The sequence below is a fragment of the Nannospalax galili genome, unplaced genomic scaffold (genome assembly GCF_000622305.1).
Source record: "Nannospalax galili isolate Female #2095 unplaced genomic scaffold, S.galili_v1.0 scaffold1259, whole genome shotgun sequence".
Lineage (NCBI taxonomy): Eukaryota > Metazoa > Chordata > Mammalia > Rodentia > Spalacidae > Nannospalax > Nannospalax galili.
In genome coordinates, this window is record NW_008343968.1 from 813133 (window position 1) to 876211 (window position 63079).

Below are 63079 nucleotides of genomic sequence, written 5' to 3' on the forward strand. Positions count from 1 at the left end.
TATATATATATATATATATATATATATATATATATATATAGAGAGAGAGAGAGAGAGAGAGAGAGAGAGTTTTGCTCACCTCCTTCATCAACAGTGGGATTTTTTTTTGCCTTGAGCTTGGCCAGAACTTGGGTATGCTGTTACAAGTGCTGTGGGTTTCTATGTGCAATGCTCTGCTGTGTCTGGATAACAGTTTATTTACAGTCATCTACCACCTCTGGCTCCTAAAAACCATTCTTCCCCTCTTCCACAATGATCCCCTAGCCTTGGGAGGAGAGTGTGTGATATAGAAGTCCCATTAAGGGTAGAGCACTCCACAGTCTCTTGTTTTCTTCAGGTTGACCAGTTGTGGGTCTCTGTGTTAGTTGCCATCTACTCTAAGAAGCTTCTCTGATTAGAGTTGAGAGGTACACTCATATATGATTATAACTATAAATCATTAGGACTTGGCTTAATACTAGGTCGATTTGGCAGAATAACAATGGTAGGTGCTCCCCTATGGCCTGTGACCTGTGTAGCCACAAGGTCTTAACCCGGATTACAATGCCAGGTGTGGACTCTATCTTGTAGAGTGGACCTTAAATCTGACTACAAAGTGGTTGGTTACTCTTACAAACATTAGTGCCACTATTGCACCAGAGGGCATATCTTCCCAGGTCTGTTGTTGTTGTAACTCACAGGGCTCACAGCTGGATAAGGCTGACCATTATTTTTCTTTTTTGGTAATATGCATAGCACCTTCCAACACAATGAAAGCTATCCAGTAGAAATGAAGCTTTGAAGTCAGTGCCAGCTTGATTTCTCCTTGTTCCATGATTCATGTAAGTAGTGCCATAAGCAATAAGGTCTTACCATCAGATTCTTGCAGGAAACAAAGGTTCATGAAAATAGTATTGTTTGGGGATCTGTGGGACCGTCTAATCAACAACTCCAAAAGAGGGAGTCCATACCTGGCATTGGGTTTTTTATTTGCTAGCCTGTGGTATTGTCTGGTAAGAGCATCATTACCCTATTATAGGGTAACTCCTTTTAACTTATTTACATATCTGTAAAGAAGCTTCTGTAATAGTAGGTTTCCAAATGGCTTTTCCAAAAGACCTTTAATGTTAATAATCCCTGCTCTGCCCACGTGTTCCCCACCCCATTTAACTTTACCTATTCCATTATTCACTTTGCCCCTTTATACCACTGAATTCTCTCTCCCCTCCCATGAAGTTCCCACCCCATGGTGCCTTAGTAGTTTCCCGACCTCTGTTAAATTTCCAATTGAAATACACATGCCCAAAGTTTCAAAGATAGCATCCACTTATGAGAGTAAACTACTCTGAGAATTGTGTTCAAGTGTTCCCTTTTCTCAAACTTCTTGTCAATGCTTATTCTTAAAGAATAGTGTGTGTGTGTGTGTGTGTGTGTGTGTATCGTCCTAACAAGCATGATGTAAAATTGACCACGATTTGAATTAGCATTTCAAAATGATTAATGATGTGTCACATTTTTATAGACCTATTAGCCATTGTTATCTCTTCTTTTGAGCAATTCTATTCAGATACTTTGTTCATTTTTAATTGAGTTGTTTTTCTTATTGTGAATTAATTTTATTCTATATTTCAGATTTTTTCTTAATATTTTAAATTTTTAAAAAAATTTCAAAGTTTTCCAGATAGTTGTTCAGTTACTCATATGAATTCACAGCAACAGTGGCAACATGCACAAGTCCCATGCAGGCTCAAACAAGAAGAAAATCACAGCATAGACATAAAGAAAGGGTAAAAATCTCAAACCCCATCTAAGGAAATTGTGGCAACAGGTGGCTGCTGGAAGGGGCAGAGATCATCTCTTTCAAACATTGGACTCTTCGTGGGTTAACCAGGCTCCAGTGGATGACCCACACTGAGAGACATTTAGGGACATGAATTAGACTCTATGGGCTATACATTATATATATACATATATTTATATATGTTAGAGTACATTAAATTGAGTGGAGAGCAATAAGGGGAGGTACAGATAGGGAAGGGAATCTAAATGCCATCAAATTATATTGTATGAAAATCACAAAATTTAATTAAAATATAAAAAATAATTTCATACATTAGTACTATAGTAGCATTATTTCTATCCCTCCTATTTCCCCACCAACTCCTCTTAGCATCTGTTGCTACAGGCAAGGAACAGATGCTAAGAAATAGAGAATTAGTTTTATTCCCATCCCCCTCAACCTCCTCCCACATCCCCCTTCACAATTTCTTGTCCAATTCTTTGACTATATTACACACACACACACACACACACACACACACACACACACACACAAAACACATTGAGTTAAAGGCTGCTCGCTTGGGATTAGATAACCTCTCAGGGAGATAATCCCCAAAGAAAACTAATTCTCTATTTCTTAGCATCTGTTGCTTGCCTGTAGCTCTTCATCTTGAGGTGGAACCCTGTGAAATTTCTCCAATCCACCTTGGCATGTCAATTGGTTTTATCATTATGCAGATCTTGTCAGGCTACCATATAGTGGAGATTTCATGGGTGTGGCTTCCCTGTCATGTCTAAAATGCATCAACTAGTAGCATCCCTGCCAACATCTGCTGTCAATTGTTCTGTTGATCTTAGCCACTCTGACTGGAACAAGATGAAATCTTAAAGTAGTTTTGATTTGCATTTCTCTAATTATTAAGGATGTTCACATTTTTCTTTGTTATTTTTATGTGTATGACTGTATTGCCTATATGTATGAGTATATCCATGTCATGCAATGCCCATGGGGGTCAGAAGACAGTGTTGGATTTCCCTGGAACTGGAGTTATGGGAAGTTGTTAGCCACCATGTGGGTGCTGGGAATTGAACCTGCCCTTAGACCCATCGATTCTTTGTATTGTTTTCTTTGTTTCTATTTCATTAATTTCTGCTCTGATTTTTGTTAGTTCTTATCTGCTGCTGTTGGGTTTGTTTTTTTCTTGCCTTTTAGCTTCTTAGATTGTGCCATTAGGCCATTTATTTGTGTTCTTTCTGATTTTTTAATAGAGGCACTTAGAGCTATAAACTTCCCTCTTAGGAATAATTTTAATGTGTCCCAGAGGTTTTGTTGTGTTATAGTCTCATTTTCATTTAGTTCCAGAAATACATTTTTTTCTTTCTTGATTTCTTCTGTGACCCATTAATCATTCATCGGTGCTTTGTTTAATCTCCATGAGTTTCTTTCCCTGTTGACTTTAAGCTTTAGTGTTGTGGTCTGATAGAATGCATAGAATCATTTCAATTCTTTTTATTTGTTGAAGTTTGTTTTGTGCCCCAGCATGTGATCAATTTTAGAGAAACTTCCAAGGGCTACTGAGTAGAATATGTATTCTTTTGTGCTTGGGTGGAATATTCAGTAGATGTCTGTTAGATCATTTGATGTATAATATTATTTAATTCAGATGGTTCTCTGTTTATTCTTTGTCCAATTGACCTGTCTGTTGGAGACACAGGGGTATTGACGTCAGCTACTATTACTGAGTTAGGTTAATCTTTGTCTTGAAGCCCTGTAGCACCTACTCTTTATGGAATTGGTTGCACTGGAGTTTGGCTGCATATATGTTTATAATTAAAATGGCCTTTGGTTAATTGTTCCTTTTATCAGAATGAAGTGATCTTTATCTCTTCCTATTAATTTTAATTTTAAGTCTATTTTGGCAGCTATCTGATTTTTCAATGCCTGCTTCTTTCTTAATGCCATTTGCTCTGAATACTTTTTCCATCTTTTCACCCTAAGGTAGTTCCTGTCCTTGAAGATAAAAGGTAAGGTGAGTTTATGCAGACAACAAAAAGGTGGGTTTTATTTCTTAACCCATTCAACTAGTCTTTGTCTTTCGACTGGGGAGTTGAGGCCATTTCTATTTAAAGTTATTGAAAGATGTGCATTTGTGCTGTCATTTTAATTTGTTTGAGTTCTTGGTCCCATTTTGTGTTACCATAACTATACATTCACTTGTTTTCTTTCTGTAGCCTCTTGGGTATGGTCATTCTTTTCTTTAATCCTTTGGAATTGTTTCAAGTATTCTCTGTAGCATTGGCTTTTGGACATGTGGGTGCTGAGAATCAAACTCAGGTTCTCTCAAGAGAAGCTAATGCTTTTACCTACTGAACCATCTCTCCATTCCCAAATCCTGTGATTTTATTTATAATTTTCATATTCTTTTTTTGAGTGGTTCAATTATCTCTATCTTCAGTTCATGATATTGTATTTTCTACTGGTAAAACTTTCCCCTGTTTTTTCTAATATGATTATTGAGTTTTTCAATACCATCTTCATCTCATTCTGAGTTTCTTTAATATTTCTATCTCTTTCCTATATTCACTTTTCAAATCCTGAATTGTCTTTGACATTTCATTTACCAGTATATTTGTATTTTCTTGAACTGTAGTCAGGAGTTTATTCCTTTCCTCTTTGAATTCATTGAACTATTTTTTCATATGTTCTTTAAGCTCCTTGAATTCTCTGACCATGTTTATGACTGTTTTTTTAAGTTCTGTGTCCTGAAGTTTCTCTGGGAAGTTCTCATTGTAAAATATTTCTATATAACTAGTGGAATTTTGTGAAAAACATAATATCTTGTTTTCTCATATTATTTCTGTTTTTTCTATGTGACCTGGATACATTGACTTCTTTTGTTGGTTGTCTGTCTGATATGATACATGTCTGAATGTATTGTAATGACTCTGGACTATTCTAGCCAGACTGCAATACAGCTTTGTAACTTGATTCATTTGCTGAATAGCTTTCATGTGGCAGGAAGCTTATTAGGCCCTGGGGTCAAGAAACTGAAGAATGTATAATGCAAAGGCTTGTAAGGTAGATGGGCATGCAACAGGCAGGCAGAGAGATAATGGCTATGGTGTAGGTACCTAAGTACCATGGGAGCTCAGCTTACTACCCAAACACAAACAGAAGATGGCAAGATAATGATATAAAAACTTTTATTAAGAACATTTTCTGAATTATTGAATGAATTTTGGATTAGGAGAATAATAAGACACCTGAAGTAACAAGAGTTCACATGGAACAGTAGATAGTTCAATGTGCTTATTGTAAGACTGTAAGCTTAAATGAATTTATATGATTGGGATAATGGCAGGAATAGTAGGAGATCACATTGAAGAATGAGATAAGAACAAGATCATAAGGATCATGGAGAAAATGTGATGTAACTAGAATAACTTGAAGAGGGTTTAATTAAAAATACATTTACAAAGATAGGGAGTGGGTGAGGACTGGGGCAGTAGCTGAATAGTAGAGCACTTGCCTATCACGTATGAGGTCCTAGATTTATCCCCAGTACTGTAAAAGAAAGGCGGGGTGGGGAGCAAAAGTTGGAACTAATATAGGAACTAATATAGGAAGAATGGGGGGACTCTGGAGACTCAGTAGGCGCTGCCTGACCTGTAATGACCCTGAAAGAAAGAAGGCAGCTGGAAGAATAGATGGTTGAGCAAATGCTATGGAACAGGGGAGTTCAGTAGTATGTTCTTGTGGGTAGCAGCTATCAGCCTGGGGAAAGATGGAGAAAGATGGAGAGAGAGGGTCTGGAGAATTGCTGTGGTCCAGAGGATGTGGGTTCACCATTTAGGAGACTGACAGGAGAGAGATGAGGGTGGCCATGCAAGGGCGCTAGTGCAGGGGATGCAAAGAGCAAACAGAAGCCATATTTAGGTGTAAAATCCAGCAGGCCTTGATGACAACTAGCCATGTAAGATGCGGGAGAGAAAATTTGAATGCTTGATTATTGTTTCTGGGCAGATGAGATCTACTCTGTGGAACTCTTTCTTTTACTGTTCTTGTTAGCTGTAACTATTGCTTGTATTTGCAATGACTTTTTCCTCGAGTCCTCACATATTACAGATAATTAAATAGATGCTTGGACAGTTTCTCTGTATTATATAACGAACTCCTCATCTTTGGTTATTATGAAGTCATTCCATTTTCACAGGTTTCCACCATGTGTTTCTTCTCACACAACACCTTACTTCTTTCTGACTCCCCTCTCCTTGGGTGCAGTGCAGTTTGACAGGAGACAGATGTAGCATATTACCAGTCAGGAGCTTGGTGACATTAAATTTCCTGGATGTTCATGAAATTGCAATGTCAGGTTATAGTTTCCATTTATGTATATCTTATACCCTGTTTATATTACCTTTTTAATTTTTCTTCCCTCTTTCTGTTGTATGTGGTATATGGTACATGAACACCAGTGGGTTGCTGCACATGCCCATGTACACACATGGAGACTAGATGAAGAAATTGGATGTCTTCTTCTCTCACTCTCTGCCCTAATACCTTAAGATGGAGTCTTTCACCAAGCTGAAAACTTACTGTTCTGTTTAGGCTGGCTGGCCAGACAAATCCAAGAATCTGTTTGCCTTCTTGCCCTAATGCTGGGGTTACAGTTACAAGAAGCCACATCTGGCTTTTTATGTGAACTTTAGGGATTTAATTCAGGTTCTTAGACTTTCTCAGTTAGGACTCTTACCCACTGAAGTTTCCCCACCCCCATTCATTTTATTTTTTTGTCAAGGTCTTTCTATGTAGCTCTTGCTGTGCTTGAATTAGCTATGTATCCTCGACTGACCTCAAACTTGTGATGCCCCTGCCTCTCAGCCTGCCAAGTCCTGGAATTACAGAGTGTGTTACTGTATCTGGAAATCATACTATCTTTTTCAGTAATACCGGAAAAGAAAAATAATAAAACAGAAAACAAAAGGAGAAAAGAGAGAGAGAGAAAGAGAGAGAAAGAAAGAGAGAGAGAGAGAGAGAGACCACCTTGAGAAACAGTTGCTTACAGTATCTGGTAGCACAGCTGCCTGCAATTATCTGGGTTGCAGAAAAGAAGGAAATGTCCTGCCCTTAGCACCCACATTCTGAAACCCTAAGGCTGGTTAGGAAACAGTCATAAAACTTAATCTTGAACAGCTTCCCTTCTTTACAGAGAGAACATCTGCTTGCTTAAATCTTTAGTTTCTGCTTCTGTATTTATGCTTGGCAAGCTGACTGTTGGGAAGAATTTTCCACCCGGGGCCCACAGTCATATAGGCCCTTTGTGGCTATTGCTCAGTTAGGCTACCATTTGACCCCCTTTCCCCGTTATACCTATAACTACTGTGGAAGTGCACCAGAGCTCGGATTTTGGGAGGCAACTCCACTGAGGACAGCAGTGAGTGAATCTTTCTTTTCTTTTTTTTTAAATCATCCACCCAGTCTGAGGTACCAGTTTGAAGTGCAGAAATTTCCCAATCTAAATTTCCCTTAAAAATGCCATTTGGGGGCTGAAGAGATGGCTCAGCAGTTAAGAACACTGGTTGTTCTTGCAGAAGACCTGGGTTCAAATCCCAGCACCCATAGGGCAGCTAACAACTGTCTGTAACTCCAGTACCCTGGGATCCGACAGCCTCTTCTGATCTCCAAGGTCATTACACGACACGGGTGCACTTATCTACATGCAGGCAATATATGCATACACATAAAATAAAAAAATACCATTTGCTTAGCAAAGAAATTCATGTCCTTCACTTTTTCAAGATTTTAAATATGTAGTGTTTAAGTATTTAAAAATGCAGATAATCAGGTAAAAATGAATTTTATTGAAGACTACTCAAACACACAGAATATGTATCTGTAGAGAAAATTTGAAAAAGATATACAAAATATTTTTCAGTTTGATGGATAAATAATCCTGAATTCATACCAACAGTATATAAACTGAAAATCTAATAATCTTGTGTTGATACTGCTTAAGTAGAGGAAAACTTTTTCCCATTATGTTGAATTTTTGTGAACTTCATACAATATATGCTGATCATATTTAGATCCCCTTTACTATACCCACCCAATGTAATAAATATATACATTTATAGATTTTATTTATATTCTGCTTGTATATTGTTGTCCCACTAAGTTTTCTCCTTCCAGCTCTCTGTTTGACCTGCCCTCAGTCTTTTCAGCATCTCTTGCCCTGGGTGCTATCAGACAAACCATATAATGTATATTTATCTGAATTTTTCAAGAGGTTTTTGTCTGACTCGAGCTTACATGGAAATTGTGTCTGCTGTCACCATTGCTGTGAGTTCATATGAGTAACTCCCAAATGTCTGGAAAACTGTTTGCTCCTGGTCATCCATCCCCTCTTAGAATCTTCCTGCCATCTCTTCCATAATGATCTCTGAGCCACTGGAAGCAGAAGTTATATATAGGTGTCCAGTTCTGATTTAAACACTTGCAGCCTGATGTTCTTTGCATATTGGCCAGTTGGGGGTCTGTGTTGATTATCATCTGCTGCATAAAGAAGCTTCTCAGTTAGAGTTGAGTGAAGCATTAATATGTGAATATAGCGTTAAGTCATTAGGAGTTACTTTAATACTATATCTGTTTTGCAGAATAATAGTATTAGGCTCTCTCCTATGACCTGTGGCCTGTCTAGCCACATAATCCTAGGTCTCATATCAGTGTCAGGTATGGACTCCAACTTATGAAGGAAAGTTTAAATCCAATTAGAAAGTGATTGGTCACCCCCATAATATTCATGCCACTGTTGTACCAGAGGTTGTATCTTGCCAGATCAGTTGTTGTTAAAGCAAGCAGGATTCATTGCTAGGTGAGATTAATGACGGATTTTCTCCTCCAGTAACATATATAATACCTTCTAGCACTATGGAACATACAGAGCACCTTCTAGGACTAATCAGTAGAGATGAAGCTGTGAAGTACCAGTTTGATTTCTCTTTGCTCTACAGTTCATATATATAGTGTTTTCAGCAATAGGGTCTTACTATCAAGTTCTGATGGGTAACCAAGAGCAGGGGCAATGTCCAATATTATTTGAGGGTCTATGGGACCCCTAATTAGCAGTTTCAAAAGAAGTAGTCCATCTCTGGCATTGGGCATTTAGTTTGCTAGCCTATGGTGTCTAGTAAAGGCAAGGTCCCCATGTTATAAGGTAACCTTTTAAGTCTCCTTCTGTAATGTGTATGAATATACTTTACGAAGCTTCTATAGTGTTAGGTTTCCATGTTTTGTCTAGGCCTTTAGTGTTACTTATCCTTCCCCATACTCCCTCCTCTGCCCTGTCCTCCTATTTCCCAACCCAATTATTAACCCTTACTACTCTGTTTCCCTTCCTCCCTTTATACTGCCACATTCTATCTCCTCTCCCAACGTCCTCTGCCCTGTCCTCCTATTTCCCAAACCAATTATTAACCCTTCCTCTGTTTCCCTTCCTCCCTTTATACTGCCACATTCTATCTCCTCTCCCAATGGAGCCTCCCCACTTCTTGCCTCTTTTTGTTTTCTGACCTCTGTGGATTTTCCAATTAAAACATGTTTATTTACAAATTCAAAGCTAGCATTCAGCTATGAGAAAGAATATGTGACATTTGTCCTTCTGGGTCTGATTTACCTCACTCAGGATGAATGTTTCATCCATTTACTTGTAAATTTTGTAATTTTTGACAGCTAAGAAATATTCAATTGTGTAAATATACCATACCTTCATTATCCATTCATCTGTTGATAGAAATCTAGGTTGTTTCAATGTCCTGATTGTTATGAAAATGGCAGCAATGAACATGAATTCACAAGTATATCTGTAGTAGAATATGGAATTTTATGGGTACGTGTCCAGGTGTTGTATGACTGGATCATATGGTAAAGTGATTTCTAGCTTTCTGAAAAAGAGCCACACTGATTTCTATAGTGGCTGCCCCAGTTTGCACTCCTACCATCAGTCGATAGGAGTCTCCCCCATCCCCAGATCCCTATTAGCATTGATTCTTATTTGTTTATTTGTTTGTTTGTTTGTTTTATCTTAGCTCTTCTGGGAGGGGGTAAAATGAAATCTCAAAGTGGTTTTAATTTTCATTTCCCTAATGGCCAATGATTTTGAACATTTTCTTAAGTATTTTTCAATCATTTTCATTTCATCTTTAGAGATCTCCCTGCTCAGCTCCTTGACCCACTTTTAAAATTGGGTTGTTTGGGGTTTTTTAAATTCTTTTTCAGTTCTTTGCATATTCAAGATAGCAACCCTCTATGAAAGGTGTAGCTGGAAAATATTTTGACGTCTTTTTGAGTTATTTGTATATTCTAGATCATAGTCCTCTGTCAAAGTTGTAGCTGGTAAAGATTTTCTCCCATTCTGTAGGTCTAACATATTCCCTACTTCCTCCTCTGACTCAGGGTGTCTGTCTGATTTCCTGATGATGAGGTCCTTGATATATTTGGAATTGAGTTTTATGCATGGTGAGGGAAAGGTATCTGGTTTCATTCATCTGCATGTAACTATCCAGTTTGACTAACACCATTTGTTAAACATGGGTTTTTACTCCAGTATGTTTTTGAACACTTTGTCAAAAACCAGATGGTTGTAAATGCTTAGACTTAAATATGGGTCCTCAATTCTATTCCACACTTTGTTTATTTATTTTTATTTTATTTTTATTTATTAAATTTTTGTGTATTTCACACAGAACAGCTCAAAAATTCTTAATCATCTTTATACCTCCATCCCCACTGGCACCCTCCCAATGCGCCCCCCCCATACTGGAGCCCATATACTCAGTGATCCCTGTCAAGGCCCACAGAGTTGTCAGTGTCCCCAGCCATTTCCCAGTGCAAGTCTGTCCACTAAGTCTAGTTAGCCTCTTTTATGCCAGAGCCATGCTGTTTTTATCATCATATCCCTGTAGTATAATTTGATATCAGCAGTTCTTTTATTACTCAGGATTATTTTGGCTATCCTCTATTTTTTGTGTGTATATTTCCATATGAAATTTGAGGTTATTTATTTAAACTTCTGTGAAGAATTGGTTTGGAAATGTAATGGGTATTGAATTGAAATTGTAGATTGCTTTTGGTAGGATGACCAAATGAATCCTACCAATCCATGAGCATGGGAGGTTTTTCTACCTTCTTCCTTCAATGTCTTAAAAGTTTTTATCATAAAATCCTTTGCTTCCTTGATTATACTTATTCCAAAATATTCTGTGGTTTGGAGGGATATTGTCAATGGGGTCATTTCCATGATTTCTTTCTTGGTATGTTTATTGTTGGTGTAAGGAAGGTTTTCCAAGTCCTTTAGATACATCATGAATTTATTTATGTGAGATGTTTCTAATTTTCTGGTGTAGGCAGTTAATGCTATAAATTTTCTTCTTAGGGCTGCCTTCATATTGTTCCATAGATTTGAGTATGTTGTATTTTAATTTTCATTCAACTCTAGGAATGAATTTTTAAATCCCCTCTTGATTTCTGCCTTGATTCAATTTTCATTCAGTAGCGTGTTGTTCAGCTTCCATGAGTTTGTGTACTTTTCCCCATTTTTATGGTTGTTGATATCTAGCCTTATTCTTTTGTGGTCAGATAGAAAAAGAATGTTATTTCATTTTCCTAAATTTGTGAAGATTTGCTTTGGGTCCTAATATGTGGTCAGTGGGGGAACATTCCAGGATCTGCTGAGAAGAAAGTGTGCTCTTTGGTGTTTGGATGGAATGTTCTGTAGATATATGTTAGGTACAATTTATTCATGATGCCAATTAACTCCAGTGTTTCTCTAGTTTTTATCTGGCTGACCTTTCTATTGGCAGTGGGATATTGAAGTCACCCGCTCTCACTATGTTGGGGTCAATGTGTGAATTTAGATTTAATGGTTTCTTTTATAAAATTGGATGTCTCTGTGTATGGTGCTATATGTTTATGACTGTAGTATTTTCTTGGTTTATTTTTCCTTAATGATGCTTGATGTCTATTTTGTCAGATATTAGAATAGCTATAGCTGCTTGTTTCTCAGTTCCATTCACTTTGAATAGGATTTTCCACCCTTTTACCCTAAGGTAGTATTGATCATTGATGTTGAGGTGTGTTTCTTGGAGGGAGAAAATCAATGGATCCTGTCTTCTATTCCAATCAGTCTGTCTTTTTACTGGGGAGTTGAGACCATTAATATTAAGCATTATTATTGACCAATGTTTATTAATTTCCATTATGTTGGTATTGTAGTGTTGTTTTCTTAGATCTTTTTTGGTTTAATGTTCTGGGATAGTTTATTTATTCTTTGTGCTCTCTTGAAAGTCTTTAATTTTTTCTTCAGACCTAAGTATTCCATCTAGTATTCCCTATGAAGCTGGTTTAATGGACATTAATTCCTTAAATTTCTTTTTATCACAAAATGTTTTTCTTTATCCTTAGACTGCTGCTGATAGTCTTGCTAGGTACAGTATTCTGGATGGGAATCTGTGTTCTTTCATGACTTGTAGGACATGGATCCACACCCTTCTGGCTTTCGTGGTGTCCACTGAAAAGTCAGTTGGTGTTCTGATGTTGTTCTGCCTTCGTATGTAACCGATCGTTCTCACAGCTTTCAATATCTCTTCTTTGTTCTGTATATTTACTGCTTTGACTATTATATGATGTGGGGAATTTCTTTTCTGTGTCTGTCTCCTTGTTGTGTGTGCCTCTTGTGCCTTGATGGGTATCGCCCTAAATCTTGGAAGTTTTCTCCTATGGTTTTATTAAAAATATTTTCTGTGCCTTTGATCTGGGTTTCTTCTCCTTCTACACCTTGGGTTTCTAGGTTTGATCTTTTTACAATGTCCCAGAGGTCTCGTATTTTCCATTCCTGGGTTATTTTAGATTTGACATTTTATCTGATTGAGTGATACATTTCCCTAACCTTGCCTTCAAGATCTGATATCCTGTTCCATTTTCTCTACTTCGTTTTTGCTTCTTTCTCCTAAGCTTTTTTATTTATGCTCCCTATTTTATTTCAAGTTTCATTTCTTCAGAAGTTCTATATCTTTATTGATATCTAATTTCACATTTTAAATAGTTTTAGTTTTTCATTCAACTGTTTTTGGGGAGATTCAAAGTCTTCAGTCTTTTATTCATATCTTTTTTGAGTTTTGTAAACAGATTTAAAATTGCTATTTTGAAATCATTGTTTTGTGCATCCATGAGGCTGCCCTTATCAGAAAGCATTATGGTGGGGGGGGGTGCTAATTTTTGGAGGAGATATCTTATCTTGGTTATTCATATTGTTTGTGTTTTTTCAATGAGCCCTGGAGTCTGGACCTGTGTAGTGGTCTTTCTTGATATGGTTAAGTGATCTCATTTTTGTTGAATGCTTGTTTGTGTCTTTGTTTTCTGATTCCCCAACTTGCCAGGCTAGGGCCCAGCTATATAGTAATGGTGCTCAGTTTGGGGGCCACTTTATGTTGACATGCAAATGAAGTAAAAGTTGTCTCACTTTAGCTAGACATAGGTGTAACTTTTGAAGTTCCAGGATTCACATAGTCCTGGATCAGGAGGGTGGACTAAGGGCTTCTAGGTGAACAGGTTGGCTGATAGGTTAGACTAGGGGATCTTGCAGGTGGGGGGTGCACAAGGATCCTAGTTATTCCAGCAGGCCTGAGAGATGAGATGTTGGGGCTCACAAAAGTCTCTGGAAAGAGAAATCATGACTGCAAGTCTGTGGCAGGGGAAGGATCCCAGTGACCCTAGGTAGTCTGAGAGCTGAGATGGCAGAGGAAACTCATCACAGGGACTCTGGCTGAGCATGCAGATCAGAAGCAGGCAATGATCCCAGTGTCCCAAAGAAGACTGGGAGCTAAGATGGTCAGGTGCAGAGAAGTCTCAGGGATTAGAACTCAGTATTATAGGTTTGGGGTAGAGAAGGATCCAAGCAAGCCAAGCTGGCCTGAGAGCTGAAATGGAGCAGCTCAGGGAAATCTCAGGAGCAGGAACTCAGGACCTCATGTCTGAGGTAGAGAAAGATCCCAGTGACCCAAGGAAACCTGATAGCTGAGATGGCAGGGTGTGGGGAAGTCTCAGGAAAGGAAATGCAGGACCTCAGGTCTGGGGCAGGAAAGAATCCCAGTGACCAAAGCTGGCCTGATAGCTGAGGTGGCAGAGGGAACTACAGCAAATCTGAGGAAGCACAAACCTGGGGCATGTTGGTAATTATTTTTATATAACCATGTGAGTCTATTAGAATATATAGCTCACATGTGATAATAAATTCTAAACCTCAAGACATTCAACTCGGATACTGCTGACACTAATGTTTTCAGTGTCAATTAGTGTGATTAAAATCTAATAATTAAAACTTTAGTATCATTAAATTTCATTAATGGCTATAATTAGACTCATAAATCATGTTCTTTAAGATGAAGTCATGTGTCCTGCAAGTTCCATTGTGGAAAAGCATTGTATTCTCAGATGAGAAACTCACTGTGGACTTGCTTTGAATCCTGCCCAAGAAGGCAGAAGTAGAGAGTAGAAACCCCAGAGTCTGAAATCAAAACCCCAGAGCATGGTTTGGCTGCCATACTTCTTAATAATGTGGTTTCTGAGTCTAACTTTTCCTGGAAGGTAGAAGAACACTTAAACATTTAGAGTTGTATGAAATAAGTGTTAATATATGTAAAGGAATTCCATAAATTTCACAATACAAGGCTATAATAAATTGTCAAATTTAAGCAGGAATATTGTTCTTATTTCTAGCCTAACTTCACAATGAAGTATTTTCTATAGTATTGCTGTAGTAACTTAGATGGCTGTTTAGGTTGAGAAATGCCTGATAAAGATCAGAAAACAATATTTAGAGTGATATTGCAGACACAGAAATCAGTTCTTTATTTTGGTACATAGGTAGTTTTTATTTAGCAAGGCAGTGCAGCACCGTAAAAATAGTCCTGGATACTGAAACTGTGCAAAGTCATCTTAGTAATCAATTTAAAAAGGCTGGCCTTGGTGGCACACACCTTTAATCCCAGCACTTGGGAGGCAGAGGCAGGCGGATCTTTGTGAGTTCGAGGCCAGCCTGGTCTGCATAATGAGTTCCAGGACTACAGGGAAACCCTGTCTCAAAAAGACAAAAAAAAAAATCAATAAAAAAGTTCTAATTGTTGTGTAACCTTTAAAATTTTTTCAAAGCATTGAGGTCTCTCTTACCATTGCTTATATATGTAAAGCAAAATGAAAAAGTGGAAAACAATTTCTTTAGAAAACTGTAATTAAAGCATTTGAAACATTGGGAATTAGCATTTGATTTATTTTTTTTAAGTATTAAAAGTAACTTGGAAGGATGAAACATATTGCCGTAATAGCAGCAACACCAAACTGAACCAAATATAAAAACACATTTCAATTTAACTAAATACCAGCAGTATCAATGAACGGAAGCAGAAAACAGCAAGAATAAAGTGGAATGTGTTATGAGGTTAAAAATCATATAGTCAGAATGTAGAAATGGGAAATGAATGAAATATTTAACAGGGAAAGGAGAAAGTAAAGGAAAAGCAAAGCTGAATAAAAGAAAGGAAAAATAAGAAGGAAAAAAGATGTGGAGTGAGTGATTAAAAAGATTGTTCCATCTTAAGGAACTCTGGAGACCCTCTGCACCTGCTCTGCAAGGTCCGCTGAGCAACTTCGGGCGCACGAATGCAGCAGTGAAAGCAGGAAAACTGGGCTGAGCACTAGCCAGCCCTGGGAAAGCCCGGCGGGGTCCCTGGGGTTGCAACTCCCAGGTCCCCAGCAGCCCGCTCGCTGGTGAAAGAAATCCTGGAGGTCCTAGTGGACCTATGCATCCGGTGGACGTCTGCGTATGGCCCCTTCACTTTTGGGCAAAGGAGGCTTCACCAAGTGCTTCGAGATGAGACACAGACATCAAGGAGGATGCTGTCCAGGACCTCTGTTCTTGTGATTGCTTGTTCTTGGGCTGCCAGGGGAGCTCAGACTTATATAGCAGGTTCCCTCTCAAGATGGTGCCTGGCCACAGTCCTCCTATTCATGAGGAATGACAGAATAGAACTCTTCTCCACTGGTGACCCATCATGCCAGTTGTCATCTCACCAAAACAACCCAACTGGATTCAAGGCGCTCAAGAACTGTGGGCTTGTCCTTTGGGTAGGACTTCCGGTCTCTTTTCACCTATTGGCTTAACTTTACGATAAGGCTTCTGCTTCCGGTCCATGGGCTCGGGAGACGCGTGCTTCTTAAATCTGTTCATTGAGTTGCTCTCCAGTTTCTCCTCACTTTCAGCCATCCTCTGGCCCAGCTTTGTGTTTCTGAAGTTTTTCCATACTTCCTCTTTGAAACAGAGTCTCTTCTTTTTTATCTCAACCAATGACTGTCATTTACTATGTCCTATGGTGGTGGCTTCTAATCCATCATCTTAGCCTAGCTTCACTGTATGCATTTTACATTGTGAAAGCCCCAGTTTGTATTTTAACTATTAGACATACGTTAAAGCCTTAGTTCTCATTTGTAAAATGTTATTTTTAATATCTACAAATGTACTGTAATTTAGGGCAATTTGTAATATCTATAAATATTTCTACATAGATTGCCATATGGCCATAAATGACCTCAAATGCTATTTTATTTCGAAAATTGAGCTCAGCCAAGGCAGACACCTTCAATTTGCCTTCTCATTTTAACGTCTTATGTCATTTCTTCTCTCCTGTGGTCTCTGGCTTGTGAGGGCAGACCCCTCCAAGCCATGCCTGAGCTCTTTATCTTGAATGCAGCTCTCCCTGGAACCGTTCTGTCTCTTCTTTCTCAAGTCTCTCCTTTTGCTGCCTCATTCCTAACAGCATTATAGTCTTCTCTGCTCTCCTGGGGTTTGATTACCGAAATAGAAAAAAAAACTGAAGAGCTCTATATTTTCCTCCTCATTTCCCTTAATCCTGTCTGACACTCTGCCTCTGACACTCCTGAAGGCGTTATCCTGAAATAACTATCGACTGTGCGATCACCAGCTCAGGTGGTCTTTCAGTCCACAGTCACAGTAAGCTCTGCCAGTCTCGGAGAAACGTCTTTCATGGCTCCAAATCAGTGCTGCACTTTTAAATGATTCTGTCTTCTTATTTTTATGTTCTTTTTTCAAATCTTCTCAACAATTATTTATCTAATCTCTCCTAAATCTAGAACTTCTCCAGTTTTATAAATTTCTATTCTTCTTGGGCCTGTTTGCTCTGTTTTTCTTTTTGCCTATTTCTTTTTTTATTTTCTTAGTCGGGTTTTGCTTATATCTACCTAAGCAGCTTTTAGATCTAATATTAACTTTTTGAAATGTCCAGATTAGCACTTCCAGCCAGTTTTAGAATATTTTAATCATTCACCATTCAGTTTCATCATGAACCTCCAAGCAGACAGGTACTTCTGTAGAGTTATAAAACAGTTATGAACAAGACCAAGGCCCTGCCCCGTAGAACTCAAATCCTAGTGGAGAAGGAATCCTAGCCAGTGGGGCAGTGTGACTGAGGTGTTGAATGGAAAGCATCCCCCTTCCCACCCTCTCCTCTTTTATTCTTTCTTTTTCATTATAGGGAGATCTCCACACTGAGATTGTGATGCCTCTTGAATTGTTTTTTGTAGTCTCTCAATCTTACCACCTGTCACATACACATTGAGTACATTAAGTCCAAGGGTCATTATGACCTCAGGGCCCACAGGGCCTTATGAGGCATGGTAAACATGGTATTCTTCATTTTCTCTCTGTTAGAGGAACGATCATGAAAGAGTTTTGAGAAATAAAAAGGGAATAAAGATAGGCTTAATTTAATAAAAAGGCACTTTGTGGAGAAGTAAGTGTATATACAAAAACGTGGAAGCAGCCTGACTAGTATAGATATGCTGTGAAATGTAACAATGCAGGAAATGATGAGAGCTTGTACGAAAACGCAATAATGAAGGTTTTAGGAAGTGACTTTTAAAAGGATTTGATGAAGGTCTTCAATATCATATGGAAATAAGAGAGGAGTCGCCTGTGATTAGATCATAGAATCTAGTAGAATAGAGTTGTGGTTATGGGAAGATAAAGATTACAACGTACAGTTTGAGGGTGAGGAAATCAAGAATGTGACTTTAAACAGGTCGAATATGAGATATCTATTGTGTATACAGAAAAAAGTATCAGTTAACTATGTCAGTATGCAAGTCTGGTGTTCAAAGGTGAAATTAAGGAAACTAAATGTGTGGTTTACAATCAAATATAAGTCATTGGATTGGATGAGATCTTTATAAAACAAGAGCAGATGAATATGAGAAATCTAGACATAAGGACAGTGCTCCAGGACTGTCCAAGGTTTAAAGGTCAAGAAAAAGGGTGACTGAGAGCTGTAACCCATGTGCTTTCAGAGAGAACTTACAAACAGGCATTGCTAGTGGTTGGGTGAGAGGAAGACTGGGAAATGAATTTTTAAAATATATTCAAGGTTTTGTCTTTATTGGCATATGTTAGTTGTATAAAATAATGGGTTTCATTGTGACATTTTCATATGTGCATATATTAAACAATTTTATTCTTTTCTGGGAAATATAAAAATATAAACAAACACTACTACAAAGATGCTCACTGCAAACATCTTGCTGAGTTCCTTTTGTCTATGTGTACACAGATAGGTAGACGCCACGAAATTTGAACCATGAACCTTTACTTTGTCCTTTTTCTCAGTAAGATTAATTGTAAGCATTTTTGGAATGTGTTTTTTTTCTTTTTTATTGAATTTTGTGTATTTCATACAGAACTTCTTAGTCATCTTTATATCCTCTTCCTCACTGGCACCCTCCCATAGCCTCCCCCTCACTGGATTTCATGCATTATGTTAATGATATTGAGGCCTATTGAGTCAAGTTAGTGTCCCCAAATGTCCCTCAGTGCAAGTTCATCCACTGAGATCTAGTCAACTTATCTAGAGTCCCTCCTTTTAAGATCAGCTGACAATAGTTTTTCAGCTAAGATTGGGTCCTGCGGCCCATTTCCACAGCTCTATGCTGGGTTTTTGTCTGCTTCAGTTTGCATGGGTCTTGTACATATTGACACCATTGCTGTAGATTCACATGAACAAGGTTCCAGGACCTTGAAAGACTCTTTTGATGTGGTCATGTACCTCCTGCACTGTCTCTTATAGTCTTTCTGCCCCCTCTTCCACAATGGTCCCTGAGCTCTGGGTGGGTGAAGTTTAATTATAGGACCCACACTCTACAGACTCTTATTCTCTATACTTTGGCCATTTGTGTCCTTTTGTGTTTATGGACCTCTGCTTCATGAGGGAATGTCATTGATGAGAGCTGAGTGATACATTGGTATTCTCTCTACCTCTTGTTCTACTGTGTTCTGTGACCCTTAGGTGCAGAGGTTCCATTGTAGATGTGTCACTTAGAGTTGGGCAGCACATTGACAATTTTCTCTGTATATGACCAGTTGTGGAACTCTGTGATAGTCACCATCTGTTGCAAGAGAAGCTTCTTTGATGAGAGGTGACTGGCATACTTGTCTGTAAATAAAATGATCCATATTTGACACATAGTAAGAAATTACATTTCTCCAGGGATGCAACATCCTTGAGGTTTTCTCTAAGATCTATGGCTGCTCCAGACATGTGTATTTGCCTATGTCTGTAGTACCACACATGAGTTCCCTCTCATTGAGTGGACATTAAATCCAATCAGGTAGCTGTTGATTACCCCCAAGATAAAAGTGCCACTACTGAGACTTGATGCCTGACTTGTGCAGCTGGGAAACTTCGTCCTTCCCTTTCCCCTGGCTGACAGCTCGGAGGTTACAGGAACATGAGCCTGGAGTTGCTGTAAAAGATGTAAACCAGCAAGAGTTCATCAGAGCTCTGGCAGCCTTCCTCAAAATGTCTGGGAAGCTGAGAGTTCCAGAATGGTTGGACACAGTCAAGTTTGTCAAACATAAAGAGCTTGTTCCCTATGATGAGAACTGGTTCTATACACAAGCTGCTTCCACAGCACGACACCTGTACCTTTGAGGTAGTGCTGGGCTTGGCTCTATGACCAAGATCTATGTAGGACGTAAGAGAAACTGTCAGGCCCAGCCACTTCAGCAGAGGCTCCAAGAGTGTGGCCCGGCTGGTCCTCCAAGCCTTGGAGGGGCTGAAAATGGTGGAAAAGGGTCAAAATGGGGGCCACAAGCTAACACCTCAGGGAAGGGGAGATCTGGACAGAATCACCAAACAGGTGGTAGCTGCCAACAAGAAGCATTAGAACACAGGATGCTGGGTTAATAAATTGCCTCATTCAGAAAAAAAGTGCCACTACTGCCCCAATATAGTTTGCTGTGCCAGTTATTGTTGTGACTATTAGCCCTTAAAGCATTCACTGGATCATTGATTATGTTGTCCCTTAGCAGCTTGTATAGTGTTCTCCAAAACTATGAGAGCTAGCCTTCAGGGAGGTGGCTTCCAGGTCACTTCCAGCTCCATTGCTTCAAATCCTGTGTCCAAAGTATATCCTGTCTTCAGCAATAGGGTCTTACCTTAAAGTTCTGGGAGGCAATCAAGGGATGTGGTAATAGGCTGTGTAATTTTGGGAGTCTCTTGGACATCCATGGTCAACAGCTTGAAGGGAGGTTTGTCCTGTCTGGCACTGTTTCTTGCTATATAGCCTTCAGCTATACACATGGACTCATTTAAAGATATTGCATGTATCATTTTTCATTGGGTTTTTGAACTAATATGTTTCCTTCTGGTGGGAAAGAATTTATAAACACAAAAGGAAAGTCAACATTTGTGTGATGAACTTTGGACTGAGCAGGTGAGGATGGAATAAAAAGTAGAATTTAAAAGCAGAGGCTGTTCTTTTAAAAGTGAGGGTAAATACAGGTGATAGCTTGTAATGTTCTAGAATTATACTGAGTGTAAAGTTAGTGTTACTTATTAAAGATGAGGAAAAATAGCATTTTTGGAGGCTTGTTTAGGAAGCTAAATAAATACTTCAACCATTGTTAACACAACAAAAATCATATTAAATGAATGCAAATGTAAGTATATGATTAATTCAGTGCAAGAGCAGTGTGAAATTCTCATGCCATTACTATTGATTTCTCAGTGAGTAAGAGGATTATCAGCTAACAGTGGGGAAAGGAGACTGGGAGATTTGAGGAACTTGGAGACTGTAAAATTATCATCCAAGAGAATAGCTATTGAGTATTTTTGACAGCAACAGAATGAGAAATGTCACCCTCTAAGATGTAAATTCATGGGAAACACACACACACACACACACACACACACACACACACACACACACTTACCTGAAACAAGTCTCATTAGATCATACCTTTACTTCAATGATTTTCACTTCAATTCTATTTCAGGCACAAAAGGTGGATAGTGACTCACTAAACAATCTACTGACACACTAATGGGTTAGAATGTGTTGTTTGAAAAACATTCATCTAGAAAAATTGAAGAGGAAATTTTCTAGAGAAATATAATAGAATTTCTATGCAGAAATATAGGCTATTTCAGAATAGGATGTAAAAAGAGATTCATTAGCATCAGCAAACTAACTAGCATCATTGCACATTTCCCTCTTCCATTTACTCCACCTGCTGAAAATGTGATTTATTCTTAGAACCGTATTCTTCAGGAACTGATTGGAGTCTTCTTCCCATACCCCATTTTGGTAACTCTTTCCTTTCAATTGACCATGGCCACGAAATTTAAATGCTTTTACCTTTGAACTCCCACTAGCTTCTATTTGTGAGTTTTCTATTCTCATATACATTCAGCATAGTTCAGACCTTTATTGCTTTTCTATGTATCTCGTGTTTTCTTTTTCTTAGGTAATAATGGCTAGGCATAAGAAACTTGTTTTAAAAGACAGATAATTTTTAAAATCTGAACTACAATGTCACTATTTAAGAGATTATCTAAAGTCGTTAATATATATATGTGTGTGTATATCTATATATATAATTTCCTATCAATGTAACATTCATGTTTTGAAAGTTTCTCTATTTCTTTTTTATATATTTAGGCTTATATAATGAAACTCTGTCTCAAAATACTGCTTGCTTTTAAAATAACACATAATGAGTTTATGTCCACATCATAATTTGACAAAATTACATTTAACAGCAGCTTCAGTGGTATCCCGTGAATGGTGCTTTTCCCTGAATCATTGTGTTTGTGTACTCTTCAGATTTTGGACTACAGGGAGCCTTAACTGGCCAAGGGCACCAAGCTGCCATACACTAAAAGTCCTCACTTGTGGGTTCCTCCCAGTCAATCACTGAGTACATTGGAAAAGTAATTGGAAAGGTACTTAGGCAGGCCCATTTCTGGGATTCTTGAGTTTCCTCTGAGTAATTGACTTTGGCTGAAAGTTTCCTGATAGCTCTTTACCAATTTCTTTGGGATAGGGCGTTTCAGTGCAACATTTTCTATAACTTCATTTTTTCCTTCCCTAGGAATCAGATTTACAGGAAATCTAACACATGTCTTTTGATCTTGTAGATTTTTAAGATCTTCCTGGAAGAATAAATAAATACCTTGCTTCTCCCAAGACTCTCTCCCTGTTTTCTCTTAGATGGCCCTCAGATTCCTCTAACTTCTTATGCACTAATTTCTTAGCATCTGTATCTCAGTGGACTGGAATTAACCATAAACCTTCATGTTGTTTGCAGGTTAATCTTCTGATTGCTCAACTTTTTGAGCATTCCTGGGTTGGAACCCTTGAATACCTTTTCCCATGTCTATCCTAAATTAAGCCCATACCTCCTCCACACTTCAGTGCACAGGCCTTTCCAACCATCACATAGTTCTCCAGCTGAGCCCAATGCCTGCTCACCAAACATTCTCCATTCATTTTACCGTACCTCTCTGAAGGAAACCTTCACCTAGTAGGATACTTCCTTCTTTATGGAACCTTTCTCTACTCCACTATTTTTTTCCTCTCCCTTCTAAACACTACATAAATGCATATTATGCAGAATTTTCACTGTGGGGGATGTTGAAAAGGAGGCTCTACAACCCAGTGGTGGTATACACAATCTGCAACTAACCAACCCCTTTTGTTACATTGTAGGTTTTGTTTTGTTTTTGGTATTTTTGAGACAGGATCTCCCTGTAGCCCCAGCTGGCCTGGAACTCACTATGTAGACCAGGCAGGCCTTGAACTCACAGAGATCTGCCTGCCTCTGCCTCCCAATTGCTTGGACTACAGGAGTGCACCACTACGCCCAGCTAGTTTTTGTTTTTTTAAGGGAAAAAAAATTGTCTTGCGATTGCATGTAATTGGGAAATACTAAAACAGAAATAATTCAATCATTCATTTGGTTTTTTGTTTTTAATTGAGAGACATCTCAGAGCCCTTAAGTGTTGATCCACTGTGACTTTCCAAGGCCACTCTTGATACCTGATGTAGCGAATCCCAAATTCCATCACGGAAGCTTTTAAAGGAACCAAATCATCTCCATGCATCGCCATTTCTTGAAGCACACTTGGAATGTATAATAGTTGTCATAAAATTTTGCATGTGTGATTTTCAAAGGATGTATATATTCTCTGACATAGTTATATATTATCTTATATGTTTTCCTACTTTAACATTTTGCATAAGATCTTGAAAAAGCAGATTCTTCTTGAATTGAAAATCATGGAATTTTAGTTTAGGTTCATGGTTAGGAATAATATTTGGTAATACTATTTGAAGACCATGAGCTTGTATCTATTTCCAGTGCTTTCTTCAGTTCTTTTCATGCCATAGTATTCTTGGCTACCTTTCTTAGTATCTTGATGTGGGTAGAAAGCTGTTGTTAACATGGGGCTGAGTATATTTTCTCTACAAATCACTTTATTGGCACAACAGTACAAAAATGAGGAGAATGGCAAGAGGGAGTTGAATTTTGGAAGGAGATCTTTGACCCAGGTCCTGAGATGCACTGGGGTGTTGGAAAGGCAGCCAACACCTTAGTTCTTGTCCTCCTTTCCGAGGGTGTGCTTGTCAAAAAGGTACTCAGCTAGGCCAGCAGCCGGGGCTCCCATGGTAACCAAGTTGTGTACATGGTCACCCAGCTCCTTGATAGACTTCACCTGCTCATTCAGGTAGTGGGTTTCCAGAAAGTCACACAAATGGGGATCACCTTTTTCTGAGGCCAGAGTATGCAACTCCAGCAGTGACTGGTTCACATTCTTTTCCAGAAGCAGAGCACTTTCCATGGCATACAGCCCGCTCTCCCAGTTGTCCCTGTCCGGCTTCTTGATGTCCTGTAGGGAGATCTGGCCTCCTCTCTGGTTCTGCAGTCTCATTAACTTCTCCGCATGCTCCCTCTCCTCCAGGGACTGGCGAAGGAAATACCTGGAGAAGTTATTCAAGGCCACATCGGCTCTGGAGAAGTAATAAGCCATGGACAAGTAAACGTAGGACGCATAGAGCTCTAGGTTGATCTGGCAGTTTATGGCAGCCTCGCAGTCAGGATGAAAGTTCTGGCGCACCCTGGTAGACCCAGTAGGGTCCCTGGAGGAGGCCACTGCGGCCAGCTGGCGTCCAGGGGAGGCTGGCAGGGGTCCTAAGGGGCTCTGGGCAGCCCAGCACTGTAGGACAGCGAATCTGTGCCGCGCACTGTGCAGGGACATTCGTGCAGGGCCCATGTGCTTGGAGAGGACCCAGAAGCAGGACAGCATGACTCCTCCAGCTTGGAAGTGAGGAGACTGAGGCCGAGCAAGATCAGCACAAGGTCTGCTGAGCGTCGGGTCTGAATCAGAACGCGGGCTTAGACAATGGCCTCTGTGTCACACAACCCTTTTCTTCCACGGGCTCCGAGTTCCATGAGACCTTGGCTGGCGGCACCTCGCAACTGATCCATGGATGTGACGCTAGGCGGCTGGGAAAGCCTACACAGACAGATGCTGTTAATCTAAACATGTACCACATTATCAACACAAGATTCCTGGTTTCGATAGTGTATAATTAATTATTTTACCTAAATTAAAAACTTCTTGCGTAAGAGCAGGCAACAGTGACTCGCAAAAGAAAGGACTGAACTGCCCCTTACCCTCCTTCGCTAATCTTTTGCTGTCCAGGAACCAAAGGAAGGCAACTGTTAGAGTAAATGTTCGTAGCCAAAGCTCATGTTTATAAACTCAGTCTTGGTTACTTTAACAAACAGAAATAGGGAAATAATTACCAGCACAAGGGATAACTTACCAGCACAAGACGGTACTTTTTAAAAATCACATTGTATTTTTAAATACAGAACTTTCTTCATTGTAAAGAGGTCATACTGTAAGAAAGTAGAAAGAATATACAGACTATAGACTTAGCTTTACCTTCCCATTTTTCCTTAATGCAGCAATACATATACATATATTATATACATATAATATGTATACACATATTATATATCTACGTATTTTTAGAAATGATCTCCCCATAGCCTCAGCTGGCCTGAAACTTGGTACATATACCAGGCTGGCCTAGATCTCACAGAAATCCACTTGTGTCTGCTTCCTTAGTGCGGGAATTAAAGGCATGTGCCACCACACCCAGCAATACATTTATTTTTTAAAGGACCTTAAATACTGAAGAAGATTTAGTGATTTTGATGTTTAGTTTTTCTATCCAAAGCTGTCCTTGAACTTCTTATCCTTCTGCTTCCACATCCCAAATGCTCGAATTACCAGCATGTCACCACACTCAGCTCTGAAGAACATTTAGTCTTAATGTTTAAAATTGTTGTAGGGTATTAAGAAAATTATACTAAGTGAAGTAACACAGACTCAGAAAAACAAATGACGTATGTTCTCCCTCATATGTGGTTCCTAGCACCAAATCCTTTTAAATTCCAGATCCTTTTAATAAGGTGATGCTATACAGCAGTCCCTTCTACATGAAATAACTACCATCATCAAGACTTCAGCTGAGCCTTATGGCTAAACGTATTCATAATTGGGCTTGTTGACAGTTGTGCTCATTCATTAAAGGAGTGCCAAGCAGGGTCACTGGACCCTCACCTGAGTATCCAGCCACTCTTCCCAGACAATTAGTCCAGCCTTGAAAGACAAAGAAAAATGAGGAAGAACCCAATAGAGGGATGCTTTGGAAGCCCTAGTCAAGAAACTCCAATGGACTCTCATATGAAGATTTGGAAAATTGCCCTGATCTGACTTCTCTCTAGTTTCCTTTCTAGAACTTGTAATGATAATTACTCTTGCCTTTACTTCTCCTTCACATCTCCTATTCATGATTCAAGGACTTTCTTTTCCCTTTTGAGACTTGGAGACAGGAGTTATGCAATTTGGGAGTCTTTCAGACAGACCCATTGGAGGAGTGCTCCAATTGCTTCACCTTGCATCCCTGTTCAGCATGGAAGAAATCAGTGAGGTCTGTGTCCCTATTCCCTATTTTGCAATTTGGGTAACCCCTTCAGAGGATGGCATGATAGGAATAGGAGGTAGGAATTGGTTAGGCAGTTAGGGTAAAAAGATCCCAAAGAAATGTATCCAGTTTGTTGGCTAAAAGTCAAATTTTCCTTGGGCCTGTTAGCAACATACTCTGTTCGAAGGCCAAAAAATGTCAAAAATATTTGGGAACTTGTATCTAATCCTTAAAAGATTTTAGGGTTACCTCTTCAGAGGGGGGAATATTGAAGGGGAGGGAGTGGGGATGGATTTGATCAAAACACCTTATATGCATGCATGAAATTCTCAATAAAGATTTTGTAAAAGTTAAAAAAAAAAGAAAATGAGGATGAACTCATAGGAGAAAACTGAAAACATCTCTAATTCTTTTCCTACTTAGGGATAACATTTGTTAAATTGTGGGTGATAATTCTCACTGATTAAAATGATAACAAAACATACATCACAGACACATGAAGACAGACATAGTCATTTTAACAGCTCTGCCAAGGAATAATTTCCACATAATAAATTCCAGATGCTTACCAGTTTCAAGGCTTGACACTGTGAAACCACCACCAAAATGCAGACAATGAAGCTTTCCTGTGTCCTTTTGCACTTTGTAATCCCTGCCTGACTTCCTGCCTGGTCTCATCTCAGAGCAACCCTGATCTGCTTTTCCTCATGCTTGTAATCTAGCTTATACTCCCACTTACTATAAATGAAGCAGTGTGCTTGTTTGTGCCTGATTTCTTTAATTCAGAATGATTATTTTACTGTTCCTTTTTACTGTTCAGTAGTGTAACATGACACAGATATAATACAATATTCTTTTTACCTGCTGATGAATATTGTGGTTGTTTACTGTCTTAGGTATTAAAGCTTTGGTGTATCCAAATTCTTTAGTTGTACTGCAGCAATTTGCCTTCACAGTTCTTAGGTAGAACAGGTGCTTATATGACTAATCTATAAAGAAAAGCTTGGTCAGGCTCAGATGTACTTTGTTCAGTGGCAGATTGTCCATTGCTGTCCGTGCCAGTGCAGAAGGAATTCTGTGCAATTCCACTGTAAGGGGACTTTCCAGAGCTTACAGTTGGTTCCATTTGAATCTGGTCCCATGAACCTTTTCTCTTTGTTGATTATACTTTATATTTTTTGCTGTAATGTATTGTAATCATAAAGACAACAACTTCTGAATCCTATGAATTCCTTTAGGGACATCGATAAGCCAAAGGGGTAGTCCTGACATCTACCCCCCTGAAAATACATTTTTAAATAAATAATTTATTGAGAATTTCATACATGCAAATAAGGTGTTTTGATCAAATCCATGCTTGCTCCCTCCCCTCTAACTCCTCCCATATCTCACTATCACTTTTTTTCTGATAACTTCGTGTACTCTTTCTTCTTCTTTGATTTATTTATCTTTTTATGGGGCTTTTGGCTACTCTAATATTCCCCCTTCTGAAGAGGTAACCCTAAAATCACTTAAGAATTAGATAAAAGCTCCCAAATATTTTCAAAATTTTTGGCCTTTGGAATGGAATAGGTTGCTAAGATGCTAAAGGACATTGTGAGTTTTAGCCAAGAAACTGGCTACTTTTCTTTGGGTTTTTTACCCTAACTGCCAAGAAAATCCCTATCTCCTATTCTTATCACACCATCCTCTGAAGAGGTTACTCAAATAACAAATAGGGAATCAGGATGCAGACTGCTTTAGCTTCTTCTGTACCGAACAGTGATACAGGGCGAGGCAATTGGAGTACCCCTTCAGTGGGTTTGTCTAAAAGACTCCCAAAATTGAATAACTCTTATCTTGAGAAAGAAAAGAAAGTCTTTGAATTGTGAATAGGAGATGTGAAGGAGAAGTAAAGGGAAGAGTAATTAGCATTACAGGTTCTAGACAGGGAACTAGAAAAAAAAAGTCAGAACAGGGCAATTTTCAAATGTTCATATGAGAGTCCATTGGAATTTCTTGACAAGGGCTTCCAAAAGCATCCCTCTATTGGGTTCCTCCTCATTTTTCTTTTATCTTCCAAGGCTGAACTCTATAGTGATTGATTCAGGATTTGTTTTCAGGTATTTTGAGAGCTGTTGGAGTGGTTAGAATCAGTGTCAGTTCCCTCTCAAAGGCTTCTAAGAGGAGGAGAAAACAAATATATCCAACATTTTAGAACAATAGCTGGTTGTCTCCCTCAGCTACAGGTGGGCACTACAGTATTGGAAACCAAGATTTGAAGTCTTGCATCTGAGCAGCATTTTCTGGTAAGGAACAGAAACCATCAATGAGAAATAACTGTCTAACTTTTTATATAGACTTAAGTCTAATGTCTGGGAAGTATAATCCCTTGAACTCTTAAAGAAATATATTGATGACTTTACTCTTTGGTTATACTTTCCTTTTGGGTGTTTAAGACCATACAGTTGGCCCAAGTAAAGCAATTTACTTTTACACTTAAGATCATTTGAGGGTCTGTTCTTCAGGGGTCACATGGGCTTGAGAGGAGCTCCTGTCTCCTTTCTTTTACCGGTTCCATCAATGTGAAGATAAGTCAAAGGTCCTGTTCGACCATGTCTGGCTTCACTTAGAAGCGTGAATGAGATGTTTCCTCTGAGTTGAGCCTCCTCTGGTTCAAGTCCATCTCCATGCCCTCCCTGAACAAGAGGACAGGTGACTCACCACAGTTACAGGATGTTTTGAGAGATGTTCCTTAGTCCCCTGGAACTTATTTGACCTTGGAGGGCAAAGGACAAAAACAATCCTTTAAGTACCTCTGACCACATTAGTACAGGCCTCACAGTATGGCTATTAAACATCCAATAAGTTTAGTTCCACCAGTTTTGTACTTTTAATTATCATGTGCTGTATAGATAAGGCTTGGGTAAAATAACCAAATATTCTCAGATAAACCTTGACTAGATATATATTTTGTTCCTTAAATTAATTAACTAAACTATGACCATAGAAATTTAAAGATATGTATATTATTTTTGTCTCATCCTTCATATATCATAACAAACCTAAACAGACCTTCATCACTTGCTTAGGCTTTCTCATTTTTTCTGTCTATTTTGGAAAATATCTCCATTCCCATATCCTATTAACATCTTTTAATTCTCATTTTCTTTTTTTAAAAAAAGAATTATGAGACATAATAGCATTAACAAATACATTTTCCATTTGTTGTGAGACTTATTTTCTTGAGGATCCTAAGCAATGCTTATTGCCTTTCAAGGTTCTTGTCAAGTCAATGTTTGATTAAAGTTTTACTGGGGAACCAATGACTTTATTTAGCTTACTTACTGGGATAACTGAGGGGTTGCTGAGGTGTATGTATGACCTGAGGGTATGCACACTGGAAAGATTTTATCCAGGATGGGTCATGCCTTCTCTTCCTACCCTTCCCCAGATTGTATATTTTAGCCCTCCCCAAATCCAGGAGGCCATGTAAGATTAGGGTCAAATTACATACAGTTGTCTGGGAAGAGGGGCTGGATAATGTGGTGAGGGTCCAATGACACTGCTTGGCCCTCCTTTAATGAATGAGCACAGCGGTCAACAAGCCCAATTGTGACCATGTTTAGTGATCAGGCTCAGCTGACATTGTGATGATAGTAGTTATTTCATGCATAAGGGACTGCTGTAAAGCATCATCTTTTTAAAAGGACCTGGAATTTAAAAGGATTTGGTACTAGGATCCACATATGAGGGAGAACATACGTCATTTGTTTATCTGAGTCTGAGTTACTTCACTTAGTATAACAGTTTCTAGATCCATCCACTTACCTGCGAATTTCATTTTTTCTTTACTGCTGAATAGAACTCCATCATGTAAATATACCACACTTTTGTTAACCACTCGTCAGTTGAGGGACACTTAGTTGCTTCCATCTCTTAGCTATTGTGAAAGAGCAGCAAAAAACATGGTTATACAAGTGGCTGTTCAATAGGATGAGTCCTTTGGGGATATGCCAAGGAGTGGTATAACCGGGTCATATGGTAGGTTCATATTTAGTTTTTAAGAGTTCTCCACACTGTTTCCCATAGAGGTTGCACGAGTTTGCAATCCCACCCACAGTGAATGAGCATTCCCCGTTCTCCACATCATTGCCAGCATTTGGTATCATTTATTCTCTTGATCCTAGCCAGTCTGATTGGGGTAAGGTGATACCTTAGGGTGATTTTAATTTGCATTTCCCTAATTACTAATGAAGTTGAATACTTTTTGAGATGTTTCTTAGCCATCTTTATTTCTTCATTTGAGAACTCTTCTGTTTACATCTTTAGTCCATCTTTCAATTGGGTCATTTGGTTTCTTGATTCTTTGTGTTTTGAGTTCTTTATATGTTCTAAATGTTAAACCCCTGTCAGATGTGTCACTGGTGAAAAAATTTTCCCATTCTGTGGGTTTTCTCTTCACTTTTTAAATTGTTTCTTTGCTGTACAGAAGCTTTTAGTTTAATGAGGTCCCACTTGTTGATTCCTGACCTTCATTCCTGAGCAACTGCTGTCTGATTTAGAAAATCCTTTCTTACACCTATATCTTGTAAGTTACTGCCAATATTTTCTTCTAATTGTCTCAGGGTTTCCAGTTTCACATTGAGGTCTTTGATCCATTTGGAATTGACTTTTGTGCAAGGTAAGAGATAAGGATCTAGTTTCATTATTCTACAGGTGGAGATCCAGTTTCGCCAGCACCATTTCTTGAAGGTGCTGTCTTTTCTCCATTGTGTGTTCTTGGCACCTTTGTCAAATATCAGGTGGCTGAAACTGCGTGTACTCAAGTTTGGATCTTCAATGATGTTCCATTCATCTATGTGTCTATTTTTTTCACCAGTACCATGCTGTTTTTAAGACTATAGCCCTGTGGTATGCTTTGAGATCTGGTATAGTATTCCCCCTAGTGTTGCTCTTTTTGCTCCGGATTGCTTTGGCTATCCAGGGTCTTTTGTGCTTCCATATGAATTTATGGATGGTTTTTTTCTAATTCTGTGAAGTATGTCATGGGATTTTGATTGGTATTGCATTGAATCTATATATTGCTTTTGGCTGGATGGTCATTTTCACAGTATTAATTTTTCCAATCCATGAGCATGGGTGGTGCTTCCTTCTCCTGGTGTCTTCCTCAATCTCTTTAATGACTTAAAAATTTCATTGTAGAGATCTTTTGTGTCTTTGGTCAGATTTATTCCAAAATTTTTTTTTTTTTGCAGCTATTGTGAATGGGAGCATTTCCCTGTATTCTTTCACCAATTGCTTGCTATTGGTATATAGAAAGGCTACTGATTTTTGTAGATTGATTTTATAACCTGACACTATAGTGAAAATGTTGATAAGTTCTAGAAGTTTCCTGGAGGAACTTTTGGGGTCTCTTAGGTATAGTATCATAGCATCTGCAAAAAGTGATAGTTTGACCTCTTCTTTTCCAATTAGTACTCCTTTAATTTCTTTCTCCTGTCTTACTGCTCTAACAAGCATGTCAAGCACTATGTTGAAAAGGAGTGGAGATAGTGAACATCTTTATCTGGTTCCTAATTTCAGTGGGAATGTTTCCAGTTTTTCTCCATTTAAAATGATGTTAACTGTGGGTCTGTTGTATATAGCTTTAATTATGTTGAGGTATGTTCCTTTCAGTCCAATGCCCCCTGGGACTTCAAATATAAATTCATGATGAATTTTGTCAAAAACCTTTTTGGCATCTATTGAAATGACAATGTGGTTTTTTCTTTGACTCCATTTATATGATTAATGATGTTTATTGACTTGCGTGTATTGAACCATCCCTCTGGGATAAAGCCTACTTGATCATGGTGAATGATCTTTTTGATGTGTGTCTGTATGCAGTTTGCAAGTATCTTGTTGAGAATTTTTGCATCTATGTTCATTAAGGATATGGGTCTATAGTTTTCTTTTTTGGTTGTATCTTTACCTGGCTTTGGTATTAGAGTGATGCTGGCTTCATAGAAGGAATTTGGAAGCTCTTCCTCCATTTCTATCTTTTTCAATAAATTAAGTAAATTTAAGAAGTATTGGTTGTAGGTTTTTGTTGAATGGCTGGCACAGTTCTACTGTAAACCCATCTGGGCCTGGGCTATTTTCAGTTGGGAGGCTTTGTATTACTGTTTCAATTTCCTCATATGTTATAGATCTGTTTAAACTGTTGATCTTTTCTTGGTTTAACTTCAGTGGTTCCTATGATTTTAGAGATCCATCCATTTCTTTTAGATTTTCAAATTTGGTAGCCGTATAGGTTTTTAAAGTATTCCCTTATAATGGTCTGGATTGTTTTGGTGTCTGTTGTGATATTTCCCCTCTCATCTCTGATTTTGTTGATTTGGAGGTACTCTTTCTTTCTTTTGGTTAACTGGGTTAGTGGTCTGTCAGTCTTCTTTATCTTTTCAAAGAACCAGCTCTTGGATTCGATGATTTCTTGTATTGTTCTCTTTGTTTCTATTTCATTAATTTCTGTTCTGATTTTTGTTATTTCTTTTCATCTGCTGGGTTGGGTTTCATTTGCTGTTGCTTTTCAAGTGTCTTGAGTTGCAGAGTAAAGTCCTTTATTTCTGTTTTTTTCTGATTTTTTAATGTAGGCACTTAGAGCTAAAAACTTCCCTCTTAGGACTACTTTTAAAGAGTCCAGGATGTTGTGTTGTATTGTATTGTATTGTCCTTTTCTGTGAATTCTGGGGGTTTATTTCTTTCTTAATTTTTCCTTTGACTCATTGTTTAGCAGTGTGTTGTTCAATCACCATTAGTTCATGTAGTGACTAGAACTTTCTCCACCTTTGATTTTGAGCTTTATTGCATTATGGTCTGATAGAATGCTTGGGATTATTTCAATTTTTTGTATTTGTTGAGGTTTGTTTTGTGGCCCAGTATGTAATCAACTTTTGAAAAAGTTCCATGGGGTGCTGAGTAGAAAGTGTATTCTTTGGTGTTTGGGTGGAATATTCGAAAGATGTCTGTTAGGTCCATTTGATGTATGGTATGGTATCATTTAATTCAGACATCTCTCTGTTTATTTTTTGTCCAGTTGACCTGTCTAATGGAGACAGTTCGGTATTGAAGTCCCCTACTATTACTGAGTTGTGGTTAATCTGTGTCTTAAAGTCCTGTAGTGTTGTTTTAATGAATTTGGGTATACCAGGGTTCAGTGCATATATGTTAAAGATTGTAATATCTTCTTTGTTAACTGTTCTTTTAATCAGAATGAAGTGACCCTCCTTATCTCTTCTGGTTAGTTTTACTTTGAAGTCTACCCCTGCTTGTTTCTTAGTGCCATTTGCTTGGAATATTCTGTTCCATCCTTTTACCTTAAGGTAGTGCCTATCCTTGAAGGTGAGGATTCACTTAGCCTGTGTCTTTTGACTGGGGAGTTCAGTCCATTGATATTTAAGTTTATTATAGAAAGGTATGTATTGGTTTCTGTCATTTTGATTGCTGTTTGTGTTCTCTGTCTAATTTTATGTTTACCTGATTATACCTTTATTTACTTCTTTCATTACTGCTAGGGCATAGTTGTTTCTCTCTCTGCTCTCTGTGTTGCTTCAAGTATTCTTTGAAGGGCTGGTTTTGTGGACATGTATTCTTTCAGGCTTTTCGTGTCATGGAAGATTTTTCTTTCCCCCTCAACTATAATAGACATTTTTGCTGGGTATAGTATTCTGGGCTGACATCTATTGTCATGTAGAACTGGAAATACCTTGGTCCAGGCTCTTCTGGCTTTCATAGTTTGCACTGAAAAGTCAGCTGTAATTCTGATAGGTTTTCCTTTATATGTGACTTGTTTTTCTTTTGCAGCTTTCAATATTGTCTCTTTGTTCTGAACGTTTAGTGTTTTTACTGTGATGTGCCGTGGAGAGTTTCTTTTTGGTCCTCTCTGTTTGGTGTTCTATGTGCTTCCTGTATTTGTATGGCCATGTCTTTCTTTAATTTCGGGAAATTCTCTTCCATGATCCTGTTGAAGACCTGTTCCATGCCATTATCTTGGGATTCTTCTCCTTCCTGTATGCCTATGATTCATAAGTTTGGTCTTTTTATGGTGTCGATCTCTTGCATGTTCCATTCCTGTTTTTAAAAAATTTTCCATAATCTTTGAGTGGTCCAATTCTTCAACTTTATCTTCCAGTGATGATATTCTGTTTTCTATTTCATTCGTTCTACTGGTGAGGCTTTCCCTTGTTGTTTCAAGTTGGCTTATTGAGTTTTACACTTCCTTCTTCATTTCTACCTGAGTTTTCTTCAATGTTTCTATCTCTTTTGTAAATTCATTCAGAAATTTATCCCTATCTTCTTTTAAGTTTTTGATTTGTTTGTTCATGTGTTCTTTAAATTGGTTAAATTCCTTGATCATGTTTCTGATTGTTCTTTTAAATTCAGTGTCCTGGATTATCTCTAGGGGGTTCTCCTTGTAGAACTCTTCTACAGGAAAATCAGCTAGTCAGGAATACACACAGAAGCCCAATTCAGATTTCCAATTCAGGTTCCAGTCAGGTACACTTGGGCTTCCTTCACCACATGGAGGTAGGATCTGGGCGTTCTCAGGCAGTCCATGTTCTCAGATTGTCTGGTGGGATCTCAGCCTTAGCCTACCAAAGCCAGATCTGCCCTGGGGCCTTGGGAGGGGCCTCACAAAATCCCAGGTAGGGGGATGGGTATGGCACAATTAGGGGAAGCTAGCAGGCAGTTCCCTGCATTCTCAGCCCCTCTGTCAGTGAGAGGCCAGAGGGAGGCCAGAACTTGGCATTCTCTGGCAATCTGCTGAAATTAGAGCCACTACACCAATGGAGGTCGGACCTGAAAATACATTTTTTAAATAAACTTGTTGAAATTCATTGTTTTTATAATAGGAAACATTGAAAATAACTCAAATATAGGACAAAGAGTTCTATAGATAAACAGTTTTATAAATCATAGTTTGTCAATATGAAGTTAGTAAAACATCATTAAAAGTATGTTTTACATTCCATGATTTTGGAATATTCTTAGAATATAATGTGAGACATAAGGCAGGATAGGATACAGAGCTATAAGTCATGTACTTATGAGGTGGAGAGATGGTTCAGCAATTAAGAGCAATTGCTGCTCTTGCAAAGATCCTGGGTTTGGTTCCAGAACCCATATCAAGAGGATCACAACTGCTTATAAGTCCAGTTTCAGGGGATCTAATGCCCTCTTCTGCCCTCCACGGGCATCTGCATGCATGTAGTGCACATACATAAGTAGGCACACACATATACATAAATTAAAAAATAATATTCTTATTGATTCAGAAATTTCGTATATCTTTGTTATAGTCAGATTCCCCCCTCTGCATCCCCACCTTAAACACCCCTACTTCATATCCTCTATCATTTCTTTTTTAACAAAGGCCAATCGAGTCTAATCTGTGTTTCTCAAATGCTCTTGGATGTGGGTTTATCCCTTGGAGTCTGGTCAAACTACCAGGCATCACACCAGTAAGGAAAACTGACTCTCCCTCTCCCAGCAGCTATCAATACCAATAGATCCTCAGGTAGGCCTGGGGCTTCCTTCCCACCTCCCCCATCCATGCTGAGCTCCTGTCTCGCTTGGGTTTATGCATGCTGTCACAAGCACTGAGGGTTCATATGTGCAAATATCCTGTGATGGTTTCACAATATAAAAAGAATTTTAAATTTTTTAAACAGTTTAAAAATGAAAATATTTTACCCTCATCACGAACTTTTCTTCAATTAAAATTATAGCTATTTACTATTTAAGTGGTACTTTAAATCTTTTCTGTAAAGTGACAAAATTCATATATAAAATTAATTTATTTAAAAATTTTAATTTGGATTTTATTAATTTTACTTCTGAAGCAGTCTCTCATTAATAATATTCTGGGAGGCTGATGAGATGACTCGGTGGATAAAGGTACTTGCTGCTATCTATGCCTGACAACTTGAGCTTGACCCCCAGAACCCAGATAGTTCATGCACAGAAACAACTCCTACAAGTTCACCTCTGACCCTTCTTGCATGTTCTGTGGCACAGACATGCCCACACACATATGCACACTTGCTCCCTCTCATAAAATGATAGATAAATGTAATAAAAAATATACATTATGGACATCTTTTCACATATCTCAATAGAATTTATCTCATATTTAATGAATTACTTAATATTTATTGAACAGATACTTCCTAACTTATTCACATATTTCCATATTGATAATTTCCAACTTCTTAGCATTATGATATTGCATTATAAAGTCTACATATCTTCGTCTGTATATCAACGTTCCTTGAGAAGTACTGTTGTGACGGGGACTCCTAGAGTAGAAACACACACTTAAGGTTTCATAGATACTGGAAAATTTCTCCTTAAATGATTATGCTTATTTACATTCCCATTAATGCTGCAAGAGTGTGGTCACTTGCCATCCCATCACCAACACTGAATGCAACAAATCTTTTTTGTTTTTTCCAAATCCAATTGAATTTTCAGTCATTTAATTTTAACTTAAACAATTTTAGTATTTTTGATAAGCATGATCTGGTATTTCATTGTGTTTTCCATTTGTATCCTCATAACGAAATGATGCTGAGTGTATCTCTCTGTGCTCTTTGCTGATTGTCTATCCGTGGTGAAACATATGTTCAAATATTTTGCTCATTTAAATATTGAGACGTGTTTCTTTAGTGTGGCTTGATTTTCATGGTAGCACCTGTGTTATTGATATTAATACTATTCCATTCGGGTCTTCTTTATGTTGCCTATATATTATCATTTCTATATTACTTTTCTTTTCTCCTGGAGCAAGTCAGATTATGTTTCTAGGTCAGTTTCTTCAGTTGCTAATTGATGATATTACTTATGTCCCTTAGATGGTTGAAATAATTAGTAAGAGAAATATAGGAGCACTTAAGACAGTGCTTGATGCTGAATAAGCACTGAAGAATGTTCTTGAATAGATTTTATGGATAGTCTCTGTATAATTTTCCTAAATTCATAATTTTTATATCATTCAATAAGGAAATATTACTATTATCAAATGTGGAATGAGGAAGCCTATTTAGCTTGTCAAAACCACTTTCATATATTATAATGTTGCTGTCATGTATGAGCAGTGAGAAGTTGTTTTTTTTATGACAGTGTCAAATTTGTAGGTTTACAGTAAGCTCATGGCTCTCCAATGAGCCTCCTAATGTGAGCCATAAATGAAAATGGGAGCTTAAGGTCTAGCTGCACTTAAATTCTGCTAGTAGACTATGAATGCATTCACCCGGAAATTTCTTACTAATTTTCACTTTTCTAGATTCACTTTACTTTTATCTTCTCCCAAATTTTGCTGTTTGCAACGTGTAGTTCCCTAAAGAGAGGTGAGGAAAATGACTGTTTAGAGTGATATCAAACACTGACTGCTGTTGCTTAGTGCTTCAGGATAACTTGTGCCCTTTATGTTAAGTGTTAATCCTCCAAATAATGAAATGCATAGATATAAAACAAATGCTGCACCTGAAATGTGATGCAAAACGATGCCCTAAACACAGCACATATTTAAATATAGCATGCTAATGGATCAGAAATGTCTTTTTTCCTATTACCAAATTTGTCACATAATGTACCAGACCTTTAAAATATAAGTTTGTGTATGGCAGGTGTTGTATTTATTTTATGGACATTTTGGTTTCTAGAATTCACAGTAAAATTAGCTCGATGTTGCTGTAACAAAGTCAAATGCAGATTACTGCACTACTGCTCTGTATGTACTTCCTTGTGTTTTAACTGTTTCTTTGCTTGGTGTATCGCTTACTTTTCTGTTGCTGTGATAAAATACTATGACCAAAAGAAACATAAAGACAAAGGGTTTATTTTCATTTACAGCTCCAGAGGGATAAGAGTTGATCATGGCAGGGAGACATGGCAACAAGCAGCAGGAGTGGGAAGCAAATAGATGCCATCTTAGCTCCAAAGAGGAAGCAGAGAGATGGAACTGGAAGTAGGGAGAGGCTTTAAACTCCCAAAGCCTGACACAATGACTTAATCCAGCAAGCCTCTACATCTTAAAAGTCCATAACCTGCTCAAACGGCACCACCAACAGGGAACCGAGTACATGAGCCCATGGGGGACACTTCTCATTAGAAGCAGCACACACAGGCATCTCTTAAATGTTTGTGTTTCTTCTCTCATATAGAACACTTCCCTCTTCTCTCATAGAACTCTTTTTCTTTCCAATATTCTTCTACTCCTTAATGAAAGTTTTCTCACCTTTTAACGGTCCATCAATATATTACAATCCTTGTAAGGATTTATATAACAGCATTCAGAATTAAACACTACTTTGTTGATGTTAAACAGTTTATTTATATTGAGAATTCATGTTATAATTCCAGCATACAAACATGTGCACGTACACGTGTTCATAAGATCAGAACTTGCTTTAATCCTTTTAAAATTCCACAGCTTCTCACAGTTTTTGACACATATTAAGAAATATACAAAAAATTATGTTTTTCAAATGTTCAAATGAACTGTAACAGAAATTTCTATATAGCATACCAGATTTGTTTACTATGCCTTTATAAATTATTTTAGGAGATGTCTATATTGTAATTTGAATTCTGTGAATTTACACAGAAAATCTCTGTAATTTTTGGGATCAGTCTCCAGAGGAACACAATATTTGCTCTTTTCTCTTTTATATTTATACTAGGAAAGTAATTGTATATCATCTATGTGAACATGTTTTGCCAATGGGAAATTAAAGAATTATATAGAGGTGAATTATTTTGATTAACTCCTGCTGTGATTTATGCAGTGAATAAAATCAAATTATATATTAGTCCTTTAAAGAATTTGAGTTTAAATATTAAACATTTTGAGACTTTACTTAACTTGGGAAATATTTGAGAAAATGTCCTTCACATTTGTAGATAGAAACAGAATGAGACATAATGATGATGAACAGCGTCTGCATCCTTTTACATTTGTAAAAAGAATAATTTTCTGCTGTGTTGTCAGTACCCCCAGCCATTCCCCACTACTTGCCTTTCTGGTGAATCTAGTCAGCCTATCTAGAGGTCTTTGTTTTAGGAAGGTCAGCTGTTCCTCATCTAGCGGTAATCAGTTGTCTATAGTCCTTTGGATAAGATTGGGATCTGCTGTTCATTTTCCCAGTTCTGTGCTGGGTTACTATCTGGGAATCCCTTTGGCCACCCTGGCCAACAACTCAAAAGAAGGTATCGCTTGTCTGGCATTGTTGCTTGTTATGTAGCCTTTAGCTATACATATGGACTCTTATGAAGTTATGTTGGACCATTTAATCTTTGGTTATACTTTCCTTTTGGGTGTTTAAAGCCATACAGTTGGTCCAGATAAACCGATTTATTTTTACTCTTAAGGTCATTTGAGGATCTGTTCCTCAGGGGTCACATGGACTTGGGAGGAGCCCCTGGCTCCTTTCTTTTACCAGTTCTGCCTATGTGAATAAGTCAAAGGTCCTGCTCGACCATGGTTGGCTTTGCTTGGACGTATGGAGGAAGTGATTCCTCTGTGTTTACCCTCCTCTTTATAGACTGGACACTGGTTCAAGTCCATCTGGTGGGGTCTCCTCGGCCTCCTTGATCAAGATGACAGGTGACCTACCACCATTACAGGACATTTTGAGAGATGCTTAATAGTCCCCTGGAAATAGTTGACCTAGGAGGGCAAGGAGCAAAAGCTGTCCTTTATGTCCCTCTGACAAAAAGACCCTCCTAAAACAAAGACTGCTAGATAGGCTGAGACTAGATTCACCAGAAGGGCAAGTAGTGGGGAATGGCTGGGGGTGCCGACAACACAGCAGACAGTAGCAGGGATATCAGAGTATAAGGGCTGTAGTTCGGGGAGGGAGGCTATGGGAGGTTGCTACCTGGGAAGTGGGTATATAAAAAAATTTCTTCAAAGCATAAAAATTTGCACCTTAATAATTAGTAGATGTGAAAAACATTACCATTGAAATCTACCTGATGCCTTTATATCCATGCTCACAAGCCAGGGATCTCAGAAAGTAACCAACTGTGACTAGTAATAATCAGATATATGGTGCTGACAACACAAGAGACAGTAGCAGGGATATCAGAGTATAAGGGATCTGGGAGGGGGGAGGCTATGGGAGAATGCTACCTGGGAAGTGGGTGTAAAAATAAATTTAAAAAAGAAAAAACAATTCTTCAAAGCATAAAAATTTGCTCCTTAATAATTAGTAGATGTGAAAAACATTACCATTGAAATCTACCTGATGACTTTATATCCATACTCAGATGCCAAGGAGCTCAGAAAGTAACCCACTGTGACTAATAATAATCAGATAAATAGATATTAGAAACACATGTGCAAACATCTTAGCGTCAATTTCATTAAAAATGAATTTTTCTGTATGAAACTGTATTTTAATAATGAAATGGAAATCTTTTTAAAGTTTAAAACCTCCTTTAATTTTATGTCTTAAAAGGTCTTCTAATTAGATGGTTATTAAATAAATAATTTTAAAAAGTATAATTTTCTCCTTTTATCATTTCTTTTAATGAGTCAGTCATGGAAACTGGTTTTTCATTCATTATCCTAGCATCTTCATCTTCTGAAATTACATGTCATAAGACTTCTGTGATAAAGCCAGGCTTGAGATACATCCATTTATGACTACACAATATGCATTTGCAGAAAATGGAGTATTTGAGGGTATAAATAGAAAATACTAGAAGGTTTTGTTTGGGGAAAATATGTTTATTATGAATTTTATCATTAGAAAATCTCTCAGGAACTTTCATTTCTTTGTTTTTATTTAGTTTTTCCTGGGCTCCAATAAAAATTTGAAACCTCTTTGTGTTAGGGCACTTGAAAATTGAGTCAGAAACAAGCACAATGTGTACATCTTATAAAACTGGAAGAAGCCTGGGACACTTGAATTGTGTTAAATCTGTGAATTATGTTGGATAGTATGGACATCTTAATAATGTTAATATTCCAATCCATGAACATGGGATGTACAATGCTCTTCAGTCTTAATTCCACCCCCTTTTAGAGGAAAAAAAAATACCAGAATTCTAACCATTGACTTGATATATTTTTATTAATAAAATATAAGTACATTCCATCATGAATTATACCTGACTGTTTATAATGCTTATTCAATTAAAAGATTAGATCTAAATTACAAATTAAACTAAAGTAATTATTGCTGGGTGAGGGAGATTAGATCTTCTTTATGATCTCTAGATAGGCTGACTAGATGCCAAGGGATGAACTTTCACTGAAGGACAGATGGGTACAAATGCTTGAACAGCTAGAACTTAATATATATGCATGAAATCTGGTCAGAGGTTGGGGGAGAGGCATGGATGGGAGGGGGGGGTTCTAAATTTGATTAAGAACTATTATATGAAATGTTCAAAAACTCAACAAAATATTATTTTAGAGATAAAAAATAAACTCCAATAAACTCCAGAAAATTTCATATAGTTGATGGTGTTTTTGTGTGTTTCTTTACTCGTTGTTACAAAACATCTGGCAAGAAGCACCTTAAGGAATTAAGGGTTTATTGTGTCACAGTTTGAGGGTACAGATCTTCACAGATGGGAAACATGGTGGCAGCAGGAACATGGAGCTACTGGGCACTGGGTCCCCAGGTAGGGAGAAGAAAGAGATAATGCTGATACTCAACTCACTTTTTAAATTTTAAAAATATTTATTATTTATTATTTTTATTTTGTGTATGAGTATATTTCCTGCATGTATTTAAGAGCACCTGTGTATGCAGTACCCACAGAGGTCAGAAGAGGGCATCGAATCCCCTGGAACTGGAGTTATGAATGGTTGTTAACTACTATGTGGGTGCTGAGATGCGAACCTGGGTCCTAGCAAGAGCAGTCAGTACTCTTAACCACTGAGGCCTCTCTGTAGCCCCCTTGGCTCACTGTTTTCTTTTTCCTCTTTTTAGTCAGTCCAGGGCTTGAACCCATGGGATGATGCCACCAACATTCAGAGTGGGAAACTTCCCTCTTCAGTTAAAACTCCAAAAATACCCTCACAGACACACCCAGAGGTGTGTATACTAGGTGATTCTTAATCCAGTAGAATTTGCAATGAAGATCAGCCATCACAATATTTTGTATAAATTAAACTGTGGCAGGCATCATGAGTGTAGTATTACTTCTGGCCATTGTGTACTGTAAGACTTGGGTATCCACTTTTGTCTATTGATTATTCAAATTCCTTTTCTGTGCATGGGATCCTAGTAAAGACAACCTTCATTTGATGTGTCACCTTTTTTCCCTGGAAAAAAAATGTGTGAAGGTGAACTCAGAAGAGATAGTTTAACTTCCTGAATTAGTTTCAATAGAGTAACCCAAGTTATTCAGAGGAATCAACCAGAGAAAAGCAGAGATCCCTGATCAAGGGGCAGAGCCAACCTCAGAAAACTTTGAATAGAGGAATCTAGAAGACTAAATATTCTTTCCCTCCTTTCTTTCCTTTCTCCATTCTCTTCCTTTTCTTGGATTATTTGTTGGGTTACCTTTGGTCAAATCTGATAGAAACCCAGATGGTAGGAAGTCCATAGTTGTTCATTTAGACCAACCCTCAAGAAAGCAGCAGGTGGAGAGGGTAGAGAGTGGATCTGATTGTATGCATGTGTGAAATTCTCAAAGAATAAAAATCATAATTTTTAAAGGGGAGAAATAGAATAAAATAATAAAAAGATATTATACAATTTCCCTGCTCATTTTAGTAGAAATTCTAGTCACTTATCATTTAGGTGTTAGAAATAAACTAAATATAACAGAAGGAGCTAGAGAGATGGCTTGGTGGTTAAGAGCACTGACTGCTCTTGCAGAAAACTCAGGTTTCGTTCTCAACACTCCCATGGCTGCTAAAAACCATCAGTAACTTTAGTTCCAGAGGGTCCAGCACCCTCTTGTAGCCTCCATTGCAGTGCATGTATATGGTACACTTACATACATGCAGGCAAAATGCTCATAACACAAATGGAAATAAAACATAATAGAAGAAAAAGAATGGCATAAAATATAAAAGCAAATGATCTTGTGAAAGGATAAAAGAAACTTGAATTTAGACCCTGTGCATTAATAACAATGTGACAGAACTGTGTTTAGTCATAGAAAGTCAGTCATATTAACAACTAAGCAGAGCAGGCACCTTCAGGTGTGAGACTCTTGTGAAAGTATCTTTTCACTTATGTTCAAGAAAAACTTCATGGTGCAAGCTCAGCATGGGCAGAGAGAGGCATGTCTGTCCACTACTTTAGTCTTTTATATATATGTTCCATGACTTCAAGCTGAACACATTCAAGGAAATTTGTCTACTATCTTTTCTTTTTAGTTGTGATCTCAAACTGAGTATGCCAGGAATTAAACAGAACATGCTTAGAAATGGGTTGACCCTAATATATATATATATATTCCGTTAGTAAAATCCCCATGGTTCCTTTCTTCAGAGGGAACTTGTCTTTGGAAATGATTCTAGTGTGTGTCTTGTCTGCTGCAGGTAACAAATCCTACCATTCGTGTCTTGACTGGGCTTATTTTGGCTTTTCACTTATGAGAGGAACCCATTGCATTCAGTTGCATGTTAACATCTGAAACCAGCTTCAGGAGAAGGATCAGTGACCACCTTGTAGATATGGTGGGATTTGACTATGGTCTTAAAAATTAGGATTTGCGAATTATATGCAGGAGAAAAAGCATTGGAAACCTCCAAAGGTGAGAAGATGGACTTTCATTTGGAGTAGGAAGAGCATTGACCAAATTCCTGAGGAGTTTGTGTCCAGTATGGATAACACACAAACTGCACCTTAGGATAGGATAGGTTTGAAGTTGGTAGAGAATTTTTAAAGTCCTCTTTCTAGTGCTAAAGAATTCCATATTGTACACATTCTTGTTTGCTGTAATTTGTTGTAGCATGAAATTTTAGGGCATAAGGAAATTCATGAAACACATGTGCTGGAATTTATACATGTTAGGGATGGGTATTCTAAGTGCTGGTGAAATGGCAAAACTAACTCCATTTTGTTCTAGCTGACTTTTGCTTTACCCTATGTTTTTGCCTAGCCATTCCCACTGTAGCCAGCCAGGCAGTGTCACGGAGTACATTGTTTCTACAATGCTGGAAACTTACAAGTAGCCAGGTAGCATGTCCTCTCCACAGTCTAACTGAAACATTTTGTTTGTTAAATGTTTTATTAACATTTTGAAAATTCTTTGTTAACTGACCTGCCCCAGGTCTGGTGTAATTATGCTGATCTGATGCAACTATAGTTATTGACTTTGCCCCTGGCATGATGTAATTGTGGTTTTAAGCTTTATAAACCCTTCCCTCCTTCTCCTCAGGGTCAGCAGTTCTTTTGGGCATTTGCCCACTCCCCCTCCCAACCGTAAACTACTAATAAAGGACTCATAATTAGACCCTCTCTATATGGTGTTCCTCTGTGCATCTTGTTCAGAATTACACTTGAACTCTGTCAGGCTGCTGCTTTCACTGATTGGCTTATCACTGCTGGCCAGGGGACACAGCATGGGTTCTTCCAGCTCGTGATCTGGAGCTAAATAACTGGATGATGATTTCTAGCTATATTTTCTGCCTTCTTTTCTGCTTATTTCTTAGCCCTTTCAATATTAGATCATAAGTAATTATGTATGAAGGTACATTTTATTTTTTTCAGGGCCAAGAAATTTTTTGTTATTAAAAGATTTTGATAATCATTAATTCTATTTTGTTAAAATTTTTACATTCTAGGGCTGGACATGGTGGCACACGACTTTAATCTCAGCATTCAGTAGGCAGAAGCAGACAGATCTCTGTGGAGATTGAGGCCAGCCTGGTCTACACAGCAAGTTCCAGGCCAACTATAGCTACAAAGAGACCCTGTCTCAAAAAGACTAAAAAACTTTATTTTTTAATATTCTAAAATAAGATATAGAAAAACATTTAAACACAAATACCAAACTTTGCTCAGTGGTCATAATGAAGAACAGTGTGATAGTCACGAATTTTGTGTGTGTTAAACATTGTACTAGTGTGATAGTAACCAAATGCTGCCTGTGCTAAATATTGTTCAAGTACAATACTTGCTGAATGCTGCATGTGCTAATAAATAGTACAAGTGTGGCAGTCACCAGTGCTACACGGCAAACACTGTACCAGGTTATCTCAGACCATTCTTTCAGAGTTGCAGAAGACTGCAGTTTGACCAGTGTATTGACTTTTACTCCTACCACAGAGGATATAGTTTTCTCTGGTTTAATAGAATCTGAATGGGACTAGGAAATGTTTATAATAATTCTTTTTTTCAATGTAAGGAGAATATTTTAAATGGTAAATAACATGGCAGTGCTATCTTTATTGATCAAAATTCCATTAGAGAATCTTAGAACTAGAAAAGGGCCTTTGAGTTTGTGTATTTCATAGCTTTTATTTTGTAAGTGAAGAAACCTGTGTGTTAGAGAGCAGTGGCACGGTTATATATTTTTGTGGTAATTGGACTGCCTTAGGAAATTGTTCTTTTTGTAAACTATAATCAATACATCGTATATTTTCCCCCAAAATGACCGAGATACTCAAATGCAAAAAATATAATAATGCATTTGTTCCATTTCTTTTCTTGGGGGCGGGATATGTACATATGGCTGTTCACCCAATAATGCACTGATGAACAACAACAAGGATTCCAGTCAAGCTCATCTTGGTGATCTAATGAGTTTATTGGAATTACTGTTAGGAACATGGGTAAGAGATTATTTACAGGAGTGGAGGAGACTCAAAACAGTGGCCTCACTGAAGGTCCACCTCTTCGTTTTGAAAACTTCATGAAGCCTGCATCGTAGTGTCCTCCTTTAGTTAGACTTCCATCTCCTATATACTCTAACATCTCAAAGTCATATGTAGCCAGGGAGTGAGAGTCCTGTGACCCTCTCCTTCTCGTGGGAAGTGTTATTAATCTTACTGCCATTACCACAAACCTAGCTATAACGTTTTGATTATTTCATTGTCATGGCTACTGGCCAAGTTTTCTGTTCCATGATGGTAGTGGTCAAGTTATGCCCAAGACAACAAGCTATGCTAAAACCAGTGGTCATTTGGTGACAAAGGCAGGTTATTATTCTTTTGCATCAGTGTTAAACAATGAAAAAAAAAACTACTCTTCAATGCCAAGTCCTCTGTTGCCAGAGATCCAATAATGAAACTTGACATGATCATGTAGAATGTATCCTTATAAAAAAAATTAGATGTCCAATCAATTTTATTTGTTACTGTTATGACCTGTAGTTCATAGAAAATAGAGGGGTCCATCCTCAATGACCATTAAGCCTGCTTGCATCTAACTAGCTACCTTTCAAAACCTTACTTACGTGAATACAAAAGCAAAGCTCTTACCTCAAAGAGGGTAAGAGATAGTTTATTCTGGAGCCAGATATGAGTGACCATGGCCCGGGAACACAGATTCAGGTTACCCCAAATTCCATGTTCCAGAATGGAAGCAGTTTTATGGAATTTTTATAGTAATAGAACAAAGAAAATCATAAAGCAAGACACATTTCAAATGCATTGGTGGATGCATTCAGTAGTGGGTCATAGCAAAGCGGTGGAATTCTACTATAGGTCTCAGATGCTGTGATGATGTTCTTAGCTTTTTGGTCAAAGGGACATGTTAGTCTCCTAGAAACTAAAACACCTGTACAAGAAGGTTTTTTATGTGTTAATCACAGGATTTTAGGTCTGTGTTGCACCAAATTCTCCCTTGAGAGATGGAGCACTTTCTGAGTTCTCAGGTTCATGCAGTTCTGAAGACCAAACCACCACTATACCCTTCTTAAGTTACAGGATGTGGAGTAAGAATATTTATTTGGGCTTGCCAACAAATCTTATGCTACTTGGGAGAGGGTCACTTACAAAGGCATGTATGCCTGTGGGCTCTTTCTCTCCCACATCTCTGCTAAGCTCCAAATCCGAGCCCAGCCAACAGTGCCAAGTCCCGCCCATGATCCTCCCACACCTTGTCAAGATGGTGACTTCCCCTCCCCTTCCTGGTGTGCCCATTGCTTCCCAGCGTGCTCAGTGCTTCCCCTGTGTCTTCAGCATTTCCCAGTGTCCTCAGCATCCGTCCCTATACCCTCCCTCTCTGATTCTCTTGGGGTTCAGTTCTAGTTCCTTCAGAGGACATGCCTACCCAACAGTCAGAAACAGAGATGTGCAAGGAAATGGTTATTTAGGGGCTAAAGGAAGCCTGAGATAAGAGGTGGTTAGTCTCTGGACCTGCAACAGTTCAGATTCTCCACAATCTCCAGAGCTCTAATCAGTTAATCAGTCCTGCCAAGAAAGTCCGATTTGAAGACTCATGGTTTTTCTGGGAACTTCCATTCACACTTAGCAGTCTCAGTTTGAGAAATTTGTCATCTAGAAAAATATATCACAGAAAGAATTCAAAAGATGAACATTACGTTTGCTGCTGTATTGTATATGAAGATTAAAAATGAAGAAAAAGCTGTCAAATAACATTGATAAATTATAGGAGAGTCCTATAATGGACATACATCCTTTAAAAGAATAAAGTAGTTCTTATAGCAAAAAAAAGCCCCCCAAATAAAAAGCAGAGTTTCTCATTTTATAACAGTCAGATCATGACTGCTCCAAGTCTAATGCACTTGTTTATGATGCCTTATACAAACAACGAGAGCCTAACTGCTAAGGACCCCTGAAGCCTGGCTCCCAAAGGCCAGTCTCAGGAAGGACAAATTGTGTTATAAAATTCATCATCTAACAAGATAGTAAGATGCCCAACCATCTCTTTTCCACTCAAATATTGATACAGAAAATGTGAGGGGGATATCTTTGAATATGTTAGGGTTCTTTCTTCTTACCTCAGGTGAGCTTAATTCAGGGTTCTGGAGTCCCAGAAAACTCTCCATAACCTGCCACAAGCCAGTAGTCTCCTGGTTTCTGTCTTATGAATTCAAATGATAAAATTCATGGAATGCAAAAGGGTGAGTTTTAGGGAAAAGTTAATACAGATTTATAGGTGGGAGGTGAAGAGAGAGATAGGGCAGAGTTCCTGTATAGTAGGGTATGTCCCAGGAATGAGGTAAAAGTGAGGTGCTAGTATGGAGGCTTTTTAAGTGACTTACAGTAGAAACTGGCATGAGGCATGGGGAAAGGGATGGCTAGTCAGTTCAGTCAGTCCAATGGGCGGGTGTCCAGGTGCCTCCTCTCAGTTTTCATCATATCATCACATATAGTAGCTTCCAAAGTATAACAAGGAACCAGAAACCAGAACTTCCTTTTGGTGATCCCGGCACCAGCAAGGACATGCTCTGAGATGCTACTTTGGGGTCCCTGCCCCTGGCAAGTTTCTGTTTCCTTTCCTCATCAGTATGACCCCACACAAATAGTCCAGGAGACAAGGCCAGGAAACTCTTTCATCTGTTATAAAAGGACCGTGGTCCCCCTGAGAGTGGCAATTCCAACTTCGAGAACTGGCTTATTGTGTTTCTGTCTCTTCTAGCTCATATTGGGGTGGTTTGAATGAGTGCCCCTGTAGGTTTGAAATAGTTGAACACCTGGTCCCCAGCTCTTGGTGCTGTTTGGGGATGGTGATGGAACCTTTAGGAGGTGTGGCCAGGCTGGAGGAAGCAGGCCCTTAGGGGTGGGCTTTGAGACTATAGAGATATGCCCATTTCCAGTCTTGCTCACTTTACTTCCTATGCCTGCTTGAAGATGTCAGTGATCAGCTTTCTGCTCCTTCTGTCTCAGCTCCCATGCCTCCCTCACCATTAAGAATTCTTAACCCCTGGATCTGTAAGCCAAATAATCTCTTATATAAGTTACCTTGGTCATGGTGTTTTATCACAACAACAGAAGTAACTAATACATGTATATTCTTTATTAAAACTTTTATATTAATTGTCTGGTAAATACTTTTACCTCCTCACTTTGGGCTCATTATCCTCAGCACAGCAGTTCTCTTTACATTGATATTAAGAAATATGCATAAGATGTTTTCAATGGAAAAGACAATAAGTGAGTGAGTGAGCGAGTGTGTGTGTGTGTGTGTGTGTGTGTGTGTGTCTGGAAACAGAAGACAATTGAATAAATGTAGCACAACATCAGAAAAGACACAGGGAGTTATTGGCCATGGTAGACTCTGATTGTCAAAACTGCATAGGTTGGGTGAAGAAGATGCAAGTTTACTTTTTTATATTTTAACTCCAAAAATAGTATGATGAGGACTGATCTTACCTCCTTTTTCAGTATGTTTTTACATTGAAAATATAAAGAGACATTCTATGAGGCTATACAATCACAAGTAGAGGATTAGCCTCTAAATACAAGCTAATGACTGTTGTCATCCCAAATGAAAACAGTTGAAATAGTGGCACATCAGGGGAAATTTTAGAATTTCTAAAATTTGAAGGAAAATTGAGGTGGCAATGTAGATTAAGAAATATTATCAAAGAATTAAAATAGAATGAATGAAGCAATTCAAACAGACGGGTCTCCTGAAGAGGATGGTGATAGTGACAACTAGAACTAAGGTGAATGCATGCTCACAGGTATTGTAGTGATTTTGACATAAGGAAACATTTGAAAACAGTATTCATATTTTATCACTACAATACTAACAACAATATTTTCCCCTAACTTTTTCCACTTAGATATGTATGACTTGTAATATGTGAAGAAAATACAGATTTTACTTACACCTACATTTTGTGAGGCAAAAAAATAATACAAATTTCAGTTCAATAACCTTTATTATAACTCCTTGGCTGTCTTTGAGCATGAATAAATTTCTGCCCAAAACTATACAATGAATTTTAATAAATGAGAGTTTTGTGGTTCATTTAATTATAAGCCCAAAGCAAATCTGTGAATGTATTTTGGTGATATAGAAAATGATGTTATCAAAAGTCTCACTCACCAAATTGATGGTATTCACTCATGCATGGCTGCTGGAAAACACACTAAAGTAAATGAAATATAGAGATATCTTGTGATAAGTACGCATAGGGTGCCTTTGAAGCTGTCCCTTGTTTTCAAATAAATGTCTCTGTAACTGTAGTCCTCTTTTACCCAACTGATTTTAAAATCTAACTTTCTCCCTTTTCTTATTCTGTATAAAGTAAGATACTCCTGCTTTCACTTTAGTAAGTATATACAAGTCACACATCACTCATAGCTCAAGGTTTTTATCTATAGAACATTTGTAATACAATATAGAAAATAGATGGGGGCTGGAGAGATGGTTCAGTGGGTAAGGGCACTGGCTGCTCCTGAAGAGTACCTGGGTTCAAGTTCCAGCCTCTGAATGGTAGCTAACAACTGTCTGTAACTCCAGTTCCATGGAGTCTGACACCCTCTCTGACCTCCATGGGCACTGCATGACATAGGTGTACCTACCTACATACAGGCAATACACTCACACACACAAAATAAAAAAAAGTATTTTAAAAGAAAATAGATGGTATGGTAGTTTGAATGAGAAATATCCCCCATATGTTCCATTTAGGAGGTGCTACCTTGTTGGAGGACACAAGTTACTGGGAGCGAGCGGGCCTTGAGAGTTCATAGCCTGTTTCACTCTCTGCTTCCTGAGTGTTGTGTGTGCCCAGCTTTCTGCTCTCCTGCCTCTCTTGCCAGTATGGATTCTCCCTCTTTAACTGCGCAAGTCAAATAAACTCTTCCCTCTATAAGTTATGATGGTCATGGTGTTTTATCATAGGAACAGAAAAGTAACTAATACAGGCTGGGGTGTTCATAAAATATGTTGTAAAGATATTTACTTCTATGGCCTTCTCTAACAGATAAACTATTTATCTGAGATAAAAGTAATCACAAAGATTGCTGGAATTTCAATGTCGTAGAATTTATTATTAATCAAATTCTTGGATTTGAGATTCTCTGAACAATTATCCTTGATTTCTGGATTTCTCCTTGAAATATCCTAGACCTTAATTTTCTCATGCTATGTTAATGAAAGCTGTTTGTCTTGGTTCTTGTGATACAAAGATTATCACAAACTGAGTAACTGTAAGAAGCATTTATTTACAGAATACACTAGACTATATTCTGGGAAGCTCCACATCAAGGTGACATCTGGCAGTGGTCTTCTCGCTATATCACAACATGGTAGAAGGCAAAGGCAGAATGAGAGCTTGGTGATGGTTCATTTAGTTGTCAACTTGATGAGCTCTGGGAGATGGGCTTCTAGGCAGGCCTGCTGGGCATTATCTTGGTCTGTGTAGGAAGGAGAAAATGACCTGTATACAAGTCTTCACCACCCTCTGCTCCCTGACTATGGATGTGATATGACCAGCCCCATGGTGTACCCAAGCTCCTGCTGCTCTGACTTCCTTTCTGACTGTAAGCACAAATAAACCTTTTTCCCCATTAAGTTGTTTTTGTCAAAGTATTTTATCACGATAACAGGAAAAGTAACTAATACATCTAGCAAGGGGGAAAATTCACTACCATAATAATGATGTTAGTTTATTTATAGGAATAGGACCTCTGTGACTTAAAATTTTTTCAAAGGCTTACTTGATGACATAACAAAATGGCAGTGAAATTTCAACAAAGTTCAGCAATACTTTGGGGGAGAGCAAACATTAAAATCTTAATACTGTGTCCCTAGACCCTGGCTTCATGCCTCACTTATTTTGCCTTAACAGACCATACTATTTTAATTCATTTTAGCATAAACTCAGAAGTGCAGTTCACAGAATGGGTAGGACTCAGGCACGATTCATCCTGAGTCAAATTCCCCTCTGGCTTCATCTCTTGTTACTATGACAAAATATTCTGACAAAATCAATTTGAGGGAGGAATGGGTTCATTTGGCTTGCAATTCCAGGTTACAGGACATCATGGAACTTGAAGCAGCTGCTCACACCCACTGTCAAGATCAGAGAGAGAATGACTGTGTGTATGCTTACGCTAGCCCATCTTCTCTACTCGTGCAATCCAGGGCCCAAACCCAGGCAATGGTGTCACCTACAGTGGGCTGGGTTTTCCCATATCAATTAAGGTAAGCAAGTCAGTCCCCTACACCCATTCCCCACAGACCAACCTAATCTAGACACTCACTTAGACTCTGTTCCCCAGTGATTTGAGAGTGTCTTAAGCTGACAAAAGTGACTAATATAGTGAGATAAGGCAAGTATTTACATATTTCTGTTACAGTAGCAAAAAGCCACATAAATTTAACTGATCAAGACTATATAATCTCTGTCTGTTGGAATACCCACCTTTCCAGTTTCACTGGTCAATCATCTGGTAATAGGGCCAACCCCTAGGAAGGCGGGTTATCCTAAATAGATGGGCAGAATACCTAGTGCATTGAGATGGTAAATTTTTCCTACCTGGAATCCTGCACCCTAGCTCAGTACTTCTGGACCGGCCACAGTTATGTAGTCTGTAAGTCTTCTGCTTTTCTGACTTCTTCAGAAATGTGTAGTTTCTCCTTTGCTTCTTTATATCCACTTTCTAAACCTGCTGTCTTTCAGGCTTTGGGCTGCCCTAGCATCTTGCATTTCTTTACTTTTTCTCTAACCTTCCTTTCTCCTTCTTCCTCCTCCTCCTTCTTCTAAACCCTCAGGCTCCATGGCTTGCTTTCTTCTCCCCTCCATTCTCCCCATCAAGGCAGCTGCCAAAGTTACCAGCTCGCCTGCCCTGAAGATTTTTCTTTAAATTTCTAATAAAATTGTAAAAGCTTCCTTTTGGTTCCATTCTTAAATTCTTTTATGAATTAGACTAAGAACTCTCTAGGGGACCCTCTTTCTCCCCATTTCATGTTTATGGGCACCTTTAGTTCAGTAGTTGGAAACAATTGAATTAGCCAGGTATCACAATGACACAGACTCTTTATTTCAATCAAGTATGATGTATAAGAATCAATTAATGATTAAACAGATTGTCCATCTAAATGAAGTATTTCTGTATCAATATATATGTGAAAGCATGTCTCCCCGCACCCATATCACCTAGCATTCACACCCTTGTGTAATCTCCTTCCTAGAGTATAAACTAGACTTTCTGACTTCTCACAAACAGAAGCAGAAAAAAAAAGTATGGAATATAACTTAAAAGAATAGATAAAAAAGGATTCTGTTTTCCATTTTCAGTCTTCTCCTCCTAGGATAATTAATTTGCTGTGGGGGAAAAACAGTTGCTGTGTTGTGAGGTCAACCTGTGGAGAGGACTAGGGAGTGAGCTTGGATTTGGGTTTTCAGAAGTTGCCAACTGCCACATCTCTTTCACAGTGCCCAGTCCCTCATCCATTCCAATGAGCACATCCCCAGCTGAAAGTTTGAATGCAATTCCAGGAGAGAGGCTGAGCCAGAACCACTGAACTAGGCTACATTCTCAGCCCTGACCCATAGAAACTGGGAGATAATAAATGTTCTTAGCTGCTAATTTTGTTAGATAATGACATACTATTAATATAATAATATTGGCAAATGTTCATTGACATAATTTTGAAATGCTATAAAGATAACATGAATTTGACCATCTTCTACATAGCTTTTGATTTTATATTAACATGTTACTATTATTCAAGGAAGAAGTTATATATTTAAAAAGAATAGAAAAGTCATATCTTATAAAGTACAGTTGATTGTTAAGTTTCATCAATATTTATACTCATTCATGAAAAGAGAAAAATTTAAAATAAAAATCATAAATGTTTAATTAAGTCTATTATTTTAGAAAGCTGTGTATTCTTTGATCTGTATCATCTTTGGATAGCTCCCTAATAAAAATTAATTTTATGAGGGGCTGGAGAGATGGCTCAGTGGTTAAGAACACTGGTTGTTCTTGCAGAAGACCTGGTTTCAAATCCCAGCACCCACATGGCAGCTAACAACTATCCGTAATTCCAGTTCCAAGGGATCTGATAGCCTCTTCTGACCTCAATGGGCATTGCAGGTGCACTTACCTACATTCAGGTAATACATGCGTACACATAAAATAAAAATAACAAATACAAATTTTTTTTAAAGTTTAAAATTAATTTTGTGTAGATATTTAGAGCATAGAATTTCATGTGCTTTTTATATACTAAATGAGAACTCTTTGGTCCTCACATCTTATTTCACTAAATTCATGCCCATTATTTCTAAAGATAAGTACCTGAGGTAAGGACCTATTTCCAAGTGTATCTACTAAGGTTTTTGTTTACAGATAAATGAGCATTTTATATAGGTTCCCTCTGTCCCCATACAGAGTAGTAGAGGAAATAACCCATTCTTAACACTGCTGAGTGTTAACAACATATTTAGTAATAGCATATGGTTATGGCAGCTTCTGTGAAGTTCTCCCAACATTTTTCACAGTAAAATTCTCATCTATAATGTTTCTAATACAACAACTGTTATCTTTATGAAAAATAGACCCCGCATTTAGACCTCTGTCAGTAAGACAAAGTTTGACTTAATATGAGAAAAATAGTGGCATGTTCATCTGCTTACCACTTTCCTCAGCTTCCAGAAATAATCCAAGATGTGAACCCTAACGATGGGTAAGCTGGCTCCAGCAGCCACCTGGCCTCAACTCCACCATGGCTCTGTTTTCTCCTGCTTGTCAGTATTATCTGGTTAGATCATTATTTCTGTAACTGAAGCTGATGTTTAGTTTCTTGGAAATGGAGGGCAATATCTAAACCGAGGAATGTAAATTTCTTTGACTAAAAACTGTGTGGATCATTTTCAAATAAGGAGCACCCAAAACCAATGTGCTTGGCTTTCTGGTTAAAGCCCACTCCAAATTGTCATTGTATAGTAGGGTGGTTTAGTAGCTTGTGTTGGAACAACTGACCTTGGCTCTGGAAGCTGACTGGTCTTACTGCTGCTTGGTAGCTGTCATAAAATGATGTTAGTTACAAGTCATTCATCAACCACTTTGTCGTTTCCTTTTCTTTTCATTTTTTAGAGTATGGTCTGTGCATTGAGTAAAATCTCCTACCATCGCTTCAGGGCTATCTTTTTTTTTTCTTTTTCTTTTTTTGAGTTTGCAACAAAGCATTGAAATGTTTGGCTTAATGAGAAAGGGAAAACACCACACAGAGTAGGAGCGCTTCATTCCTTTGCAGAAACCCTTCCTAACCAGGATAATCAGGTTTACAGTGACACCAGACAACACTTCACTTGTGTTTGTTAGGATAATAGAAGACTTTGAAGTCGTTCTATCCTTTCTCAGCCTAGCACACTGAATGAGCTGGAAAAAGTCACTCACAGGAAACTCTCTTGAAAAAAAAAACTAAATAAATGATTAAATTTCTTTATGTAACATGATATAAAATGTAATAGTTACAATACTCTAACTTTTTATGTCTTGCAAAGCTATTAGCTGCTTTCTCCCCTAGCATCTCAGTGGATGATGTGCATCTTACTGAAACAGAGCAGTTAGAACAGAGGTGCTCGAAGTCAGGCCTATGGGAGATGTAGTGAAGCAGAACTTTGGCTTTGTTTTAACAAAATTATATAAAATATATCATATTTCCTCAGTTTACTAGGACATAAATGTGATAGAGTGCAGAGGTATTAGAAATAAGGAAGGAATAACCCAGCTTTCCAGTGATTTTTACTGTTTTAATATCTTCAGTTAAAGTTCCATTGGCCTTTACTACAATGTAGTATTGCTCTTGAAGAGGTATAGTATTGTATAATGTGAGGAGAATATAAAGATCTTCCGATTAATTCATCCAGACTATCAAAGGCTACAGCCAAGAGTCCAAGTTGTCAAAGATGCCAAGATCAAAGGAACCATCTTCCTGGTATCTGGGTATCTCATATCTATAAAATTCAAGGGCAAGATTAGGCCTTTATTAGTCACTTAAATGCTCCCTTTAGGGAGCTAATCACTAGAGAAAACTGATTCTCCCTCTCTCAGCATCCACTGATGGCTTGGAGCTCTTCATGTTGAGGTGGAAATTTCCCCCATCCACCTTGGCGTGTCAACCAGTTTGGTCTGTATGCAGATCTCGTCAGGCTACCACCCTGTGGGGGTTTCATTGGTGCAGCTTCCCTGTCATGTCTAGATTCACTCACTAGCAGCAGGTGTCTTGTCCCTCTCGCTCTTGCGGTTTTTTCTGCCTCCACTTCTGCAGTGTTCCCTGAGCCACAGGTGTAGGGGTTGCACTGTATATGTGTCGCTTATACCCGGGCACCTCAAACTGATTGATTCTCTGCATTTGACCAGTTGTATAATTTCATAATAGTCTTCATCTGTTGCAAAAAGAAGCTTTTTTGATGATTAGTGAGAGGTACACTTGTCTACAGATCTATGGATACATATTTCTTACTATAGTAAGACATTACATCAGTTGAGGGAAGGAACAGTAAATAATAGGCTCTTCTCTAGGGTCTATGTCATCTCCAGCCATGTGTATTTGGCTAGGCTTACAGTACCACTCATGTATTCCCCCACACCCCCAGAGGCAGGCTTTGAGAGTTCATGGCCTTGCTTCACTTATAGTTTCTGTTTCTCTCTGCTTCCTGTACCCTACTTGAAGATAGGAGCTCCCGGCCTTCTGCTGTGGAGGCTCCCACTGAGCCTCCCATGCCACAAAGGACTCTTATTCCTCTGGAACCCAATAAACTCTCCCTTCTACAAGTTGCCTTAGTCATGGTGCTCTATCACAGCAACAGAGAATAAAGTAATACGATTCGTAATTATGTGTATGTGTGTGCATCTGTGTGTGAGTATACACGTGAGGACAGGTCACAGGGGCCAGAGGTGTTGGATTCCCCTAGAACTGGAGTTGTAGACAGTTGAGCCACCTGAGATGGGTGCTCAGAAAAGAACTCAGGTCCTCTGTAAAAGCATTATGCTCTTAACCACTGAGCCATCTCTCCAGCCCTAGCTGTGTCTTCTGAAGACAAGAAAATTGTCTGTATAAATGAAAAGATTAGGACTACCACAAAGGCTTCGTGCAAGATAAGCTAGCTAGAATTGTGATGTCACATAATGGTGATAAGTTTTAAGGTGTTTCCTTACTCTGCCAGTCTTTAAAAGTTGAAACTTGCACCCACTTGTGAAAGAGATGTACTCTTGCTCTGGAGTGTGTTACTGAATATGTTAAAACTGTAGTGAAAAGCTTCTTCTAATCATGTAGTTATTAAAAAATTAAAAAAATATATAATGATCAAAAAAAAGTTGATACAAAGAAACTTAATGGGAGATTCTATCTTCCCAGAAAACAGGATACCTTTGCTTTTTGCAAGGGAATCCACCTCGAAATCTGGGCCTGGCAAGATGTATGCTTCTTGGCACTCATGAACCACAGAGAGCAAAGGACAAGTTTTTAATTTTTTCTTCTATTTCCTGTTAATGGTCCACTGGGAAGTATATCATGCCTGTCCCTGTGGCTCCTTCCTTAGTGACAACTTGGTTATGTTAAGTACACATAACACAGGCCAGGAGAAGAAATATAAATCAAATTGACGTAAGTCCAATTTGCAATCATTAATCAGTTTGACAAAACTTGAATTTTAAAAAGTCTGAGTGTTCTGTGGCTGACTGTGAATCTTTGAAACTGTTTAAATAGAGACATTTGGATATTGGGCATCATTTGTGGGAAGATTATAGAGGAAACTTTCACCAGTAAAGTAACTGCTCTATACATTTTTCCCTTAAAAACTGCTCATGACAGTAGAGTAACTATATTTTCTTGTGTATTTTAAGGGTTCTTTTATTCTGCATTAACTTTTATATAATCTTCCTTTTTATCTTTATTTTTCAATATATACTTTTATTGAATATGACTATTTTTACATTGCTGTCAGGAATGAATTCAATGTATTAAGTATCTGTAATGAGCAACTCTGTTCATTTTATTTTACTCATTCTTATTGATCTCTTAATGTGTCCTTATTTTGTCAATGTCCTTGTGTTTTTCCATGTCATATTTTACCCTTATATACAATTATTGTCCAGGCAAAGAAGATGACCTTGCAAATGTAGGATTTTAATTTCTCAACACTTCCCATGTGTTCCAAATAAATCACTCTGTACCAAAGGCACTCTCTAGGGGCTGAAGGCACGTTCTTATAGTAGGAGACAACATTTTATCCTGCCACTGAAATACACTTCCGAGAATGTTGTCCTCCAATAAGTAATTAAATGCTATGATAATATTGATTTTTTTCCAAAAGTTCTTTGGGTCATTTCCTAGAATCCCATGATGAATCTAAGGTTACAATTTTGTCTCTCTGGTATGTGCTAAATTATTTTTAGGATTACTAATGACTGTTCAGTAATTTTGGCACACTTTTAGTAAACTATAGAAATCAGTTTTACTCACTTACTGTATGCTGTATACTTCACATTTTTAAAATTTACTTGTTTCTACTTTATATGTGAATGTTTGGCCCGCATGTATGTAAATGTACCACATGCATGCAAACCCATGGAGGTCAGAAGAGGGCGCTGGATCCCCTGGAACTGGAGTTACAGAGCTTTGTTAGCTGCCGTGTGGGTTCTGGGAATCAAACCTGGGTCCTCTGGAAGAGCAGCCAGTGCTTTTAACATCTGAGGCATCTCTTTGGCCTCTATGTTGTATAGTTTAATGTACCTGTAGAACACTGTAGTAACAATCTGCAAGACTTTCTGTACTTTTAGTTTTTCAAAAGAGGCGAAGCTATGAAGATGGAGATGCATGTTCTTGCAAAAAGCATGTTTGTAAACATTTCGAGAACTAGAAGCCCTCTTATTCTGAATGTGATTCACTTCGTTTGGCATCTACTTTCCAGAATTGCTTATGCAAGGCCTTTTCCTCCTTTGCTCTACCTGTCTCTGTCTCTACCTCTGTTTCTCCTTCCCTCTCTCCCTCCGTCCTTCCCTCTCTCCCCTGCTTTATAGGCTGAAAGTTTGTTTATAGGCTATTGGTGAAGAACCATGTGATAGAAACAAAACATCGGAGTGAGTGCTGGAACATAGAGCCTAGTTTTCTTGTGAAAAGTGGCAGTTGAAATCGGGGTGTTAAATCACTGTGAGTCTATGGAGTGAGTGTAAGAAGTCTAAAGCACAAAGCACAAAGAGCCTGCTACCACTGTATCTCCTGCTTTGAAGTCAATCTTCAGAATTATCTCTTAATGCCATCTTCGTTTCCTCACCCTTCATGCAGCTCAGTAAGCTACTCAGTCAGATACTGTGTGCTCCCATATCATCCTTTCTGCCAGCCCTGGAGTTTATCCTCCGGAAGAATGTCAGCATCTCTGTTGAAGACATTCTCTGATTCTGGGAGTGCTCTGTCTGCAGAAGCCCAGATCAGCTGTGCTGGGCTAGAGAATTAATTCCCCTGGACCATGAAGGGTGGAAGTTGGCAAAAACATTTTAGCATCTTCACTCCATGTGAGACAATTCCAAGAGTATTCTAGACTGTCTCCCTACGGATCTACATTAAGGAAAAGTTCCAGTTGCCCACAAAGCAACACAACATTTATGTTTCCTTCTTTTCTCTGCCTTATATTCCCACTAACCTTACTGTAGTTCCTACAATAACTTGAAAAATGACCTTGTTAAGTCCTAATTCTACCATGTGCTCTGCACTGGAGTTTCTCATATTGTCCATTGTATGTTCCTCCCTCTTCTGAGACAGCACTCAGCAAATGTTGATTTGCATTTGCAAGTGATCACACTCTTCTCTGTCAATCAGCATCTGCTTTACTATTCTCCAAGGCCTGTTATCATTGGGTGTATGTAATCTTACAGTTGCTATCAGTTCGAGACAATACTATGATTTGTCTTTTTCTTCTGTCTGAAAGTAGACATAGATACATAGATTTTGAGGGAGAAGGAAGGAGGGAAGAAAAGGAAGAGGAGGCAGGAGAGAGAGAGGGAGAGAGAGAGAGGGAAAGAGAGAGAACAGAGACACAGAGGTAGAGACAGAAGCAGGGAGGTGGTATTGTGGCCTGACCACTCCCTAGTCTTTGGAGGTTACTTTGCATCATTCTAGTCATTGAATGTGATAGGTTTCCCTAGACTAATTTAGTAAGGTTAATCTTTCCTCAAGAGGAAGGAAATTAGTCTCCATCTTTGGGAAGAATATCAAAGAATTTATGGATATATTTTTAAGTAATCTATATTTGATTATTAACTAAGTTCATATAGAAAGTAAAGTAGCCCACCTAATTTCTTGTTCAGACGAAGAGCTGTCCTTCTGAACAAGTTATTCTACCTTACTGTCTCCTTGTCAAGGACACGGTTGTCCAGGGTGTCCACTTTCTTCATGAAGTATGCACACAGTCAGTGTTGTCTTTGTAACATGGTCTCTGTTATGGAGTTCAAGGGAAAAAGACCACTGGACCAAATTCAGAATTTAATTAGCCAAATTTATTGCTGCAGCAAGTCTGACAGTCTCCAGAGGCCAGATGATGGACTTCAGTGAAGCTGGTAGGGGAAGGAAATCTTTTTTAAAGGCAGAAACCACAAACAGTTGTAAAGACAGTGAGGTCACACTGACCCTTAAATGCAGCAATGAGTAAGCTTACAGAAGCCAAAACAAGCAATTGTTAGTCATTTTCTTAACAGATGTATAGAGACCTTGACAGTAAGGAGCTTTCTGATTCTTATTATGTCAGCATATTACCAAGAAAGACAGGCTATTGTTTAGGTAATTTTTCCTTGGGTGGGCAAGAAGCATGGCTCTAATATCTGGGTGGTGATATTCCTTTTTGCAGTCAGCTATTTCTAAAAGAAAAACAAACTTTTGAGGGAAAGCAACTAAGTTCAGAACTTGAGCTGGCTGCTTTTCTGATTTTTAAAGTTTAAGGTGGCTACTTTGTACAAAATAGAGTCCCTCTAGTCATTAGAGTCTCCACCTACTTCTCCCAGGCTCCTTTGTCACCCCTCGACCTCTTTAACACCCCTTCCCTGCTGCATGTCATTCTCACCACTGTTCTTCATTGCTTGGCTGTATTGTCACCTTTAAAAGCCTTCCTTATCTTTTCTGTTCAGATCACACCCAGAGTTAAACTTCGGTTCGTAATTTTAGACTCTATGAGACCAGGAGATAATGTCTTTGCGGAGCAAATTGGTCCCAAACAATAAGTACACACTGAAATGACAAAGACCAACACACAAAAACTTGACTTTTAACTTTTACAGTCCCTTCACCTGATAGCCTTTACCTCTTAACATGCACCTCATTACCCTCATGCCATCACAATACCAATTGCTTGATCTGTGTATCCTACAGAGAGTAGACTTGAACTCAAATGAACCTGAGTTTGATTTTATGCATACAGTTTATCAAGCATATACCATTGTGAGAATCAGTTGATATATTGGGCTTCATCATTTAGGCAAATCAGTATCTGTCTTTGAGGGTAGTGGGGAAGATTTAAGATCATACATGTATAGCATGGTATCTTTATGGGTAAAGCTAGAGAATATTTAAATATGTACAGGGCTAGAGGGATAGCACAGCTGTTAAAAGCTAAGGCTAACAACCAAACGTTAAATATGTAGTTATACATCATCCCATTCTCTCTGATGGAAAATGCTCTTTAATCCAAGTATGATCCGTTAGTGACACAGAAAATCCTTTAAGTGCATTTGTCTATGATTAAAGGTGAAAAAGATGGGGCTGGAGAGATGGCTCGACGCTTAAGAGCACTGCCTACTCTTGCAGAAGACCAGGGTTCAATTCCCAGCACCCACATAGCAGTTAACCACCATCTGTAACTCTAGTCTCAGGGAACCTGACACCTCTTCTTGTCTCTACAAGCATTGTATGACACAGGTTCACTTGCACATATGCAAGCAAAAATTTATACACACAAAATAAAATAAATAAAAAATACTGTTTTAAAAAGTGAAAAAGAATAAAGTAGGATAGAAAACATCAAATATTTGGGAGTATAGATCAAGTTCATTAAATGTTTAAAATTTTGTTTAAAATATTTTCTTTAAATTTGTATGCACGATATATGTGTGCTCTTGCTTCTTTGTGGGCACATGTGTGATCATGCATACATGGAGGTCGGAGGTTGATGTTAGGAGTCTTCCTTTCTTTGTGGGCACATGTGTGATCATGCATACATGTAGGTCAGAGGTTGATGTTAGGAGTCTTCCATGATCCCCATCCACCTTGGAGTTACTAATTTGGCTAATTGTGTCTGCTTCCCCAGGCATGTGCTGCTATGTCTTCTTTATTATGTGGGTGCTGAGGATCAAACTTCAGTCCTCATGATTTTGTAACCAAACACTTTACTAACTGAGCCATTTATCCAACCCCTCAAATGTTTAATTTAGATGCAAGTGTCTTTATCTAAGGTTAAATAGTTTACACCCACTTAAAAAGCTGTGGAATTAAAAGGCCTGTCTCTATTCTGAGAAGTCAAAATTTATTAATGGTCATTGTGGGATACTTTAAAAGATGAAGAACTGAATCCTTCGTTTCCTTTTACCAGAGGCTAATTAGCCCATAAAAGGAACTCAGAGGGGAGTGGATATGATCAAAGTACATTATATACATACATGGAATTGTCACACTTTGTGCAATTAAATTATTATTAGCCATCTGACTTTGAGTTTTGATATATCTGTGTCTGATGGTCTAGCATTATAGGAATGAAGAAAATTGGAAGTTAGGGACCGAGAGACTTTCAGCTAAGTTCCTAAGAGAAAAGAAAATTCTTTTTTTTTAAATAAAAAAAATTATTTATTATTTTTATTTTATGTGTATGAGTGTATTGCCTGCATGTATGTGAGTGCACCCGTGTTCTGCAATGCCGCAGAGGTCAGAAGAGGGCTTTGGATTCCCCTAGAAGTGGAGTTAAGGACGGTTCGCAGCCGCCATGTGGGTGCTGGGAATCCAATCTGGGTCCTCTGCAAAGAGCAGTCAGTGCTCTTAACCACTGAGCCACCTCTCCAGC

General features: G+C 38.3%; 1 protein-coding gene and 1 pseudogene across 1 annotated transcript; one reads left to right on the top strand and one right to left on the bottom strand.

The window, feature by feature from the left end:
- Positions 1-19533: 19533 nt before the first annotated feature.
- LOC103739774 lies at positions 19534-20044 on the top strand (annotated as a pseudogene).
- A 3710-nt stretch (positions 20045-23754) lies between these two features.
- Ftmt (ferritin mitochondrial) lies at positions 23755-24468 on the bottom strand. The gene has a single exon (XM_008840245.1). It carries the CDS (start codon positions 24466-24468, stop codon positions 23755-23757), a length of 714 nt encoding a protein of 237 aa, XP_008838467.1.
- Between the last annotated feature and the right edge of the window lie 38611 nt (positions 24469-63079).

Excerpts from the sequence above, each read along its gene's own strand:
- Ftmt (XM_008840245.1), bottom strand. The coding sequence starts at position 24,468 with ATGCTGTCCTGCTTCTGGGTCCTCTCCAAGCACATGGGCCCTGCACGA.